The following is a 72089-nucleotide window of genomic DNA, read 5'->3' as shown; positions in this document are numbered from 1 at the left end:
TCTGTAACAGGTGTGGAGTATCTCTAAGATATGACCTTAGCTGTAATACCATGGGTTTGAGGAATATATCTACATATTCAGAGAGTCTAGAAGTAAGGGAATCAATACCCGAGATAATAGGTCTGCCCGGAGGTTTGTCTAAGTTTTTGTGAATCTTAGGTAGATAATAATATATAGCTGTTTTAGGTTCTTGATTAGCTAGATAACTCCATTCTCTTATGTCTAGAATTTTTTCTCTAAGACCACAATTTATATGTTCCATATAATTTGCCAATAGAAAATTTGTAGGGTAATTTTTCTCTAGACACCTGTAGGTTACAGAATCTGAGAGCTGTCTATAGGCTTTTTCTAGATAGTCCTTTCTGTTTAGAAGGATTATTCCACTGCCTTTGTCTGCCTCTCTTATTATAATTTCTTCATTGTCGACTAGTGTTTTTAAAACCTCTTTTTCTGTTAGACTTAGATTGTATTTTTTAACTTTGTAATCTTTACATAAGGCGGAACATTCCTTAATTATCAAGTCTTTGAATTGTGTTATATGTTTTCCTTGGGATTGGACAGGGAAAAAGATCGATTTAGGCCTTAGACCACTATTCATTATTTTTGCCTCTTCCAAATCAATGTTAATTTCATTATCAAAGCTAATATTAGAGGTAGTTCCCATTCTGTTTGGCTGGGTATAATTTTCATTTTCGAGGTCTATTAGGGCTTCTATAGTTTCTTTATCCGATTGCGTAAGAACATTAGATTCCCTATTTTTCTTATCTTTTTCAAAATGTCTTATTAGCGTTACCTTTCTTATGAATTTATTAACATCTACAAAAAGTACAAAAGGATTTGGTTTTTTAGTAGGTGCAAAGGAAAGTCCTCTTTTTAAGAGTTCCATTTCTTTTAGATTTAAATTGTGTGTAGATAGATTAAATATTTTAATCATATCATTACTATCATCTTTTATAATGCTCTCATTTCTCTTCTTCTTTATAGATTGTATAATTCTTCCTGCTCTGCATCCTCTTCGTTTTCCAGATGTCTTTTTCCCTTTCTTAAATCGCTGTTTGTCTCCACTCTAGATTTGTGTGTGAGGGTACTGCTCTTTCTATTCTTTCCCCGTATTGTATTCTGGGTCCGTCCCTGAGGTGTCTGTCGTGAAAATCCCTCATATGTTGTGTATTTCTATCATATGAGTTTTCTCCTAGATTCCATGTATCGTTAGTTGTATTTCTATTATCTCTGAACTCCTTGTACACATAGCTTCTCTCTGGTTGTGTTGTATAATTACCCCTATTACCATGATTTTTCCCCCTACTGCCCCTCATAAATCTACCTCTTGGGGCTTGGTGATTATTGGGTTTGATCTGCTCGTAGGGGTTAAGTTCGTAGGGATTAAGTTCATCCGTTTGAGGATGCCCCACAGATGCTTAATAGGGTTTAGGTCTGGAGACATGCTTGGCCAGTCCTTCACCTTTACCCTTGGCTTCTTTAGCAAGGCAGAGGTTGTCTTGGAGGTGTGTTTGGGGTCGTTATCATGTTGGAATACTGCCCTGCAGCCCAGTCTCCAAAGGGAGGGGATCATGCTCTGCTTCAGTATGTCACAGTACGTGTTGGCATTCATGGTTCCCTCAATGAACTGTAACTCCCCAGTGCTGGCAGCACTCATGCAGGCCCAGACCATGACACTTCCACCACCATGCTTGACTGTAGGCAAGACACACTTGTCTTTGTACTCCTCACCTGGTTGCCGCCACACACGCTTGACACCATCTGAACCAAATAAGTTTATCTTGGTCTCATCGGACCACAGAACATGGCTCCAGTAATCCATATCCTTAGTCTGCTTGTGTTCAGCAAACTGTTTGCGGGCTTTCTTGTGCATCATCTTTAGAAGAGGCTTCCTTATGGGATGACAGCCATGCAGACCAATTTGATGCAGTGTGCTGTATATGGTCTGAGATACTGACAGGCTGACCCCCCACCCCTTCAACCTCTGCAGCAATGCTGGTAGCACTCATATGTCTATTTCCCAAAGACAAGCTCTGGATAAGATGCTGAGCATGTGCACTTAACTTCTTTGGCCGACCATGGTGAGGCCTGTTCTGAGTGGAACCTGTCCTGTGAAATCACTGCATGGTCTTGCCCACTGTGCTGCAGCTCAGTTTCAGGGTCTGGGCAATATTTTTATAGCCTAGACCATCTTTATGTAGTGCAACAATTCTTTTTTTCAGATCCTCAAAGAGTTCTTTGCCATGAGGTGCTGCCATGGTCTGTCACTGGAGTGATTTGATCACAACTGCAAACCTGATATATCTTTGTGTGAATGTATTACTTTGAATTCTGAACTAATATGGGGAAGTAGTCCAGCTACTCTCAGTGAAATCTGCTTAAATATATACACAGTTTCTTTGACTGCTACAATTGTGCTACAATTGTGGCAAACTTTGTTCAAATGAAGTTGAATTACTACTAAGTAATATACTGCTTGAGAATAATTGTAAGAGATTCAGATACAGGATTCATACAGCTCTGTTGTGTGAGAGTTCATTGTAGGGCTCCTTTAAGTATGGTCTCCTTTAATGCACTCCATTGTAGTAAAAATGAAAAGCTTAAGCAGCTTAAGTTGGTGATAGCAGAGAGTTTGTCTTGTGAGGATGAGCACGGTATACACTCCTTTCCCTATTGCGGTCTAATCCGATGCCACTCACAGCTCCTGTGTGAGAGCGGCATCCAAGCAGGGGGTGTGGCTTACTTCCGTGATTGGTAGATCCAGGACACAGGCAGAACGTTGCACTTGAGATGCAATAGCTGTGGGGCAATCTGATGCAAGCAAGTTGTTGCCTGGTAGGTAACACTTTGAGTGAATGGGGTGTTTTGGACCGGAGGTTATTTGTATTCCATTTGAGAGTTACTAGTCCAGGCAGCAGCAGTAGTAGCTGTTGGATTTATTACAGCTCACTTAAATACAGGATAGATGGAGACTCAGGAACAATGAATCCTTAGAAATTGGCAAGCAGGAATCTTTAGTACTAAGATCAGTACAAACACTGGCGTAGTTTATGGTAGCAAATCAGGATAACTAAGCACCTGTTTAAGGTGCAGAGAAATCTTAAATAGGGGTGTGACAACAGAGTAGGATTTCCCAGGTAACAGGTAAAAGGTGGAGTGGAATCCAAACTGGGATAAATAGAGTAAAAGAAGCCAGGTAACAAGGAAAAGGTGGAGTGGATTTCTTACAGATCCCCCCCCCCCCTCAAGCAAGCCATCCCTCGGCTTCAGGTTTAGGGTGAAGAGGGTATCTCTTGTGAAAACGGGAAACCAGTCTTGGAGCATCAAGCTTAGTATAGGGTTCCCATGTATCATCCTCAGGTGGGTAACCCTTCCATCGAACCAAGTATTGAAGCTCCCTTTTAAGAATCCTGGAAGCAAGAATATCCAGAACTTCAAACATGTCCACATCCAAAACAGTGGGTTTAGGAGGCAGTATAACTTCCGAGGAATCTGAGGCAGCAGCAGGTTTCAGGAGCGAAACATGAAAGGTGGGGTGGATCTTTAGGGAAGGCGGAAGATCCAACATAACAGCATTGTTGTTTATAATGCGGATGATGGGAAACGGACTGATGAAAAGACCGGCTAACTTCTTGCTGGGAATTTGCAACCGTAAGTTTTTAGTGGAGAGCCAGACTCTATCACCAACTACGTAATTAGGTGAAGGTCTTCTTCTGAGGTCATAGAATCGATTCTGAGTTGCTTTGGCTTGTAGTATATTTTTACGTAGTATTTGGAAGTTTTCTGCTAATTTTCGGGACAGCTCGTCAACTTTTGGAATGTTAGCGGCGTCAACATGATTTAGTGTCATTCTGGGATGATAAGCAAAGTTAGCATAGAACGGAGTCATGTTGGAGGATGAATTGAGAGAATTATTGTAACAGAATTCAGCCATTGAGAGAAAGTTCATCCAATCTTGCTGATGGTAAGTGCAATAACACCTCAAATACTGCTCCAGCCATTGATTCAATCTTTCAGATTGGCCATTGGTCTGAGGATGGTATGAGCTGGAAAGTCGATGATCTATCTGGAGAACTACCCCTATCGGTTGTGAAGATTGATGGAAGGCCATGAATTCTTACAATAGAGTCTAAGAAAAGTTGAGCAGTCTCAGCAGAGGTAGGTAATTTGTGGAATGGGATGAAGTGTGCCATCTTAGTTAGTAGGTCAGTTAAAACCAAGATGGTATTCTTCCCAGAGCTGACTGGTAAATCCACAAGGAAGTCCATTCCTAGATGGGTTCAGGGTTTCTCAGGAATGGGCATAGGCATTAAGAATCCGTATGGAGGTTTCTTTTCTGGTTTTGAAGTGGTGCATATAATAAAAGCGTTGATATACTCCTTTATGCTGGATTCCATGTTTGGCCACCAGTAGTATCTTTTGAGCAAATCCAATGTTCTCTGAATACCCGGATGACCACATAAAGGTGAGTCATGATGGTCTTTAATTAACTGATATCTGGAATATATAACATAGAACCATGGTAGTATAGATTATCTTTGTAGATAAGATGAGTTAGTGGTATGTTTTTGTCAGTGGTTAAAGCAGTTTGTAAACTTGCATGGGAAATTGGTAGGAATCCGATGAACTGCCCTTGTGATGTTTTTGGGGTTGTAGGATCAATCGGGCATGAAGGCGCTTCTAGACGAGAAAGCACATCAGCTTTACCATTTCGTGAACCTGGAGGGTAAATTATTTCGTTATTAAATTAACTAAAATAGAGATTCCATCTAACTTGCCTTCCGGATAAGGTTTTATTTTTCTGTAGGAACTCTAGGTTACGGTGATCAGTAAAAATAATAACTGGTGTTCAGTGCCTTCTAATAGGTGTCTCCAATGCTCAAAGGCTTTTTTGATCACCAGGAGTTCTTTCTCTCCCACGGGATAATTTAATTCGGAAGGAGATAAGGTTTTAGAATAGAAAGCAACCGGGTGGAGAGGTTCAGTTAGACTTTTTCTTTGGGAGAGTACTGCTCCTAAGGCGTATTCAGAGGAGTCTACTTCTAGGATAAATTGCAATCAGGGAAATTGAGAATTGGTGCTGTAGTGAAGGATCTCTTTAAGAATTGGAAGGCATCATTAGCTTGTGAGTTCCATTTATAAGGGAAGTTGGAACTGGTGAGTTTGGTGAGAGGTTTAGCAATTGTGGAATAGTTTTTAATGAATTTCCTATAATAATTGCTAAAACCTGGGAAGCGTTGTAATTGTTTCCTGGTTCTAGATTTGATCCACTGCGTGACTGCTTCTACTTTATCTTGTTGCATTTGAATCCCTTGAGGACTGATAGAGTATCCAAGGAAGGATATTTCCTGTGTATGGAACAGACACTTTTCAGCCTTTGCGTAAAGACTATGGACTTGTAACCTGGAGAGAACCCAACTGACATGCTTTATATGATCTTCTAAAGTAGATAAGTAGATCAAGATGTCGTCCAGATAAACGACTACACAAGTATCAAGTAAATCTCGGAATATGTCATTGATGAAAAATTGGAAGTTTGGTGGTGCATTAGTTAATCCAAAAGGCATAACAAGATACTCATACAGCCCATATCTTGTTCTGAAAGCAGTAAGCCACTCATCTCCTTCTCTGACACGGATTAAATTGTACGCGCCTCTTAAATCCAATTTCGTAAATATTTTTGCATGCTGAAGACGTTCTATCAGTTCAGGGATTAGTAGTAGCGGGTATCTATTCTTCTTGGTTATTTTGTTAAGATCCCTGTAATCAATTATGGGACGTAGGGAGAGGTCTTTGTTCCTGACAAAGAATATTCCAGCTGCAGCAGAGGAGACAGAAGGTCTAATAAAGCCTTTTATTAAATTTTCTTCCAGGTAAGCTTTTAAATGATCAAGCTCTGGGTGACAGAGAGGGTAGAGGCGCCCGCAGGGTGGTGAAGTTCCTGGTTTTAGGTCTATTGGGCAATCATATGAATGATGAGGTGGTAGGCTCTCTACTTCCTTTTTACTGAAGACTTCTTGAACTTCTGGGATACTTCTGGGATACTTCTGGGATAGCTGGAGTTTCCTGTGGTGATTCTGTGATTTGTAACAGAGAGGTGTGAGTATAGCAGGTCTGACAACAGACTACATTGCAGGGTTTTCCAATCAATAGTGGGTTCATGTAGCTGAAGCCACTGTATCCCTAGTACTATTTCGAAAAGAGGAGATTGGATTACATCAAAGGATATGTATTCATGGTGTGCTGTTGGTGTAGTCACTAATAGGGGTATAGTGTGATCTGTGATCGGTCCTGATGTTATTTCCGAACCATCTACAACATGAATACAGACGGGAGAGAGTTTTTTTATCAGTGGAATTTTATTAATAACTACAAGTGATTTATTAATATAATATCCTTGTGATAGCTTCTTTCTTCAAGCGATTTTGCTCCCACTGTAATGAGAGAGAGATGGTGCAATGAATAGGTTTGTTATGAACAATGAGAGAAGTCAATAATGGTGAGGACTTACTGGATTTGTTTTTCTCAAGGATTGGGCAATCCCTAACTCTGTGAGTAGCGTTGCCACAGTACATGCATAAACCTTTATTTCTACGTCTATTACATTCTTCTGGTGTCAAGGGACCACGGATGAATCCGATATCCATGGCTTCTGTAGTGGCTGAAGTGGAACTGAAATGTGCAGTATGAGAAGAAGATAATCCCGTTTTTTTGTAGGGGACCTCTATACCATGGCGTTCAGTTTTCCTTTCTCTTAGCCTTCTATCTATCTGCATGCTTAACTTCATGAGCATTTCCAAGGAGTCAGGTAGAGCTGTTTGGGCTAATTCATGCTTCATGGCCTTGAAGAGGCCAAGTCTAAACTGATTCCTAAAAGCTACTCCATTCCAAAGTGAATCGGTAGTGTACTGTTTGAATTCAGTGATATAGGACTCTACTGGTCTACTTCCCTGTTTAAGTTTTCTCATTTTTACTTCAGCAGTGAGTTGTAGATTAGTGTCAGAGTAGAGTTCATCCATTGCAGTTAAGAATAAATTGAGAGAGGCTAGGACAGGATTGTGTGTTTCATAAAGGGAGTCTGCCCATACTCTGGTTTCGCCTCTTAGGTATGAAATTAGGGTTAGGACTTTAATGTTGTCAGTAGGGTAAGTCCTGGGTTTCAGGTGGAACATCAAAAGACAGGCATTTTTGAAGTGTCTGTACAGGGTCCTGTCGCCGTTGAACAGGTCTGGGTGTGACACTAACGGTTCATGTGTACTTTCATGCGAAGGGGACATTGAAGTCGCTGTATCTTTAATCACCTTTCTTAGCATTTCATTTTCCACCTGGAGCTCACGTAGACCTTGAGACAATTGATCCACACGTTGAGCGAGATTGTACACTATTTTTTTTTTTTTTTTAATTGGCTTAGTTATTCTGTCATGGTCTGTCACTGGAGTGATTGGATCACAACTGCAAACCTGATATATCTTTGTGTGAATGTATCACTTTGAATTAGTCCAGTTACTCTCAGTGAAATTTGCTTAAATATATACACAGTTTCTTTGACTGCTACAATTGTGGCAAACTTTGTTCAAATGAAGTTGAATTACTACTAAGTAATATACTGCTTGAGAATAATTGTAAGAGATTCAGATACAGGATTCATACAGCTCTGTTGTGTGAGAGTTCATTGTATGGCTCCTTTAAGTATGGTCTCCTTTAAGGCTCTCCGTTGTAGCAAAAATGAAAAGTTGCTTATTGCTTAAGTTGGTGATAGCAGAGAGTTTGTCTTGTGAGGATGAGCACAGTATACACTGCAAACCTGCTCCTTTCCCTATTGCGGTCTTATCCGATGCCACTCACAGCTCCTGTGTGAGAGCGGCGTCCAAGCAGGGGGCGTGGCTTACTTCCGTGATCGGTAGATCCAGGACACAGGCAGAACGTTGCACTTGAGACGCAATAGCTGCGGTGCAATCCGATGCAAGCAAGTTGATGCTTGGTAGGTAACACTTTGAGTGAATGGGATGTTTTGGTCCGGAGGTTATTCCGTTTGAGAGTTACTAGTCCAGGCAGCAGCAGTAGTAACTGTTAGATTGATTATGGCTCACTCAAATACAGCATAGACGGAGACTCAGGAACAATGAATCCTTATAAATTGGCAAGCAGGAATCTGTAGTACTAAGATCAGTACAAACACTGGTGTAGTTTCTGGTAGCAAATCAGGATAACTAAGCACCTGTTTAAGGTGCAGAAAAATCTTAAATAGGGGTGTGACAACAGAGTAGGATTTCCCAGGTAACAGGTAAAAGGTGGAGTGGAATCCAAAATAGGATAAATAGAGCAAAAGAAGCCAGGTAACAAGGAAAAGGTGGAGTGGATATCTTACAGGTTGCCATGTTGAACGTCCAGTGACCAGTATGAGAGAGTGTGAGAGCGATAACTCCAAATTTAACACACCTGCTCCTTTTTCACACCTGAGACCTTTGTAACACTAATGGGTCACATGACACTGGGGAAGGAAAATGGCATTTAGGGCCCAATTTGAACATTTCCACTTAGGAGTGTACTCACTTTGTTGCCAATGATTTAGACATTAAAGGCTGTGTGTTGAGTTATTTTGAGGGGACAGCAAATTTACACTGTTATACAGGCTGTACACTCACTACTTTACATTGTGGCAAAGTGTCATTTTTTCAGTATAGTCACATGAAAATATTTAATTAAATATTTAAAAAAATGTGACGAGTGTACTCACTTTTGTGAGATACTGTATATATAGTATCTCACAAAAGTGAGTACAATCCTCACATTTTTGTAAATATTTTATTATATCTTTTCATGTGACAACACTGAAAATGACACTTTGCTACAATGTAAAGTAGTGAGTGTACAGTCTGTATAACAGTGTAAATTTGCTGTCCCCTCAAAATAACTCAACACACAGCCATTAATGTCTAAACCGTTGGCAACAAAAGTGAGTACACCCCTAAGTGGAAATGTCCAAATTGGGCCAAATTAGTAATTTTCCCTCCCCGGTTTCATGTGACTCATTAGTGTTACAAGTTCTCAGGTGTGAATGGGGAGCAGGTGTGTTAAATTTGGTGTTATCACTATCACACTCTCTCATACTGGTCACTGGAAGTTTAACATGGCCCCTCATGGCAAATAACTCTCTGAGGATCTGAAAAAAAGAATTGTTGCTCTACATACAGATGGCCTAGGCTATAAGAAGATTGCCAATACCCTGAAACTGAGCTGAAGCATGGTGGGCAAGACCATACAGCGGTTTCACAGGACAGGTTCCACTCTGTACAAGCCATGCCATGGTCGACCAAAATAGTTGAGTGAACATGCTCAGAGTCGTATCCAGAGGTTGTCTTTGGGAAATAGACTATGAGTGCTGCCAGAATTGCTGTAGAGGTTGAAGGGGTGGGGGGTCAGCCTGTCAGTGCTAAGACTATACGCTGCACATTGCATCAAATTGGTCTGCATGGCTGTCGTCCCAGAAGGAAGCCTTTTCTAAAGATGATGCACAAGAAAGCAGACTTGGGCCTAGATTTGGAGTTTGGCGGTAGATGGGCTGTTAGCGCTACGCGGGCTTTTTTCTGGCCGCACCATAAAATTAACTCTGGTATCGAGAGTCCCAAAAAATGCTGCGTTAGGCTCCAAAAAAGGGGTGTAGAGCATTTTTACCGCAAATGCAACTCTCGATACCAGAGTTGCTTACGGACGCGGCCAGCCTCAAAAATGTGCTCGTGCACGATTCTCCCATATGAAACAATGGGGCTGTTTGAGCTGAAAAAAAACCTAACACCTGCAAAAAAGCAGCGTTCAGCTCCTAACGCAGCCCCATTGTTTCCTATGGGGAAACACTTCCTACGTCTGCACCTAACACCCTAACATGTACCCCGAGTCTAAACACCCCTAACCTTACACTTATTAACCCCTAATCTGCCGCCCCCGCTATCGCTGACCCCTGCATTATATTATTAACCCCTAATCTTCCGCTCCGTAAACCGCCGCAACTTACATTATCCCTATGTACCCCTAATCTGCTGCCCCTAACACCGCCGACCCCTATATTATATTTATTAACCCCTAATCTGCCCCCCTCAACGTTGCCGACACCTGCCTACACTTATTAACCCCTAATCTGCCGAGCGGACCTGAGCGCTACTATAATAAAGTTATTAACCCCTAATCTGCCCTCCCTAACATCGCCGACACCTAACTTCAATTATTAACCCCTAATCTGACGACCGGAGCTCACCGCTATTCTAATAAATGTATTAACCCCTAAAGCTAAGTCTAACCCTAACACTAACACCCCCCTAAATTAAATATAATTTTAATCTAACGAAATTAATTAACTCTTATTAAATAAATTATTCCTATTTAAAGCTAAATACTTACCTGTAAAAAAAATCCTAATATAGCTACAATATAAATTATAATTATAATCAGCCAATCAGAATCAAGTTCAATCCGATTGGCTGATCCAATCAGCCAATCAGATTGAGCTCGCATTCTATTGGCTGTTCCAATTAGCCAATAGAATGCGAGCTCAATCTGATTGGCTGATTGGATCAGCCAATCGGATTGAACTTGATTCTGATTGGCTGATTCCATCAGCCAATCAGAATATTCCTACCTTAATTCCGATTGGCTGATAGAATCCTATCAGCCAATCGGAATTCGAGGGACGCCATCTTGGATGACGTCCCTTAAAGGAACCGTCATTCGTCGGGAGACGCCGGAAGAAGAGAATGGATCCGCGTCGGCTGCTTCAACATGGACCCGCTCCGCACCAGATGGAAGAAGATCGAAGATGCCGCTTGGATGAAGATGTTTGCCGGTCTGGATGTCCTCTTCTTGCCGGATAGGAGGAAGACTTTGGACCCTCTTCTGGACTTCTTCAGTGGATGTCTAGCCCCCGCTTGGGTTGGATGAATATATCGGAGCCAGGACCGATCGGTGATACCCGGTGAGGTGAAGACAAGGTAGGAAGATCTTCAGGGGCTTAGTGTTAGGTTTATTTAAGGGGGGTTTGGGTTAGATTAGGGGTATGTGGGTGGTGGGTTGTAATGTTGGGGGGGGGGTATTGTATGTTTTTTTTTTACAGGCAAAAGAGCTGATTTTCTTGGGGCATGCCCCGCAAAGGGCCCTGTTCAGGGCTGGTAAGGTAAAAGAGCATTTAAATTTATTAATTTAGAATAGGGTAGGGCATTTTTTTTATTTTGGGGGTCTTTGTTATTTTATTAGGGGGCTTAGAGTAGGTGTAATTAGTTTAAAATTGTTGTAATATTTTTCTTATGTTTGTAAATATTTTTTTATTTTTTGTAACTTAGTTCTTTTTTATTTTTTGTACTTTAGTTAGTTTATGTAATTGTAGTTATTTGTAGAAATTGTATTTAATTTATTTATTGATAGTGTAGTGTTAGGTTTTATTGTAGGTAATTGTAGGTATTTTATTTAATTAATTTATTGATAGGGTAGTGTTAGGTTTAATTATAACTTAGGTTAGGACTTATTTTACAGGTAATTTTGTTATTATTTTAACTAGGTAACTATTAAATAGTTCTTAACTATTTAATAGCTATTGTACCTAGTTAAAATAATTACCAAGTTGCCTGTAAAATAAATATTAATCCTAAAATAGCTACAATGTAATTCTAATTTATATTGTAGCTATATTAGGATTTTTTTTTACAGGTAAGTATTTAGCTTTAAATAGGAATAATTTATTTAATAAGAGTTAATTAATTTCGTTAGATTAAAATTATATTTAATTTAGGGGGGTGTTAGTGTTAGGGTTAGACTTAGCTTTAGGGGTTAATACATTTATTAGAATAGCGGTGAGCTCCGGTCGTCAGATTAGGGGTTAATAATTGAAGTTAGGTGTCGGCGATGTTAGGGAGGGCAGATTAGGGGTTAATACTATTTATGATAGGGTTAGTGAGGCGGATTAGGGGTTAATAACTTTATTATAGTAGCGCTCAGGTCCGCTCGGCAGATTAGCGGTTAATAAGTGTAGGCAGGTGTCGGCGACGTTGTGGGGGGCAGGTTAGGGGTTAATAAATATAATATAGGGGTCGGCGGTGTTAGGGGCAGCAGATTAGGGGTACATAAGGATAACGTAGGTGGCGGCACTTTGCGGTCGGCAGATTAGGGGTTAATTATTGTAAGTAGCTGGCGGCGACGTTGAGGGGGGCAGGTTAGGGGTTAATAAATATAATACAGGGGTCGGCGGTGTTAGGGGCAGCAGATTAGGGGTACATAAGTATAACGTAGGTGGCGGTCGGCAGATTAGGGGTTAAAAAAATTTAACCGAGTTGCGGCGATGTGGGGGGACCTCGGTTTAGGGGTACATAGGTAGTTTATGGGTGTTAGTGTACTTTAGGGTACAGTAGTTAAGAGCTTTATGAACCGGCGTTAGCCCAGAAAGCTCTTAACTCCTGCTTTTTTCCTGCGGCTGGAGTTTTGTCGTTAGAGCTCTAACGCTCACTTCAGAAACGACTCTAAATACTGCACAGGCACAGACTGAGCATAGGGCATACCGGCAAATGCCCAGTGGGCCGCCAGTTATCTTTGCCCCGCCCACTATTACCGCACAAACAGTTCAGTCTGTTGGTCTAAGTCTGGTGAAAATTATTAAGTATTACAGTGCAGCTGCTGGGCTGCCGGTTCCCTTAGCCCCGCCTACCATTACCATACACTGATCAATACTAGACCAGCTGCCAGTAGTTCTCTGTCTACTTCTTAAACACAAATGTTACTTTGACACTGGCTGACAGTCTCAGTAACATGTGTTGTGTACTGTGGGTCTCTGGGTCAAGCTGAAAGCACGGTGCAGTGCGGCTGTATAATAATTACATACACTCGTGCACTGAGAGTGGGACTTGCCCTCAAGTTTAGTGAGTGACTGAGTGTGAGCCAGACTAGCCAGGCACGGGCAGGGCTGTTTTTACAGGAGAAAATAAGGGGCACAGTAAAAACTCCCAACCAGTCCTATAATAAAAAAAAACATTTTTAATAAGCCCAGGTTGTGTGCCTAATATATAATGCCCTCAGTCACATTAAACCTCTGAAAGTCAGTATGTGCGGTAAAATTAGCGCACCTAACTAAGCACTGATACTGGATGATTATGTAGGGATCACAGCATCAGCTACACTTCTCCCGGTAAGTGACAGCTGGAGACAGCATGAGAGCCGACAAACTCCCCTGCCGAATGTAGCACAGAAGTCACGTCAGCAACGGGGTAGGGTTTTCAGCATGGTAGGAGGAGACAGGCAGCCAGCCGAAAAGAGAAGTACATTTATTTATTACTTTAAAAAATCCTCTTTTTTTTTGCTGCTTCTGCTGCTGGTGGTTTTATTGCCTTCCTTCTCCATTGCATGGGGGTCAGATAACACACAACAGGTTATGTTGTGTCTCCAGAAAGCTTCTCCTGCTATTATTTTCTTTTATCAAACAGTGAGAAAGGGGAGAAGTGGAACTTCAGTAGAGGGACTTAGCAGTGGGAAGTTTAATTGGAACTTACTGCACTAAATTTATAAAAAGCTAAAGGGTCCTTCTGGGAATTTGTATATATGATTTATGTAATGTTTCTGCCTTTGGATAGAGCAATTTTCTACAAAGTGAAATTCAACAGCAACACACACACATTTATACATGTGTGTGTCAGTGTCTGAGTAGCTGCATGTGCTATGTATATAGTCTTTTTTTTGTTGTTGCTGTTGTTGTTTTTGGTTTTGCTGTTTTTGTTGTTGCTGATTTTGTTTTTCTACTTTGTAGAAAAATGCTCTGTCAAAGGCAATAATAGGCCATAAATCTGTCCATCTTCAAGGAACTGATTAATGTATTTCTATAATCCCCTTTTTTTTCTTGTGTATCATTCATCTTTACCCCTAAATGCTAGTTAGTGCACATAACTTGTAAATTCATACAATGGTGCATGAATTTACATGAATACATGTTTTGTTTATGTTTATTTTTTCTTATGGTAATGTTAATACACATATACATGATATGGGTTTATCATGGGGGTAAAAACATATGATGTGACAAAAAATGTATGCGTATATGTTTTATATGTTTGTTTTTAAATCATCTCCATATTATAAATGTGTGTGTGTGTGTCTCTCTCTATATTTATATGACGCATCTGTCCTACAAATGTGTATTAAATGTATCTGTACTTTTTTGTAAGTGGGTGTAGCGCTATCAGTGTGTGTGTAAATCTTAAATTATACCTAAAGGGACACTGAACCCAATTTTTTTCTTCCGTGATTCAGATAGAGCATGCAATTTTAAGCAACTTTCTAATTTACTCCTATTATCAATTTTTCTTTGTTCTTTTGCTATCTTTATTTGAAAAGAAGGCATCTAAGCTTTTTTCTTGGTTCAGTCTCTGGAAAGCACTTTTTTATTGGTGGATGAATTTATCCACCAATCAGCAAGGACAACCCAGGTTGTTCACTAAAAATGGGCCGGCATCTAAACTTACATTCTTGCATTTCAAATAAAGATACCAAGAGAATAAAGAAAATTTGATAATAGGAGTAAAATAGAAAGTTGCTTAAAATGTCATGCTCTATCTGAATCACGAAAGAAAAAATTTGGGTTCAGTGTCCCTTTAAAGGCACAGTCTACAATAGAATTCTTGTTGTTTTAAAAGATGCATAATTCCTTTATTACCCATTCCTCAGTGTTGCATAACCAACACTGTTATATTATACCAACAGATATTAAATAAATAATCTTTTGATTTAATGATACTTAACATCGAGTTTGCAAAGATGGAGTTGCTTACCTTGGATGAAAAGGTGAAAGCACAGAAGGATATGCTCCTTGAAGCGTCATCAGAGGAGGACTTCAAGCTTCTGACACAGATGGCTAAAGATGGTGCGGCGGTGTTCTGGAAGGAAGTGGAGGAACGCAAGAGCCGGAAGTTCAGACGCGACAAATCAGATTACGGATCAGGCAATGTTTATCGTTGCCAATCTGGAGGCTATCAGGGCTGTACAAGGACCAAAACATGGAAACCGCATAGCGGCAAGAAGTCATCCATGGATATAGCCTCTGTACAAGAAGCTCTTCATCTGCATCATCGGGGGACAACAGCCCTGCATCAAATGAAAGAGGCGGCAGCATCACAAGCCTAGAAGGGAACCAGGATCTGGCCCCACAATGGCGAACCCGCTGCACCAAGAAAAAGGTACAGCTGTTAAAATCTCTTTGCTGTCTAGGGGTCTATCGTTCTGCCCTGTTGAGGAAATTGATACATTTCAACTTGAATTAGATCTATATTGTTTATATAGGTATATTAAATTAAAAGCCTATTTCAGTGGCTTTGAGAGAAAAGATTCAAGGACTACTGATGGGAATGATTGTTTGTATCCTATGGACTGTGGGTTATTTAGTAAAAGTCCATTTGTGCCTACTACATATAATCATGTTGTTAACACCTTCATTAATGTTACTAATAAGGAGTTTGAAATTTTGTTCCAATCCTTCTACCTGTCAAATGCAGGTAGAAGGATTGGAAACTATCCTCTTAACCCTCAAGAGTTGAGACTTGGGCACACTCTTAAATACTCTGGGGGGATGATGGCTCTGACGGGACAAAAGGGTATTTTTTATCAGTTAACTTTCTGTATATGTCTGTGTCAAAAAGATCATCCTCTGTGTCAAAATGATCATCCACGCGCGTAACCACTGTATCTAAAAATGAAATCTTATTTGGATGATATTTAGGGAACAGCATTTACCTTAGCCTGTCTCTAATTATAATGTTATGAGTGTAAAATTGCATAAAATCATTTGCAAAAATTGGTTAATGCTTGGTCATTCTATGCCAGAGATTGATGAATTTCAACAACCTCTATTTTCAGCATTTAGAAAAGGCAATTCACTTGGGAGACAATTGGTTAGGGCTAAAATGAAATCTTTAAAGTCTACACAGAGAGTATGTAAGCTGGTGGATAATGGGACATTCCCATGTTTGAATTGTTCCCATTGTAACAGTTTTATTAGGGGTAATTTTATAAGCCATACATTTTCAGGGAAAAAATTCTATATTAAGGGGCATTACACTTGTCAGTCGACTTATGTGGTTTATGCGCTCAAGTGCCCATGTGAGCTATTGTATATAGGGGAAACTTCACAGACTATAAAAGACTGCATAACCCAACATAGGTTTACTATTAGAAATCCTAAGATGAGACATTTACTGGTCCCAACTCATTTTTTTGAAAAGGGACATCAAGTTAATCAGTTACGTTTTATGGTTCTTGATCAGGTTCCTAGGGGTAACATTGGTTTTGACAGGGGGAAATTACTTCTCAGGAAAGAGGCCATGTGGATACATAGGTTGAGTACAATGTATCCTAGAGTTCTTAATAGGGATTACAATCTAACTATTTTGCTTTGAAATAGGTCCTAATATTTAAGGAAAATGTCTGTATAAAATTATCATTTTGGTTTTACATGTGTTTTCAATGTGTAATACACAGGGTATTTTGAAAAGTTTTTTTGAAAAAATGTGTCTTTAAAATGTGAATTTAGAATTTAGATATGTCTAAAGTGTCAATTTAGGATTTTTATTTATTTTTCTTCATAGACATGTTTTGATTATTTTTTTTCTTTAAATATATAATTGTTTATTTGCTACACATGCTATGTGTGATGTTTAGTCTATGATGTCAGAAAGAGGGAGGGGGCGTGGTTTATGACTATTTAAGGATGGAGGATTTGTTCATTTGTATTGAGCCTGAGGAGGGGGTATAAGCCCCGAAACATTGCTCTGCCTGTATTTCTGCCTATGAAGCAAAGTGCTTATTGGACTTGATTATATTGAGTGTCTGCCTGTTTTTAATTCTCAACACTGTTATTTTAATATACTTTTTACCTCTGTGATTACCTTTTATCTAAGCCTCTTCTGACAGCCCCTTGATCACATGTCTTTTTATTTATTATCTATTGACTTTTTTTTAGCCAATAAGTGCCGTGTTGTGCTGACACTTAAATAACTTCAGTATGAGCACAATGTTATCTATATAGCTCGCATGAACTAGCACTCCCCTGTTGATAAAAGCTAATAAACAAGCATGTGATAAGAGGCTGTATGGTTGCCCATACCGAACACGTATAAGTTACACATGCTGCAGGGTGTGCAGGGAGGAATATGAATAGTGCTGTCCAGAAACACAATACATGTTCCCCCCTGCACACCCTGCAGCATGTGTAACTCATAAGTGTCCAGGAAAACATGGCTAAGGTGGCAACCCTTCTTTAGTGGCTTAGAAACAGGCAGACATTTAGAGGTTTAAAGGTTATAAAGTATATTAATATAACTATGTTGGTTGTATAAAGCTGAGGAATGGGTAGTAATTTTAGTGTTGACTGTCCCTTTAAGCAAAATAGACTGCAAATTGTGCTGTATTATCTCTGACATAAAAATAAAAATTGCTATGTATTAGAACAGTGAGTATTTAGAATTTATTTTAAACATTTATAAATGGCAGGGGGGTGGGGTGCCAGGGCCTATTTTTGGTCCCAGTCCAGCCTTGATGCTGCACATGAATTTACCAAGATTTGCAAGAATGTAATCTATTTGCAAGAACTCTAGGTGGAAAAACTATTTCCTGAAATCTATTGCTCCAGAGACCTACCTAGGTATCTCTTTAACAAAGAATACCACAAAAACAAAACAGATTTGATAATCAAAGTGAATTGGAAACTTTTTTTAATTGTATGCTCTTTCTAAACACAAGTTAAATATATTGCCAAAAGTTCCAAACTTCACTGTACAGAACAAGATTCTGTATGTAAATGTTCGTCCCACCCAACAGCAATGGACTATATAACACAGAGAAAATATAGGTATAATGAATCATGACCATATATACATCTAAAATGGCATCTGTGGCTATTTCCGAGTTTATTGCACAGGAGTAAAATTATAGAATCATGCCAAATGTCTTGGAAAAATTGCAAATATATCATAAAGTAGATATGTGCGTTTCGGACGACTTTGTTAAATTCGGAGATTCGGATCAATTTGAATTTCCAAATTACGGAAGTACTGAATATACCGAATAAATCCGAATTAGTTCAGATTTATTCGGTAGATTCGGATGGCCATGGATTACACTAGTATTGTACAGTATATTAGGTTATATTACTCTGCTATGGGTTACACCTAATATACAGTACATAATACTAGTCTAATACACAGCACATCCACCTAACACATAACGAAATTCCGAATTTCCGAACCGAACCGAATCCAGCCGAATTTATTTGAATCCGAAATGAATCCGAAACGAATGCATTCGCTTTTTTCAGAATTTGAATCGATCCGAACCGAAATTCGAAAACATCCATATCGATCCGAACCAAATTTTTTCGCCATCCACAAGTCTATCATAAAGACCATTTTTATGTTTATCATCTGCAGAGTTTTTTGCAAGCAGGTAAAATGTAATACAGATACATGTAAACTGTGTATCGCTTTAATTTTAACATGGCCATCACTAGAGACTTCTTTGCAATTTGCTTCTTTGTGTAATATATATATATACAGTAAATATATATATATATATATATATATATATATTGATGGCTTTTTGAGCAGAGGACTGCAAAACACAATGTGCCTCGATGGATATCAAGGTATAGGTGGCTGCTCTCCTCTTCACAGATGAATCCGAACCAAACTATGAAGTTAAACACAAAACAGACGGGTGCCTCATGTGCAGTTCAACCAAAAGTGAGCATGAAATGATGCAACCAAAATCCAAAAATGGGTACTCACATTTGGCAAAGCACACCAATGTGCTGGTAGTGACGTGCTGATATCTTTTATAAGACACCCTAGCACCACAAAATAAACATTAAAATAATAAGACAAGTGATACTTCTCTTGAAACAGGAAAGGCCCATCTCTCAAATAAGGGGTCACAAGCTCATTTGGATATTATGGTTATGGAACAACATCAATGGGATACCATGCAGCCCCCAAAATACTTGAGACCCCTTATTTCAAAACAGCTTTCCTAATCTTTCATATGTATGGCCTTGAGTCTGTCGAGCTGCGTCTTACATATTGGTTCTATTTTGGGGGTCTGGACATTTTTACAATGACTTATTACCCCTTCACCATAGAAATATATAATGAGACTCATCAATTGAATGAGTAAGATCCAACCACTCAGATAAGGGGTTGTATGTGATTATAGCTAATTAGCTGATCATTATAGTAATAATGATCACCTGGTAGTAGCCACAAGCCTAATTTTATTTTTCTGTTGGTCAGTGTTTCTTACAAATAATACAAAATTAATGATATGAATCTAAATCAGTAGGAACACTTTGTGAGTGTTTTTTGTCCCATTTTTAAAATATATTTTTACAATGCAGATTTTAGACAGAGCTACAAAATATGTATACAATTCCACAATGGTTTCTGGGAAATTAGATTTTTGTGTAATTTTAAAATGCATCTAATATTTGTAAGGCTAGATATAAAATCCAACCAGGAGATTTTCAGGATATCAAAATGGCACTAACTATGTATTTTTAACTTTAGCAAAGAGAACAGATTTCTGGTTTACATTCATATATTTTTGCTCTGTAAAAGAGCCTTTTCTTCTAAGCATAAAAATAAATTTGGCAGTAATCCACAGATTGTCATAAAGTATGTAACTCTGCATGCTCATAAACTACATGAATACTTTATATGTGTAAGTTATTTTTCTTCCAGGGAATGCTACATAATCATTTGTTATGTGCATGGAATGATAAAAAAAAAGCATCTGTCCATTGAGAGAATGTTATCCTTTTTAGTTCTTGATCTACAACTAACAGATTTTTGGCTATTTATTTATATATTATAGCCCTTCTTCATATTACAATTTGAGGGCTTAAAGGAAATGAGGTGAAATATTCACTGTGTGCTTTTAAAGACACACAGATGTTGCCTAGAATATTTAAACAATGTGATTTAAATTATTCTATTGACAAGTACCTTGAGGACTGCTAGAATTTGAAAAAATGCCATCAGGCCAAAGTCAGTAACAACCCAGTTACAACCCATCTTTAGCCAAAGATATTCCATAAAAATTATGGTGAAGCCTCTTATAGACAGTAAGGGAATGCTTTTCCACTAGGTTTACTGGTCCTTACAAACCTACTGCCATGTGCCTTTTTTCATGGTCAACCACCCAACTGTGACCATTCACTTCTTTCTTATCACCATGAAATAGCATAAGTCTTTAACTATTTTACACTTCTTAAAGTTTCCCCATTCCTTGACTCAGCCTCTTTAACAAGTCGTTATTCTGGCAAAGCCCACATTTTATGGTAAAACATTCTCACTCCTCTGTAGTAATGCCCCCCCCCCCCCACTGGCTATACCCATCTGAATCAGCCTCTTGCAGGCTTAGCTCTTCTCACTGGCTGGATTATTCTCATAAATCTCTATCTCATTGACAAAGTCTGTCACTTAGGCTATTCCCTGCTTGTTCTCATTCACAGCAGTGTCAAGTTGTCAAATGTAGCTGGGTCCATCTTTAACTAGGGATTTTAAAGTAATAATATAATAGTATATTAAAATATATATATATGTATATAATATATATTATATACTGCAAAGTACTTGCAAACAATGTGATAACTGAGAATTCATTGGTTTATAATTGATCAGGATTGACTCATTGGACTTGAAATCAAGTCATTTGAAGAACAGGAGTGATCAACAAAGTTTTAATATATTCTAACATTCCTCAGGAAAGACAAATGCCCCTCTGAGGCAGGTATAGTATAAGGTTCTATAGGGAATAAAGATGGATAACGTTGTATGGTATGAACAACAAACAAATGATAAACTGTAGCAGTTCTTGGAAAACTGGAAAATCCCCTTCTGTTTTTATATATCAGAAGGCTCCTTGAGGAATACAAATGTGTAGAATCTGAAGGTCAGAAAATTTCATTAAGATATAATTGAAATATTAAAACACCCCTTGAGAAAATAAAAGATATACTCATCTGATATTTGATACTTTAGAAAAAAAAAGGACATAATATGTCATTCAGAACATATCACCAAGTAAAAAACAACAACTATATACTGTATCATTTCCCAGGTACAAACAAATGACAGATCTGATATCACAAACATTTCTTCAGCAATAAAATTAATATTATCCTAAGGACATGCTGTACCAATAAAACTATCCACAGGCAAAATAGAACAAATGGATAAAGAAAAAACAGTAAGTTGGACAATTTAATATCATTGAAAAAAAATAATAGTATCCCTTCTGGATATGATAACAAGTAAGGGTCTCTTCAGGGATTGAGAATGCAATTTAAAGATCATGGAGCATCCGTAGTAAACAACTATTAAATAGCGGCATTAGAATTTTTTTTGGGTAAATAGGTTTGCAATAGCTGATAAATTACAGTACCCCAGAAATAAAATAAAACAAGTAAAACTATCAATTAATAGTTTTTTGTTTTTAACTTTTCTTTAATATAATCTAGGATGGTAAAACACTTAAAAACAATTACCTTTAAATTTAATTTACAAAGGTCTAGATTCCAATAGATTTAAAATTACCCCAAAAATATGCTTACATTATGGGAAGCAGACTTGAATGTGTGAGCCTGCCCTGCAAGGGCTCAAAACAGCTTATGCTGCTTAGTACATTGAGCCCAGAGTATTTGCTTGTGATAGTATTTACACTGGACCAGATTAGAAGTGGAATGCTATAGTTAGTGCGAGGAGCGTAAACTATCAAATCTACATTACACTACAGTTGTGGTGTTAAAATTACCTAATAATTTATGCTCCCCATATTTTCTATGGGTAGCGTAGAGTGGTAATATGTGCTCATATTGCAAGCTGAAAGTAAATTGAGTGAAAGGTCGCATAAAGAGTTTGTTAGAAGGAAACAGTTGCACTAAACTACACTATGAACCCCTTAACCACCACCCCCAATTGCAAACAACCTCTTTACACTATTAAACCATAAACTGCCACACCCCACATTGCAAACTACCTCATTAAACTAATAACCCCTAAACCACCCCACCCCACATCGCAAACTACCTCTTTACACTATTAACCCGTAAACTGCCAGCCCCCACATTCAGAGGCGTAACTAGAATTCACAGGGCCCAGGTGCAAGAATCTAAGAAGGGCCCCCCATCCCTCCACACCCCTCCCCCCCCCCAAAAAGTGAATTTGATACATATCTATTTTTTTTTAACATTTAACACAGAAAAAAATGTGAATCAGATTATGTCCTCAAAAGGAGGTACCCTGTGCCCACAGTCTGTGAGATGGTCTGACCCCCTATTACTGTATATAGTGACACTGTTTAACCCACCAATACTGTATGTAGTGTGTCAGTGACACAGTCTGTAATCTGCCAGTGAGATGGCTGGCCTGACCCTACCCGCCCCAGTACTTTAAAAGTGACCACAGTAGTCTGTGACATGGACCAGCCCCCCCGTACTGTATATAGTGATACTGTATAGACGGACACTGTTTACCCCCTCCCCCCATGCTGTAGTAACAAGGTCTGTAATTTGCTGGTTCCACAAACATACACATACACACATACATGCATAAATACTCACACAGTCACATACATACATACACACACACATAAACACCAAGGGGTAAAACAGAAAGACTAACCCCTGTAGTCAGAGACATTAGTGAAGCATCATGTCACACTCACATGATATCAGTGCAGGCAGTGGCAGGTCAACGTTTTTTATGCAATATCGACCTCTGCACCCCCAGTAGTTTCGCCCCTGCCCACATTGCAAAGTCTTCACTACACTATTAACCCCTAAACCACCCCCAATGCAAGTAAACCACTACAATATTAACCCTTAAATCCCCAGCTATTAGCTAAACCTCCACATCCCACATCGCAAACTACCTCTTTACACCATTAACCCATAAACTGCCAGTCCCCAGCGCAAAGTAACCCACTACACTATTAACACTAAGCCCCCTAACCTAATACCCTACCTTTACAAAAAAACTAACTACCTTTAAAAAAATAACAACTTATCTGAGAAATTTTTAAAAATCTAATCTTATTGTTTATAATAAAAAACTACCACTACTATTGAAATAAAAAAATAACATTACGATAAAAACCATAAAAAAACACCTAACATCGCTTAAAAAAAAAATAACAAAAAAACTACCATTACTTAAAATAAAATCTTCTATGGGGGAATAAACATTTCTATGAGGGAATAGGTTATTGCACACACGATAGTGTAAGTTCAGCATTTTGCGATTGTTGGGTTAGTGCTGGAGTGATAACTTTTTACTTTCAACTCGTAGTACCAGCCAACCCAACAAGTTAAAAAGGCTTACTGCTAGCGCAGTTAGCGCAATTAGCTCAGTTAGAGCAGTTAGCGCGCTAGCGAAAGCGCTAATTAGCAATCCACTTGTAATCTAGCCCATTATGTTTATGTTAGACTGCCTATGTCTTTAGAAAAATACTATTGTAATACAGATCGACAGTATTATAGAAGGAAATTACCAAAAATACAGAACATTCTGATTTTGATCTTGATTGGCTGTAGTGGCATTTATTTTTTTTTTAAATGTCCTTCCCACTTTGTTTCAAAGTAACCTTAATTTTTTTTTTCAACATTAAAGTAAAATTTACATTCTTATAATTAGAAACAGTTAGCTCACTATCACTGAATGTGATGAGGTTGCCCGTGACAATTCCCTGCTAGTAAAGCAATGATGGTTGCGCAATATATAGTAGACTCAAAACAGACTATAGATAGGATGACACAGAGGTTGATACAGAAGAATGAATCTAACTAATTGCAAGGGAGGGTTAGACTTAAAACCAAAAGTGAACCCAGTTGAATAATCAAAGTTGCTGAAACAAAATGCTAAAGTTAGGTGAATCAAAAGGTTAGGGCAGACAGTGTAAAAACTGATGTTCTGTGAAACACAGTAAAAGGTCAAACTCAAGCATAGAATAGACAGGAACACTATATAAAGCATACACTAATATTTTGTTTTTAGCTTATTATTTGTAAATCTAAAAGATCATAGCATCTACTCTATAGGTAATTATTCACAGCATTTCTTAAAATATGTTTCTTAGATGCGTTTCTGTAAGTTGTGAAACTAATAATCATACTGTGAAACATTTTCACTTTTCCTTAACTTGAACATGAATTTTATTAAAGTTGAAAGGCTTATTTTATATAAAATCCCACTTTAAACTAAGGAGAATGTTTGCAGTTTTCAAATGGCTTAGAATTTAGATTGTAGAACATACAATTTTAAACAACTTTCCAATTTAATTATATTATCAACTTTTCTTCATTCTCTTGTTATCCATTGCTGAAGGGATAGCTTTGCACTACTGACAGGAAGCTGAAAATATCTATTTAGCCAATCACAAGAAACAAATGTGTGCAGGCACCAATTAGCAGCATCTTCCACTAGTGTATGATATGTGCGTATTCATTTTTTAACAAGGGATACTAAGAGAACGAAGCACATTTGTAAATAGAAGTGAATTGAAAAGTGTCTTAAAATGAAATGCTCTATCTGAATCATGCAAGTTTAATTTTGACTTTGCTATCCCTTTAACCTAACTAAAAGAAAATTAGCTACTTATGTCTATAAACTATGCAGTGAATCAATTTACAATGTATAGTACTTAATCTTTGTTACAAAAATATCTTAAAAACAGTCCTGTGTTCTATTAAAATTTACATATAATGACAATTATCTACTGTAGCATTTATCCTGAGTATGGTATGATTAATTATTTGTTGATGAATTCAATAGCAGTGAAAGGCATTTCTGCCTTGGATAGACAAGTATTTTTTAGACGTTGTAGGGTTGTCATTTTAGAGATGTATAATGTACATTTGAAATATTTTTTGTATCATTAGACAATTTCAGTTTATTTTTTATTTTTTTTAATTTCTTTGCATCCATTTGGATCATATACCTTAAACTAAATTGTAAACTAAATTTCAGTTTTAAAGCACATATATTTACTAAGGGTAAAAAAAACAAAAAAACAAACAAATTTAACAATTTTACAAGCTGTTAAAATAAATAACAAATTCTAGTTAGCAAGCTGCTAAACTCAAAGTTAAAATATTCCTTAACTGAATCTCCAGGGCTGCAATGAAGATGTCAACCTTGGAACTAGACAGATTAACACCATCTGTCTGTTATAGCTAATTGATAATGAAGCTTATGAGACCATAACTCAACAGTAGGATATGTACACAAGATTGATTAACCTTTTTTTGATAACCCATAAACTATATACATTGTGGCAAAATATCACTGCATTTTTATGTACTTGGCTTTTGAATAGTCTACATATATAATTTTAAGAAACAAGATTTCAATTTTAAAAAGTATGAATATTTTCACATACCATCTAAAAATAATATTTGTCCATTAAAACTGACATAAAGCAACTAGACCATTGTCTTTAAGTCATTGGTACCAAGGTTATTCACCACTTATGTTTTCTCAATAAATGTGTTGTGTCCTTTACAGGTTAGAATTGTAAACACTTTACAACGCCCCATAATTAATTTGTGCAATGAATCTAAAAAATCTTAAAGGACAAGACAGGGAGGTCTATTGCAATCAATTTAAAAAGCTTTTCATTTGTTATTTATATTCAATATCATTCCAATAAATGAATAAACTAAGAAAATATATTAATTAAAATACTTTACATAGGGACATTTAATGGAGGTATTCCACTCTTTCAAACAACATACTTTTTTTGAGCAATTTAACCTATTAAAAAGATATCTTGGCTATTTACAAGCCAGTTTATAACCATTAAACTTACATTTGCATGTTCAGTTTACAGGCTAAGTTAGACTATCACTTGATGATTTCAAAATAGTTAAAAAAAAGAACTAAAGTCACATTATTAAACTATTAAACTTGTACACAATTAAAATAAGATCATTATAATGTGTATTTGATCACGTTTGATGTTTTAAAAACTTTTTTTTATAAAATGACCCAAAGTTAAATTATTAATTTTTTTAAAAAAAGAGAAAAGCCTGTTTCTTAAAGTTTCTTTTTTTCACAATAACGGGCTGATCACAATATTTTTTTTCTTTTTTGTCAAGGTTAAGCTTATTAGCTGACAATAAAGGGCCAGATTATGAGTAGATCGATATTTAGCGCTTTCACTCGTACAACGACTGCACCAGAAGTCTACATATATAATTTAATACATTGAAATTAAAACGTTATCGCTCTCACGCTAACCAGGTGCGCTAACCCAAATGCATTCTCTCTCTCTCTCTCCCTCTCCCTCTCTCTCTATCCCTCTCCCTCTATCCCTCTCTCTCTATCCCTCTCTCTCTATCCCTCTCTCTCTATCCCTCTCTCTCTATCCCTCTCTCTCTATCCTTCTCTCTCTATCCCTCTCTCTCTATCCCTCTCTCTCTATCCTTCTCTCTCTATCCTTCTCTCTCTATCCTTCTCTCTCTATCCCTCTCTCTCTATCCCTTTCTCTCTCCTGTTTATAGGTATATATATATATATATAGGTATAGATACAGATGCAGAACATAGTTAAAACATTTATTGAATATAAATATTGAATTAATCTGATTTTACATGTTTTCATTTACTTGACAGAAAAGGACTCCAAGGCACACACACACACTATATATATATATATATATATATATATACATGTGTGTGTGTGTGTATTAACATGTTTTATATCTTTATATGTCTGTAAATAAATTAAACACAAATACATATGTATTTACATATTTAGACATGTATATGAATGTAGAGTGTACATTACTTTGAAATGTATTTTTGATATATATATATATGATAGATATATGTGAGACTTTTTAGTTTCGCAAAACAATTAACCAGCGCTCTGAGGTTGCGTTTATTATTCTAGCATAAATCGCAATTGCACTCACACATTCAGATTTACTCTGAACTTTTACTACAAGTGCAATTTAACTTGCGCATAAACAAATGTGAAAACCCGGTATAGCACTCCACTCTTAATCTGGCCCAAAATATTTTTTAGGTTTAGGGTTAATGCAAAATAATTTTTAGACCCTTACGGGTGATTAGCCATGCTTTACAAGTACCCAGTACATACATACATACAGGTTTAGGGTTAATGCGATAACAATCAAACATTTGTTTGTTGTAGATCGGTCACTTTTTTTTTTTCATTACTGATTTGGTGTAAAATTTCCTTATACTTAACATGTATATTTTGTTTTCATCCCAGTAAACCTACAATTATTGATATATATTTTGTTTTCATCCCAGTAAACCTACAATTATTGATAATTTAAAGTACACTTTTCAATACAAAAATAGGATTTAATTCATGGTTATAATAAGAAATTATTATTAGATCCAAGATTTAGCGCTGGTGACCCTTTTTTCAAATACTTAACATGTGCTTGTTTTTCTAATCACAATCAAAATTCTCTGTACTTATTGACACATTTAAGTCTAACTTATTTATTTAATTCTGCAGCTAAAAGGACTTGATAAACCACAGAAAAATATTTAAACTTATTACAAGTGCCCCAATTTTTTTTTTCAACTATAAGACCCACACACTGTTGGATGCAACATCCACAAACAGGTAAAAATGGAAAAAATGCTACATGCTCAATCAATTAAAGTTATCAAACTATTAATAAGCACTTTTACTCTGATAAAAAATAGCAAAATCATAGCATAACCCAGCAAACACACATGTACACTATATATATATATATATATATATATATATACTGCTCCTGTTCAAATTCCTTATAGAGAAATACACACATATTTCTACGGTTTTGGAACACAAAAGGCTTATTGAACGCATGTCACTTATTAGTAACAATACAATATTAAAAGAGATTTATTTTTTTGGATTATGAACTTGCAAGATTAATGAGGCAGATAACTATATAAGGCTTGATTTCAAGTGGTGTGCTAGCTGTTCCGAGGAAGCGAAAAGGGTTTATCACAGGGCTTTGCGTGTGCCGGAAGATCACGCATTTTAAATTTAAAGGAAATACTTTTGCTTGAGTGCAATTAAATTTGACGTGTGCGAAGTTACGAGCAGTGGTTACGTGACATCACTTCCGGCTCTCGTGGTCCACGCTACACGCTACATGGACAAGGCAGACGCCGGAGCTGCCTCTTGCACCTCAACAGGATTGATACAGAGCAGTAACCACTGATCGTAATGGTATTTTTTTTTTGTTTTGTTATTTTTGTGTTTATTATTTTTTGCAATTGTACTAAGTTTTATCATTTTTAGTAATGTTAGGTTTTTTATTTTTTTATTATTTTTTTCTTAAACAAGTAATGTTAAGTTTTTTTTTGTTTAACTTAAGTTTTATTTTTATTTCACAGGTAAGTTTGTATTTATTTTAACTAAGTAGTTAGTAAATACTGTAATAATACTGTAACTAGCTAAGGTTTTATTTTTATTTCAAAGGTAAGTTTGTATTTATTACAACTAGGTAGGTAGTTAGTAATTGTAATTTTAATTTAGATGTATTTTAATTATGTTAAAGTTAGGGGGTGTTAGGTTTAGGGGGTTTGATGTGGGGGTGGCAGTTTAGAGGTTAATAATTTTATTAAGTGTTTGCAATGTGGGGGGACAGCGGTTTAGGGGTTAATAGGTTTATTTAGTGTCAGCAATGTGGGGGGATGTCGGTTTAGGGGTTAACAGGTTTATTTAGTGTTGGCAATGTCGGAGGAAGGTGGTTTAGGGGTTAATAGGTTTTGTAAGTGTTGGTGATGTGGGGGGATGGCAGTTTAGGGGTTAATAGTTTTTTGTGTGTTTGCGATGTGGGGAGACGGCAGTTTAGAGTTTAATAGGTTTAGTTATTGTTGGCGATGTGGGAGGACAGCTGTTTAGGGGTTAATAGGTTTATTTAGTGTTGGCAATGTCGGGGGAAGGCGGTTTAGGGGTTAATATATTTAGTAAGTGTTGGTGATGTGGGGGGATGCGGTTTAGGGGTTAATAGGTTTAGTTAGTGTTGGCAACGTGGGGGATGATGGTTTAGGGGTTAATAGGTTTATTTAGTGTTGGTGATGTGGGGGGGACAGCGGTTTAGATGTTAATAGGTTTAGTTAGTGTTGGCGATGTGGGGGGACAGATATTTAGAGATTAATAGGTTTAGTTAGTGTTGGTGATGTGGGGGATGGCGATATAGAGGTTAATAGGTTTATTAAGTGTTGGCAATGTGGGGGGGTGGCGGTTTAGAGGTTAATAGATTTAGTTAGTGTTGGCAATGTGGGGTGACGGCAATTTAGGGGTTGATAGGTTTAGTTAGTGTTGGCGATGTGGGGGGGGGGGGGCGGTAGTTTAGATTAGAATGATGAATATTTAGAATGCATCCAAAAATTCTGATTTTTTTTTTTTTCGTTTTAGGGATTTTTGGGGATTTTAGTTATAAGTGTTGATTCTGATTCATAGGAATATCCGAATCAGCCAAAATTCGGCCGAAACAAATTGCACATGTCTATACTTTAGCAAGAGGAAAGATTTTTGTAAAATTGTATATGGCACAAGCATATCAGCAGTTACTTGTGGAGGATGAGGATGCTGGTGCACAAGCAATAATAACACAGAAAAGAGCTTTTCAAGCAAAATGTTTGCAGTTTGGAGTTTCCATTGCTCCAGACATATTTCAGAAATTACTTGAGGACCTCTTATCAGGACTTTAAGGGGTGGTATCCTATTTTGATGATTTCCTTATTGGAGAAGATTGCATACAGTCATTAGCTGTTCTACTGCTACTTGTTTTAAAGTTTTTTTTAAATGCTGATCTAAAATTAAAAAGGAAAAGTGTGTTTTTGGTGTCACCATGTAGATTCTCTAGGTTACAGAATTGATGTGCAAGGCATTCATCCAACTAATTTGAAGGTAGAATCCATCCATAGAGCTTAATTTATAACAAATAAACAGGATCTGCAAACCTACCTAGACTTACTTAATTCACCATTAATTTTTACCTAATAAAGCCACTGTTACTGAACCTCGTCATCCTCTACTGGATAAAGATGCCACATGGAAATGGACTGACATTCATAATAAAACTTTCAATAATACAAAAAAAATGTTGTCTTCAGAGAGTGTACTTGTACACTTTGACTTGGATAACCACTCACCCTCAAGTGTGGTGCTTCTCCCTACAGCATTTTAACTCTCATACGTCACACCTTAGGTAATGGTAGTGAGGCTCCTATTGCATTTTACTCAAGGACTCTATCTTCTACAGAGAAAAAAATATGCCCAAATTGACAATAAGACTTTAGCTATCATGTTAGGGGTAAAAAAGTTTCATGACTATTTGTACAGGTGAAAGTTCACTGTTATAATAGACCATAAGCCTTTACTGAGTCTGTTCACCAGCAATACTCCTGCTCCTCAAATGATTTCACTACACATGGTTCTTTGGTCCTTGATGTTAAATGCCTATGATTTTGTGTGCCAGTATCATCCTGGGAAAAGGACTGATGCTTTGTTGGTTGTCTGTACATTTTCCAGAATTCCTTGTTTCTCCTATATCTGAGGTCCTCATGTTGGAATCTATTCCAAATCCTCGTTTACAAGCCAGTGACATTGTTCAAATGACTGCCAAGGATCCCTTGCTGGCCCGTGTGCTCAACTGGGTTGAGAGTAGATTGCCAAAATTAAAAGTTGAAGAAAAGTTCAAACCACTTGTAGTGTCCCAATATGAGCTATCTGCTTATAAATGTTGTCTATCATGGAGAAACAGATTGGTTATTCCTAATGCAGCACAAGCTCAAGTATTGAATGCTCTACATGAGGACCACCCTGGAATAGTGCATATGAAAACTCTAGATAGAAGTTATGTTTGGTGGTCTAAAATGAATGATGTGATTGAAAAATTGTTAAAATAATTGTGTACCATGTAAATTTACACGTCATTCTCCACCTAATGCTGCAATGCATCCATGGGAAATTACCAGAAAACCTTTGTCCCATTTACATATAGATTTTGTTGGCCCTTTTCAAGGACAGATGCATTTTTTTTAGCTGTTGACTACTTTTCAAAATGGTTAAAAGTAATTGCAGTTACATCTGCTACATCAGGTGCTGTCATAAAAAACTTAAGGAGTCTGTTTGTTACACATGGCCTGTCTGATACAATTGTGTCAGATAATGGTACACAATTTACCTCATCAAAATTCAAAATCTTTATGTCAAGTAATCTTATTTTTCATATCAAGATTGCACCTTTCCATTAATTATCAAATGGACAAGTTGAGCATATGGCTCAGGTTACCAAAGACTCATTAAAAAAGGATTATTGGAGGAGATAGGACTCATAGAGGCATATTTATCAAGCTCTGTAAAGACCGCTGCTCCATAACCTGTCCGCCTGCTCTGGGGCGGTGGACAGAAATCGCCAGAAATCAACCCTATCGAAATATGATCGGGTTGATTGACACCCCCTGCTAGCGGCAGGGGGCGGCATTGCATCAGCAGTTCACAAGAACTGCTGGTGCAATGATAAATGCCGGGTGTTTGTATTTTTTATTACAGGTAAAAGAGCAGACTTATGTGGGGAAATGACCCGCAAAATGCCCTTTTAAGGGCCGTTGGCAGTTTAGTGTAGGCTAGGGTTTTTTTTATTTTGGGGGGGCTTTTTTATTTTGATAGAACTATTAGATTAGGAGTAATTCGTTTTTATTTTTGATAATTTTTCTTTTTCTTTTTTGTAATTTAGTGTTTATTTTTTCTGTAAGTTAGTAAATTATATTTTATTAATTTAAAAGTTTTATTTTACAGGTAACTTTGTATTTATTTTAACTAGGTAACTATTTAATAACTATTTACTAACTAGTCTACCTAGTTAAAATAAATATAAACTTACCTGTGAAATAAAAATAAAACCTAAGATAGAAAATAACGCCGAAAATGTTGCGGTCGTTAATTTCCCTGTAGCGCTCAAAACTCGTAATCTAGCTGAGTGTCAGCATTTAAAATGATGCAGCTGCTCAGAGTGCCAGTGTGGCTGGTATCATGTTAGCAATTAATAAACTCAGTCATTACCAGATGGTACAAACATCTTAAGATCTCTGAGCAAGTGCTGTATTTAGAATACTGAAACATGGTGCATACTTAAATACACTTTTGAAACAGCTATACCTTTATTAGATGCTTCTTTGCTAAAATACTGTATGTATGTTACAAAAATGCTTTTATTCAAAACTTAAACATCCATGTGGATTTAAATTTTGGCTGAAATGTCCCATCCATTTTGACTTTACTGTCCCTTAATAATAATAATAATAATAATAATACTTAATAATACTTAATATTACTTAATAATACCATGTGCACTGCATGTAAAATTAAAGGTGAAGGTGCACACCAGTTTATTAAAAGGTGACTGTGTAAAAAAGGAAGTAGACATGTGCAGCAGTGAAAAAAAAATATTTTGCCAAATATTTTTGAATTAATATTCAGCTAAACCAATTTCCACAAATTTTCATTGGCTGCACTATTCAATTATTAAATGAAGAGACATTAAACTCATCTTCATTATGTGTAAAAATTGAGCTTAGTTCTGTAACCTAGGTTTTCTTCAAAATGCTACAAAACAACTACCTGTAGCTGTTTTAGGACATTTGCAGCATCTTGAAGAGAGCCTTGGTTGCATAACTACTATTTTTATTTTAAAGAATTGTATTGAAATTACTATTATTGTTATTTTTAATTTCTTTATTTATAATGCACCAGAAGAGTCCATATAGTATATATAGTATATATAACAAAGATTTGCTCAAATGCATAGAATTACACATAAAAATATATTTTGGAACATAGTTATAGCGTCCTACAAACATGGGCACTCAGACAATAAGCAGCGGTGTATATTTCCTTTATCAGCAGCAGCATCTGGCTTCTTGGCAAGCTTTAAATGTGTTTAGAATTCTGACTTTGCAGTTACCTCTATAAGGTCTACCACATTCGCCTGCTGACAAATATTCTACTGCATTATTTTTTTAGCTTGTCAATATTTATTTTTTCCCTTTGTAATATATTACAATATGCTACTACTTTTTCAAACAGTAGTTCATCTAGACATAGCTAAAAATTGCTTGGCATTTGGCATTACAATTTAAACCACTATGAAGTGAACATCATAGAAATAAACTGGTTTGTAAAACATATTTATAATGTGTTTATCATGAACCCAGAGCAATTAAATAAATTGCACAATATTTTATTCAGCAAACATAAGTTGATTAGAAAATAAATTTGAAAAACAACTTTCTTTTTGTTTGCCTTAGGACATATTAAAATGTATTATATTGCTCTCATTGACCCAGATTACAAGTTGTGCGGTACGGTTTTACCACTAAAAAAATGGCCTTTTGAGTGTAGAATGGTAAGCTCACCAGTATTACAAGTCTGGCGTTACCGCAACGATCCATTCCGCAATCAAAGACGAGTAGTTATGGATTTTGCAAAACAAAAATGTTTCACAAACTCAGAAAAATATGTTACAAAGTACACTAACACCCATAAACAACCTATTAACCCCTAAACCACCACTCCCCGCATTGCAAATGCTATAATAAACCTATGAACCCCTAATCCGCCACCCACCAACATTACGACTACCTAAATTAAAGTATTAACCCCTAATCCGCCCCCCACATAGCTAACACTAAATAAAGCTATTAACCTCTAAACCGCTGGCCCCCCACATCGCCAACACTAAATAGACCTGTTAACCCCTAAACAGCCAATCCCCCACATTGTGACTCCCTAAATAAACCTATTAACCCCTAAACCTGCCGGCCCCCACATTGCGACTCCTTAAATAAACCTAATAAACCCTAAACCGCTTAACCCCTAAACCTAACACCCGCTTTAAACACTTTAAATTAAAGTTACAATATAACTACCTTAAAATAAATAAAAACGTATTTGTGAAATACATAAAAAAATAAGTTTAAACTTAAAATGGACTTTTGTAGGACATTGCGGTAAGATTAACAGCTCTCTTGCTTAACAAAAATACTAAGTCTCCCCTAACAGTACAACCCTCCACCCACCCAACCCCCAAAAATAAAAAAGACCTAACTATAAAAAAAATGAATTTACCCATTGCCCATAAAAAGGCAATCAGCTCTTTTAGCCCATTTAAAAAAATAAAAAGCCCTAATATAAAAAAAAACACCTCCCCAATAAAAACTAACACTAACCCCGAAATAGGTACTTACCATTCCTGAAGTCCGGCAGTGAAGTTCTTCTTCCAGGCGGCTCCATCTGCAATCCTAAACCCGGTGTCGCGGATCCATCTTCAATCTTCATCCAGGGGTCGTAGAGCTGAGGCGGAGTAGGATCGGGACAGTGCAGACATCCGACGTGGAGGCTCCTCTTTAAGCAAGTGTCCGCCACACACTGAAGACTGAATGCAAGGTACCAGTTTTATATTGGGGTACCTTGCATTCCTATTGGCTGAACATTTCAAATCAGCCAATAGGATGAGAGCTACTTAAATCATATTGGCTGTTCAAATCATCAAATTAATATCTTCTATTTTTAAATGTGCTTTGTTCACTTTATATCCCTTGTTGAAAAATAATATGCACATATCCTACATTAGTGGGAGTTAGCTGCTGATTGGTGCCTGCACACATTTGTCTCTTGTGATTGGATAACTAGATGTGTTCAGTTAGCTGCCAGTAGTGCAATGCTGTTCCTTCAGCAAAGGATAACAAAATAATGAAGCAAATTTGATAATAGCAGTAAATAGTGATGTTGCGAACCTAAAAATTTGGGTTCGTGAACGGCGAACGCGAACTTCCACAAATGTGCGCGAACGGGCGAACCGGGCGAACCTCCATAGACTTCAATAGGCAGGCGAATTTTAAAACCCACAGGGACTCTTTCTGGCCACAATAGTGATGGAAAAGTTGTTTCAAGGGGACTAACACCTGGACTGTGGCATGCCGGAGGGGGATCCATGGCAAAACTCCCATGGAAAATTACATAGTTGATGCAGAGTCTGGTTTTAATCCATAAAGGGCATAAATCACCTAACATTATAAAATATGAGGAAAAAATGGAAAAAAACACACTTTTTCTAACTTTGACCCCCAAAATCTGTTACACATCTACAACCACCAAAAAACAACCATGCTAAATAGTTTCTAAATTTTGTCCTGAGTTTAGAAATACCCAATGTTAACATGTTCTTTGCTTTTTTTGCAAGTTATAGGGAAATAAATACAAGAAGCACTTTGCTATTTCAAAACCACTTTTTTTCAAAATGAGCTCTAGTTACATTGGAACCCTGATATCTGTCAGGAATACCTGAATATCCCTTGACATGTATATATTTTTTTAGAAGACATCCCAAAGTATTGATCTAGGCCCATTTTGGTATATTTCATGCCACCATTTCACCGCCAAATGCGATCAAATAAAAAAAAATTGTTCACTTTTTCACAAACTTTAGGTTTCTCACAGAAATTATTTAGAAACAACTTATGCAATTATGGCATAAATGGTTGTAAATGCTTCTATGGGATCCCCTTTGTTCAGAAATAGCAGACTTATATGGCTTTTGGCGTTGCTTTTTGGTAATTAGAAGGCTGCTAAATGCCACTGCGCCCCACACGTGTTTTATGCCCAGCAGTAAAGGGGTTAATTAGGGAGCATGTAGGGAGCTTGTAGAGTTAATTTTAGCTTAAGTGTAGTATAGAAGACAACCCAAAGTATTGATCTAGGTCCATTTTGGTATATTTAATGCCACCATTTCACCGCCAAATGCGATCAAATTTAAAAAAAACTTAATTTTTTTCACAATTTTAGGTTTCTCACTGAAATTATTTACAAACAGCTGGTGCAATTATGGCACAAATGGTTGTAAATGCTTCTCTGGGATCCCCTTTGTTCAGAAATAGCAGACATATATGACTTTGGCGCTGCTTTCTGGTAATTAGAAGTCCGCTAAATGCTGCTGCGCATCACACGTGTATTATGGCTAGCAGTGAAGGGGTTAATTAGGTAGTTTGTAGGGAGCTTGCAGGGTTAATTTTAGCTTTAGTGTAGAGATCAGCCTCCCACCTGACACATCAGACCCCCTGATTTCACCCAAACAGCTCCCTTCCCTCCTCCACCCCACAATCGTCCCCGCCATCTTAAGTACTGGCAGAAAGTCTGCCAGTACTAAAATAAAAGGTTTTTAAATTTTTTGTAATTTTTTTTAGCATATTTACATATGCTGAGGTGTAGCATCCCCCCTTAGCCCCCAACCTCCCTAATTCCCCTCCCAAAACAGCTCTCTAACCCTCCCCATCTGCCTTATTGGCGGCCATCTTGGGTACTGGCAGCAGTCTGCTATTATTTCACAGTCAAAAAAGTGTTGTTGTTTTTTTAAATGTACACTACTGTTACACCAGATATGAGTGGTGGCACTGGGCAAGTGGGCACAGTATACACTGTGAGCCTGACACACATGCTGGCAGGCAGGCAACTGCAATTAGATTACACAGGGAAAAAAAAGCAGACTGATGTTCTAGCCCTAAAAAGGGCTTTTTGGGGTGCTGTCCTTACAGCAGAGATCAGATGAGTCCTTCAGGACTGTAGTGGACACTGAATACACTAGCCTAGCTATTGATTTCCCTATTAAATCAGCAGCAGCTACACTGTCCCTCCTCTCACTAAGAATGCAGCTTCCGAATGAATCTAAAATGGATGTTGTCCAGGAGGTGGGAGGGTCTGGGAGGGAGTGTCTGCTGCTGATTGGCTGGAATGTGCCTGCTGACTGTGAGGTACAGAGTCACAGCTTACTCAATGATGACGAATAGGGGGCAGATCAAACATCGCATATGTTCGCCCGCAGCGGCGAACATGCTATGTTCGCCGGGAACTATTCGCCGGCGAACTATTCGCAACATCACTAGCAGTAAATTGAAAATTGTTTAAAATTGTATGTTCTATCCAAATCATGACGGAACATTTTGGAATGTCCTGTCCTTTTAATGAAATATATAAGTGAAGTTCAATTACTATACCAACTGTGACCTGATCACAAAAAGGGGGGGGGGGGGCGCTGAATGAACATGAAACACAAAAACACAACTGTGGTTTAAGATAAATATAAAAAATATGTATATAGTAGGAATTTTGGTTGCAATAAATCCTGGAAAGAATAAAAGTATGTGAAAGGAATGTCCTTAAGATGGTATAGGTTATTGTCCAATAATGGCTGCCTCCTCCTCACTGGCTGGTCATGGCAAAACTATAAAAGGTGAAGTGAAACAGAGGGGCGCCTTATGTGTAGTATTGTCATATGAAGACACAGAATAAAGACAAATTTAGCCAAATGGGTACTCACACACTCCAGGATCACACTTATGTGCTGGTAGGGGCCGGCTGCAGATTTATGGGTGTGTGGCAGCTCACCCGTACAATGGCGTTCTCAGTACTGTGGTGATATTCCCAGAGCACATCAATGTGCTTGTAGATACCGGCTGCAGAATTAGGCAGGTGTAGCAGCTCACCCAAACAAACAAGTTCTTGAAACAGATACTGTTATGAAACAGTATGCAAGTTAGTCCAAAGGTAGTTACACAAAATGTCAGGAACAATTCTTGTGTGCAGTTAAGGCAATAGGTAGGTAGAATAATCCACTCATTAGATAAAAATACAATTATTTAATAAAAACAAGTTAAAAAAAACCACAACACAAAGGTTTGTTGTAAAAAGTGGATTAAAGGGGTTAACAATATTGCCCCAATAGTTGCATATGAACAAGAGAAATCAATAAACATATACATTTTATTTTACAGCACAAGCTGATATTCCCGGGGGAGGGGAGGGGGCTAATGCATGTAAATGTTCTTAGTTTATAAAAAAATATGAGAATTTTAGGATTTTAGAAAATGAGAAATGATTCTCAAATGTTTTAGACAACTACCAAGTTTTGCATACAACATTAAAAGTACAGTAAACACCTTAAAAATACATTTCTGTTGAGTTGCTGTAAAATAACAAATCACTTACTTACCCACTTATGCTTGTTACCCCTCCTGTGATATGGTCCATCAACCAGTACTATCCACCCATGTCTGTTTTGGCCTTTTCTTTTGATCTGACTCCAAGTGTAGCCCATCTCCTTGCAGTCAGCCTTGAGATCTCGTGCCCGGTGTTTCTTGGCTTTCCTCTTTTTCATTTTCCTTGATGGTTTTAGGTCAGGGCTTACCTTGTGTTGTTTAATGTGGGCTTGGGGAGTTGTGCTTATGTAATTGCCAAATTGTTGGCTTTCTCTTGCATCTTCTGCAGTAAAACTGATTTTAATTTGTTTGTAAAACACTATCGGCTAGATTTAGAGTTTTGTCGGTAACGACCCGCGTAGCTAACGCTGTTTTTTTTCCCCCCGCACCTTTTAAATACCGCTGGTATTTAGAGTTCACAGAAGGGCTGCATTAGGCTCCAAAAAGGGAGCGTATAGCATAATTTACCGCCACTGCAACTCTAAATACCAGCGGTGCTTACGGACGCGGCCAGCTTCAAAAACGTGCTCGTGCACGATTTCCCCATAGGAAACAATGGGGCAGTTTGAGCTGAAAAAAAACCTAACACCTGCAAAAAAGCAGCTTTCAGCTCCTAACGCAGCCCCATTATTTCCTATGGGAAAACACTTCCCATGTCTGCACCTAACACCCTAACATGTACCCCGAGTCTAAACACCCCTAACCTTACACTTATTAACCCCTAATCTGCTATCGCTGACCCCTGCATAATATTATTAACCCCTAATCTGCCGCTCCGTACACCGCCGCCACCTACGTTATCCCTATGTACCCCTAATCTGCTGCCCCTAACACCGCCGACCCCTATATTATATTTATTAACCCCTAATCTGCCCCCCTCAACGTCGCCGACACCTACCTACACTTATTAACCCCTAATCTGCCGACCGGACCTCGCCGCTACTATAATAAAGTTATTAACCCCTAATCCGCATCACTCCCGCCTCAATAACCCTATAATAAATAGTATTAACTCCTAATCTGCCCTCCCTAACATCACAGACATCTAACTTCAAGTATTAACCCCTAATCTGCCGTCCGGACCTCGCCGCTACTCTAATAAATGTATTAACCCCTAAAGCTAAGTCTAAACCTAACACTAACACCCCCCTAAATTAAATATAATTTTATTCTAACGAAATAAATTAACTCTTATTAAATAACTTATTCCTATTTAAAGCTAAATACTTACCTGTAAAATAAATCCTAATATAGCTACAATATAAATTATAATTATATTGTAGCTATTTTAGGATTAATATTTATTTTACAGGCAACTTTGTATTTATTTTAACCAGGTACAATAGCTATTAAATAGTTAATAACTATTTAATAGTTACCTAGTTAAAATAATTACAAAATTACCTGTAAAATAAATCCTAACCTAAGTTACAATTAAACCTAACACTACACTATCAATAAATTAATTAAATACAATACCTACCATTACATACAATTAAATAAACTAACTAAAGTACAAAAAATAAAAAAGAACTAAGTTATAAAAAATAAAAAAATATTTACAAACATTAGAAAAATATTACAACAATTTTAAACTAATTACACCTACTCTAATCCCCCTAATAAAATAACAAAGCCCCCCAAAATAAAAAAAAATCCCTACCCTATTCTAAAATTAATATAGAAAAGCTCTTTTACCTTACCAGCCCTTAAAAGGGCCTTTTGCGGGGCATGCCCCAAAGAATTCAGCTCTTTTGCCTGGAAAAAAAACATACAATACCCCCCCCAACATTACAACCCACCACCCACATACCCCTAATCTAACCCAAACCCCCCTTAAATAAACCTAACACTAAGTCCCTGAAGATCTTCCTACCTTATCTTCACCACACAGGGTATCACTGATCGGTCCAGGCTCCGATGTCTTGATCCAAGCCCAAGCGGGGGTCTGAAGATGTCCATCCTCCGGCTGAAGTCTTGATCCAAGCGGCAGCTGAAGAAGTCCATCTTCGGGAAGAAGTCTTCATCCTATCCGGGCAGAAGAGGAGATCCGGACCGGCAAACATCTTGATCCAAGCGGCATCTTCTATGTTCTTCCATCCGATGACGAGTGGCTCCATCTTCAAGACCTCCGGCGCGGATCCATCCTCTTCTTCCGACAACTAGACGATGAATGAAGGTTCCGCACCGGAGGTCTTGAAGATGGAGCCGCTCATCATCGAATGGAAGAACATAAAAGATGCCACTTGGATAAAGATGTTTGCCGGTCCGGATCTCCTCTTCTGCCCGGATAGGATGAAGACTTCTGCCCGAAGATGGACTTCTTCAGCCTCCGCTTGGATCAAGACTTCAGCCGGAGGATGGACATCTTCAGCCCCCCGCTTGGGCTTGGATCAAGACATCGGAGCCTGGACAGATCGGTGATACCAGGTGTGGTGAAGATAAGGTAGGAAGATCTTCAGGGGCTTAGTGTTAGGTTTATTTAAGGGGGGTTTGGGTTAGATTAGGGGTATGTGGGTGGTGGGTTGTAATGTTGGGGGGGTATTGTATGTTTTTTTCCAGGCAAAAGACCTGAATTCTTTGGGGCATGCACCGCAAAAGGCCCTTTTAAGGGCTGGTAAGGTAAACAAGCTATTTTATTTTAATTTTAGAATAGGGTAGGGCATTTTTTTTATTTTGGGGGCTTTGTTATTTTATTAGGGGGCTTAGCGTAGGTGTAATTAGTTTAAAATTGTTGTAATATTTTTCTAATGTTTGTAAATATTTTTTTATTTTTTGTAACTTAGTCCTTTTTTATTTTTTGTACTTTAGTTAGTTTATTTAATTGTATTTATTTGTAGGTATTGTATTTAATTAATTTATTGATAGTATAGTGTTAGGTTTAATTGTAACTTAGGTTAGGATTTATTTTACAGGTAATTTTGTAATTATTTTAACTATGTAGCTATTAAATAGTTATTAACTATTTAATAGCTATTGTACCTGGTTAAACTAAATACAAAGTTGCCTGTAAAATAAATATTAATCCTAAAAGAGCTACAATATAATTTTAATTTATATTGTAGCTATATTAGGATTTATTTTACAGGTAAGAATTTAGCTTTAAATATGAATAATTTATTTAATAAGAGTTAATTTATTTTGTTAGAATAAAATTATATTTAACTTAGGGGGGTGTTAGTGTTAGGGTTAGACTTAGCTTTAGGGGTTAATACATTTATTATAGTAGCAGTGAGGTCCGGTCAGCAGATTAGGGGTTAATACTTGAAGTTAGGTGTCGGTGATGTTAGGGAGGGCAGATTAGGGGTTAATACTATTTATTATAGGGTTATTGAGGCGGGAGTGAGGCGGATTAGGGGTTAATACATTTATTAGAGTAGCGGTGAGGTCCGGTCGGCAGATTAGGGGTTAATAATTGTAGGTAGGTGGAGGCGACATTGGGGGTGGCAGATTAGGGGTTAATAAATATAATATAGGGGTCGGCGGTGTTAGGGGCAGCAGATTAGGGGTACATAGGGATAATGTAGGTTGCGGCGGTGTGCGGTCGGCAGATTAGGGGTTAAAAAAATTTAATAAAGTGGCGGCGATGTGGGGGGCCTCGGTTTAGGGGTGCATAGGTAGTTTATGGGTGTTAGTGTACTTTAGAGCACAGTAGTTAAGAGCTTTATGAACCGGCGTTAGCCCAAAAAGCTCTTAACTCCTGACTTTTTTCTGCGGCTGGAGTTTTGTCGTTAGATTTCTAGCGCTCATTTCAGCCACGACTCTAAATACCGGAGTTAGAAAGATCACATTGAAAAGACAGAATACGCAAATGGTGTAGGGGAATCTGCGGTATGGAAAAGTCGCTGCTGCAAAGTGAGCGTTAGACCCTTTCCTGACTGACTCTAAATACCAGCGGGCGGTAAAAACCAGCGTTAGGAGCCTCTAACGCTGGTTTTGACGGCTAACGCCAAACTCTAAATCTAGGCGTTAGATTTGGCTGATATGTTATTTTGCTCCCATACCCAAAATAACATGTCAGACAAATCATAATGTTTTTAAAACAAATTGACTTCTTTTTACTACAATTGTTTATCAATAGAACATCTACACTCACCATTTGCCTTATTTGGAGGAGCCAATCTGGGCTTTAGTGTGCAGATATCAAGACTATACATAGGTTAAATAAATATGTGTTGTAAAATCTACCTAGACAAAGTCATTCAACATCCCTTGGAATGTGAACATGTTATATTAGTACAATGGATGTCTATATCATTTCCTCTATATGTCTCTCAGTTTATTTATTATTATTATTTTTTTTAACAATATTTTTATTGGTTTACAGGTGGAAATGTTTTACATCTAGTTAAGAAAGATACAAGCTATCTTGTTAAACACTACATGCAATAAAAGATTAAGGAAAAAGAGGAGAAATAAAATAAAAAAAATAAAAGTTTAACATCATAAAAGAAATGGTTCAAAGATAAATACATTTAAGATGATTGACCGTAAGAGTTCTTGGTTTAGGAATTCCAGTAAGCCCTGGGGAGTCTCTATTGATGTTGTATGGAGAAGAGCAGAAAGATGTGCTGGAAACTTTGTCAAATGTATTGAACAGAATAATTATGGCTGAACTAAGAACGAATTACATTAGTTTGAGTTTGCAGAGGGATTTAGGATATAGATCAAGTAGGGCCATAGTGGGTTCTAATACAAAGGTTGGGTTGTTAAAAAGGATTCATAAAAAAATTCAACCTCAGATCAGAGGTTCTTCAGTGTTGGACATGACCACCATATGTGTATCATGGTGCCCTTTGAAGCCACAAACTCTCCAGAATCTATCTGAAGAATGTGGGTAGAAGTATTTTAAATTTGAGGGGGTGAGGTACCATCTTGTTAGGATTTTATAGTTCAACTCCAACAGCTTTGAGGAGGTTGAATACTTTTTTGGTGTTTATGATAATTTGGTTTCATGACTGTTAGTCTAAGGCGTCGATTTATCAATGTCTGTCCGACATGATATGCTGTAGTATATAACATGATTGTGCAATTTCGCCCCCTGCTGATTTGTGGCCAATCGTATAGGATCAGGTGGATTGATGTCTGCAGCCTCAGAGGCAGCGGACCAGTTAAGGAGCAGTGGTCTTAAGATTGCTGCTTCATAACTGCTGTTTCCGGCTAGCCTCAAAGCCCTTGATAAATCTGCCCCTATGTCTTTACCTAGGCCTTTATGCCAATTTGGTGAATACCTTGGGGGCCCTTTATTTAACTTATCTGTAAGCAATTTCAGTGCTGTGGAGAGGGATTCTCTTATAGGGTTTTCTAAGTTACAGGTATGTTCAAAAGGAGTCATAGTCAGTAGTAGGTCAGTTGTATGAAGGGAATAATGAATAAGGTGTTGTAATTTGTACTTTAGCCAATTTGCATATGTGCTACTCAAGTAGGCCTGTTAGGTCTTCACTATGTTTTAAATTAGCACCCTCTAAGAGTCTGTATTAGGACTGTATAGTCTATTGCCATGCAGTTTTTGCAGTTGATTTTGGGCCACCCATTAGTTGTGCGTTCATTGGATTTGGAGAAAGGGGATTCTCAATGAGGAAATGTCGGGGGAGCTCCTGAGAATTTTATCCCATATATTGAAAATGTTTATGCATGGCTTCAGGCCTGGACTCCCTTGATGTCCAATACATGGCGCCAACTGAAGGGGATTTTAGGATGTGTGAGTCTGAGATCCATGCCTTGGTCTGAGTGTTTCTATGACAGTCTAGAATTCTCTGCAAAGCAGTGGCAAAATAATATGATTCTATGTTGGGAAGCCAAAGACCCCCAGATCTGAGTGTTTGAAACATTGTTGCTCTGTGAATGCAAAGTTTTATAGGTCCCCAGAATGTCTCTCAGTTTTTCCTCTGTTTGATATATTAACTACATGAAAATATTTTGTGTTTCTTACTGTTAGTAAGAATGAATCATTGTGTTTTGTAGACATTAACATTATGGGTCATGAGGAGAAGATTCCCCCCTTGGAAACAAGTGTTAAGTTCATTATTTTTATACATTTACACAATATCATATGGTTCATCATTGCATATTTATGTAAACAAATCCTTTAATGTTTTTCACTTATGGCTTTCCAAGTCACTCCCTTGTTCCTTATTCCTCCCTTGTTCACCCTATCCCCCCTGCCTCTACTCTCCCAATCACTTCTGCCTCTCCTCCCTCCCCTATCCCTCCTGCCTCCTCTCCCCATTTATACTTCCCCATCCTTCTATCCCTCCAGCCTTCCAAAAAAAGACAACTTCTCCTTTCCCTCCCTCCTTGCCAATATGTTCCCTTCCAACGCCATTACTCATATGTACCTCACTTACTTGCTCTATACCCACCTTTCCCACACCCTGCATTGACCCCAGTTTTATCTCGCTTCTTATCTTACTTTTCCAGAAACACAATCAGCAGCTACAGCAAATTATTACACTGCTAGCTGTGATAATCCTGGAAATAAGGAAATGGCTAAACATCAGACTGTAGAAGTGGGAGGTACAGTTTCAAGCAAGGGATTTTGACTCCTCATTTGTGTTTGTAAAGTTGCTATTAAAAAAATGAATTAATAAAAAAAAACTATAAAAAAGCAAACAAAAAAAATCTCAACATGATTATTATCAAACCTTATAAACCACAAGTATCCAAATGTACATATATAACTCTCCACTGCTACCGTGAACCTCACTGCAACTCAACATATGTCTCCAAGGGTGCCTGTGCTAATTTGCACTTCAAAATATGGCAACCAGGATGTTTGGACTAATGTGCAGGGTGTCAGGACTAATTTGCACTTCAATAGTGCAACAGCTGTTTAGTGATAGTATGTTTCTTTTCTCAATAATATAATCATTATTAAACATGCAAAAAGTATTTTTCACTTATGTATATATTTTGCGGGGACACTTTGTTATGTGAAACAATGTATACTTTCAATGAATATTGTGTGTGTGTGTGTATTATGGGCTAGATTACAAGTGGCACACTTACTGTTGTGCACAAACAATATTTTTTTTATATAACAGTTGGAGTGCATTTTAATATACATTTTTGGGCAATATGTTTTTATTGTATTTATTAGATGGTGTTATTATGAGTGTAAATGTACTTAGAATTGTATTTTCCATGTGTTATGTGCACATTTCTTATTTCGCAAAACAGTTAACCAGAGCTCTGATGACACTCTAACAAGACAAGTAATAACTTCAATTGCGCTCAAGCAATCGCGTTTACTTTCATCTTGTAATACAAGCAAAAAACCTGATGTGCACAAACACCCGCAATATACCCCTTATCATTTGCGCATAACTATTAGAGCTTCACTCGTAATCTGGCCCTAAAGCCATTAACTGTGCATTTACTGTAAATGTTTCACATTCCAGTGTTCTTCACATAGGGGAGTATGTTCTATGTATTTGTAAATAGATCTTTTTATATATATATATATAAATATATATATATATATATATATATATATATATATTTATCTCAAAGTTCAAGAAGGGTTTAGCACGAATTGACCGCTGCTGGCCGGGGTGCATAGCAATTGTATCAATAATAATCAAAGTATGGCAAACACTCTCCGGTACTACTTGAAAAGATTTCCTTTAATCCTCAAAGTGACGTTTCAAGTGTTTGCCATACTTTGATTATTATTATTATATATATATATATATATATATATATATATATATCTGTATATGTCAATAGCTATATATAATCATATATATATATATATATATATATATATATATAGGTATAGATATATATTGTACCAAAATTCCATTTTATATATATATATATATATATATATATATATATATATATATAAAAAAAATTGTATTTAAAAATTACTAGAACATATTCTTCTATGTGAAGAACATTGGAATGTGAAATATTAATATTTCATGTCGGGTTAGCACACTTGAGAAAATGCAATAGATTTGTGCGACTTATTGGGTGTTTTTTTTATCTCTTTCCACTCCATTGAAGTCTAGGGGAAATTTGTTAACTTCGGCTTTTTACTTTCAACTTAATACGCGCGGTACCCGATGTGTGCAAAAAGCCGAAGTTTAATCTACCCCTAAATATTTCATATACAACTCCTCAAGGTTTACTGTCCCTTTAATCTTTCACAGCCTGTCTTACTGGAGATTACTCAAATTGTTATATATAGAAAAAATATGTAAGGTAAGCATATTTTCAAGAATCAATATAAATTCCAAGTGAAATTAACTTTTTAGTTAATAAAATTTTATGTTTGTCTGGTATTGATAATTGCATTTGCACATGTTTAAGATCTATACTAGTGGTAATCTTAATTAATTGGTACACATTCTCGTAAAATTTGAGCTGATCTTCACCTTTGCCACAATAATAGACAGTCACAGTCTGCTTTAATAAATAACACAGTTATATGCTTTCATGTCATTATTGAACACACTGTGCAACCTTTCACATTGCTGGCTGGAGAAAGTATGTAAATCTGTGTATTTAATAACTGGTTGACCCTCCTTTGGCAGCTATAACCTCAACCAAATGTTTTCTTTAGTTGCAGATCAAACAACAGTCAGGAGGAACTTACGACCATTTTTCTTTAAAAATCTGTTATAGTTCTGCAATATTCTTGGAATGTCTGGTTTAAAACTTTATGTGGAGGTCATGCCACAGCATCTCATTCAGACTGCGATTAGGATTGGACCACTCCAGAAGGCATAGGCCTCTAGTTATCAATGTCTGTTGGACCTGATCCGACAGTGCGATCAGGTCCGACAGACCTCGCTGAATACGGAGAGCAATACGCTCACCTTATTCAGCATTGCACAGCCGCTAGCAGGGAGGTGTCAATCAACTCAATCGTACTCGATTGGGTTGATTTCCGGCGATGTCTGTCCGCCTGCTCAGAGCAGGCGGACAGGTTATGGAGCAGCGGTCTTTGTGACTGCTGCTTCATAACTGCTGTTTCTGGCGAGTCTGCAGGCTCGCCAGAAACATGGGGCATCAAGCTCCATACGGAGCTTTATACATATGCCCCATAGTTTCTTCTGCTGAATCCACTGTGTTGTTGATTCACTTCTGTGTTTTAGTTGCCCTGTTGTATCACCTAACTTCTGTTGAGCTTCAATTAACAGACAGATGGCCTTACATTCTCCAGAAAAAATGGATTGATATTTTTTTTTATTGGAATAGCAAGCTGTTCAGGTGCTGAGGCAGCAAACCAACTCCATCCATGATGCCCCACAATACTTTCATGTTGGGATGAAGTGTTGATGTAGGTGTGCTGTACCTTTTTCTGCTCTTGAATTTTTTATAGACTGCAAAATAGTATATTATGGGCTGGATTACAAGTGGCGCGCTAATGATAGTGTGGGTGCGATAAGCAGTAATGATTCAACATGCTGTTATTAGCACGCAACTTGACATTAAAAGTCCATAGTAAAATGCCATGATGGGTACGCACACTAGCCTTTTCTTGAGAGTAACCTAATTGGTACCGCACATGCTAAATAGCACTCATATTTGAAGTTGAAAATTTAGATTGCGTGTGAGCGATAGCAAAAATAGAATTGAAGAATTAGCCCGGCCTGAGACCTGAAGTAAAATGTAAGGCTAAAAATAAAAGTTCCACAAAACACACTAAATGCATATTAAAGTACAGTATTACATTTTCATATTTGCATGTTAATAATAATATTTTTATTATAATCGCGTTTGTAACACGTCGGTCGGTGTTGCCAGTTGCGCACGTATCCTAAAAGGAATGTTTGCAGCGCGAGGCAGCCAAAAGTATACACCTGGATGCAGCGAAGGCAAACAGAGCATTACAAAAACAAAAACCTAACCGCCCGCAATAAGCATAAAAAAAATCTAACCGCCTGCAATAAGCATAAAAAAACCTAACTGCCCGCAATAAGCATAAAAAAACCCTAACCCCCCGCAATAAGTATTAAAAAAAACAAAAACACCCACAGTAAGTATTAATAAAAAACCTAAACGCCCGCAATAAGTATTAAGAAAAAAAACAACCAACTACCTAATAAAATTATTAACCCTTAAATCTGCCAACCCCAACATCGCAAATTACCTAATACATATATTAACCCCTAAACTGCCATTAACCCACATCGCTAATATACCTAATAAATCTATTAACCCCTAAACTGCCAAACCCCACAATGCAAATAACTAATCACTAAGCCCCTAACCTAACACCCCCTAAATTAACCCCATTACATAAATTAAAATAATCCTAAATTACAATTAAACTAAAAAACTAACATTACTTTAAAAATAAAGAAAACTAAATTTAAACTAATCTAACATTACACAAAATTAAAAAAGTCTAAGATTACGCACAATAAAAAAAGTCTAACATTACACAAAATAATAAACCACATTATCTAAAATTAAAAAAATAAACCTAATCCCTATGAAAATAAAAAAAGCCCCCCCAAAATAAAAACACCCCCTTATCTAAGAATAAACTACCAATAACCCTTAAAAGGGCTTTTTGTAGGGCATTGCCCTAAAGAAATCAGCTCTTTTACATTAAAAATAAACCAAGTCCTCCCTAACAGTTAAACACCCCACCCCAAACCCCCCAAAAAAAACACTAAAAAAAACTAAACTACCCATTGCCCCTAAATGGGCATTTGTATGGACATTGCCCTTAAAGCGCATTCTGCTCTTTAACTGTGTCCAAATCCCTATTCTTAAAAATAAAAAAAATGATAAAAAAAAACCCTAACACTAAGAACCAAATAGGTACTCACGGTTCCTGAAGTTCTGCAGAGAAGGCCTTCTTCCAGACGGGTCCATCATCGTCTATCTTCATCCACAGTGAAGGCGGCACGGAGTGGAGGTGCGGAGCGGTCTTCCCAGATGTGGCGGTCCTCGTTGGCGCTCCTCTGTGGCGGCACTCCTCGTCGGCGTGGAGGCTCCTCTTCATGTTATCGTCCACCTCACAATGAAGATTGAATGCAAGTTACCCCATATTTATTGCGGTATCTTGCATTTCGAATGGCTGATATTTTAAAATCAGCCAATAGGATGAGAGCTAAAGAAATCTTATTGGCTGATTTGAACAGCCAATAGGATTACAATAGCTCTAATCCTATTGACTGATTTAAAAATTTTAGCCAATAGGAATGCAAGGTACCCCAAATTGATTGCAGTACCTTGCATTCAATCTTCAGTCTACGATGGACATCGGATGAAGTGAAGCCTCCATGCCACCGAGGAACGCCTCCGCCAATAACCGTCGCCGAGGACTGCCGCTGCCGAGGACCACTGCCTTTGAGGACCGCTGAGGATCCAGGCATTGGGAACACAGCTCTGCACCTCCGCTCTGCTCTGCCTTCACTCCGGATGAAGATAGAAAATGATTGATCCATCTGGAAGAAGACCTTCTCCGCTGGACTTCAGGAACAATGAGTACCTATTTGGGGCTTAGGTTTAGGCTTTTTTATTTTAATTTTTGGGTTGTGTTTTTTTGGGGGCTTCAAAAAGAGCTGATTGTCCCTAAAGGACAGTAAAATAGCTGAATGCCCTTTTAAAGGCAATGCCCATACAAATGCCGTTTTAGGGGCAATGGTTAGTTTAGTTTTTTTAGTGTTAGTTTTTTTTTTTGGGGGGGGGGGGAATTTGGTAGGTGGTTTTTTTTTTACTGTTACGGGGGATTTAGTATTTTTTAGAGGTAAAAGAGCTATTTAACTTAGGGCAATGCCCTACAAAAGGCCCTTTTAAGGGGGCGGAGCCGGACCAGGCAAGGAAATGGCTGCTGGTCACTGAAGCTCCGAGCTTTGATACCACTCCTTGGCCCGATGATAGGGCAAAACTGAGACTAATCACCTAATTACTGGCTCACTGACTCTTGCTGACACCCGGCTTCGCATGGGGTGAGTTACCGGACACAGACACAGGGTATCGCACTCAGACGGCTCCATTGCTGAGGCGGAGGCCCGCATGCTTGTAAAACCACCGCGCTGGCACATAATCAGCCCACCTTGATCGTCGGATCCTACACAGACCGACAAGAGCTAGCGGATGTAATATCGAGCCGGATCCTTCGGGGAGACACCGTTTGCAATTAGCGGTGATTACAAAACACCTTTACTCCTGGCAACCCCTGACGCCATTGCTTCCCGCATGGCCCAAGAGAAGACGGCAAATTACACCACAGAATCAAGAGGTATGGCTGTATAACGCATAGATATCCGGTTGCTGGGGCATGTTATACCTTCACGGAGGTGGACCACGGGGACACTGTCTGTAACTTCAATAATGAAATATAGGGTCACTAGGCCTGAATACAGTTAACTACGCAGTATTGATAGGCATCTGATAGGCATCTGTTGCCTTATTCTCCCTACAACAACTGATCTCTCCATGGGATTCTAAAATTTTAATGCAACGGGCAATACAGAAATAACCTTTATATATATCCTAAGCAAAGCGACAGCCTATCTAGCCTTATAATGGCTACTAAATCTAAACAGAAGGGAGAGAGGGCCGCTAAATCTCAGGCCTCATTACCTACATCGGTTAGCAGTTTCTTCCAGAGCCCTGCCATTACCCCCATAGACACTGACAGTCTGTCATCACAAACTAGCAACTCTGCCACTTTACCCACTCACACAAGTGATGTCCCTATGGATTATGCATCCCAGATAAAAGCGGACATTGCTAACCTGCCGACCAAGGCAGATTTTGATGCCCTCAAAGATATTATCACATCAGACCTAGCAAATATGAAGAGAGACATCACTGGTATTGGACAGAGGATAGAATGTGTAGAAGAATCACAAGATACAATGAGCTCATTAATAGACAACATCACTACACAAACAAATGTTCAGTATACCCAGATAGAGACTTTGCAAGATAAAGTTGAGGAATTGGACAATAGGGGGCGTCGCAATAATTTGAGAATTAGAGGGGTCCCTGAGGCAGTTCTACAACCTGATGTTGCGAATTATCTACAGGGCCTATTTAAATTTCTACTGAAAGATCAGCTATCCCCAGACATGGAATTGGATAGAGCCCACAGGGCCTTGAGACCCCTCCCTCCACCGAATGCGCCCCCTAGGGACATAATATTAAGATTCTTACGATATACTGACAAAGAAAGAATATGGCAAGCAGCACGTATGACAACTAATATCCAATATCAAGACCATACTTTACAGATTTTTTTGGACCTGAGTCCATCTACAATTCAAAAGAGGAAGGAAGTCCGGTTTATCACTAAAGTTTTACAAGACAGACACATCAGGTATAGGTGGGGATTTCCGTTCGGCCTGATTGTGACACATGAGGGTCAGACGGTAACTTATCGGAATGAACAGGACTTACCAGCACTATCTGACCTACTCAATCTATCCTTCCACGACCTCACCCCTCGGATGTCAGAGTAATAGGCCCGGAGTCCTCAAAACAACAACAGCATGCCAGGAGTTCCTCTCAGAACTGGATGAAAATGTCTCCAAAAAGAAAGAAGCATAAAGAAGCTGCCTCCCGGGACGCAAGTGGCGACAAAGATATTAATTGATCTCCCTTCATTACTCACATAGCTTATGGAGAGGCAGTCTAGTAACAGTGACGATACTTCTTGAGGCCTGGGGCCCATATAGGGGTCCAGGGGCCAAATGAAAATTGCCTCCTATGGACAATGTCTCAGTTTAATACTTGGAGATAAGTCTGCCAGGTTACATTCTCCATAATGATGCTTAGATAAGGTGGTCTCTCCCTGGGAGAGCCGAGAAGGTGGTGAAGGTAGCAGTTATATTGGTTTGCCCAGTTTAGGATAAGTGATGGTTAAATTGTTTTAGCTTAAATAATAATAATTGTTTATTGATATGTTGAAACTGCTTTTTCTTTTTCTTCTTCTCTCTCTGTTTTGCCGAAATCAGTTTTATCTATAGCAAAGGATTAGGTATCGAGCAAACTCCTCAATACAATGTATACCTTATTTGGCGGAGTCAGCCAAGGGGTTCTATGTTATGTACTGTTTTTTTGTTTTTATTTTCTTGGTGCTCACCGTTTTATGTTTTCTTTATTTAACAGTTATAGGTTAATATCAGTATGTGAATGCATCCGAACTACTTTATGGGACCTGTTGATGTTTATTTCCCAAGCTTATCAACTCCACACACAGACGACTCTTCATCTAAGACAGGACGATGGGGGGTTTTGTCAGTACCGACTTACAGGTAATAGGTTTTTTCACACCAGGCTTTCACTAGCTACATCCCAAGATCACTATGGCACACAAGACAAGTAACTTGAATCTCATCACTGCCAACACGAAGGGACTTAATAATCAATATAAACTAAATATAGCTGTCAGAGACTTTAAACAGAAAAAGGGAGATGTGGTTTTTGTACAAGAAACTCACTTCATTAGGGGTAGGGAGCCTAAGACGTTCTCTTGTAAATTCGGCCCATCTTATTACGCCTCCAACACCTCCAAGACTAATGGGGTTGGCATACTTATCAGTAAAAGGATCCCATTTACTTTAATGAAGAAACACACAGATAAAAACGGGAGATTTTTGATACTGATAGGGAAATTATATAACTCGATAGTTACACTTATAAATATATATTCCCCAAACACAAAGCAAGATATCTTCTTCAAACATCTCACTAATCTGGTACTGGAGGTCTCAAAGGGAGCAGTAATAATGGGAGGGGATTTTAATCTAACAATGAACCCGGTATTAGACAACTCTAATCAAACCTCCTCGGTACCACACAAAGTAATCAACTCTGTCAAGACACATTTAAAAGATCTAACTTTGCATGATTCATGGAGGATACTGTACCCCGATAGCAAGGAGTACACATTCTATTCTAACCCCCACAACAGACACTCCCGTATAGACTATTTTATGGTAGATGTTACTAGTTTAGCTAGAGTCACACGTCTAAGGATCCTCCCTAATTCCTGGTCTGACCATTCTATGGTCCGATGCGAATTTAGCTGGCCTCACGTCCCCAGACATCAACATGTCTGGAGATTAGAGGATAGTATCCTGGATGATCCTATAAACCTCCTACGCATAGAAAAGGTCATTACAGAATATTTCTCCATTAATAAAGCAACACGCCCAGCAGTGGATAGTAGAACACTTTGGGATGCCCACAAGGCGGTCATCAGGGGGGAGATAATTAGTATCTATACCCACCACACCAAGCAAGCCAATAGATTGTTAAACGATGCACTTCATACATTAGCTCACCTTGAGGGCCTGCTGGTTACCCACCCCAATCAGGCCGATATCAATTTGAAAATTGCTGAGTGTAGAACACAAGTAAACACCTTGATGGGCAAGGAATGTAAGCTCCGGGCATTCAAACTCAGTCAAAAATATTATGAGGGGGACAACAAGAGTGGCCCGATCCTAGCTAGAAAACTAAAGAGGAGGATAAATAGAAATTATATTTTATCAATTCACGACAAACAGAATAGAAAGTTACATACCTCAAACCAGATAGCAGAAACCTTCCGTCTATATTACGAACAACTTTACAACCTACATAATACAGAGGCTCCACATCTGGACAGAGATAAAGACATACATGAATACTTGAAAGATATCCCTCTCCCGCAGTTAACCCAAGAACAAAATCAATCCCTCACGGCACAGATCACTCATGAGGAAGTTAAAAATATAATAACACAGCTGCCAGCACACAAAGCTCCAGGCCCGGATGGGTTCACTACACAATACTTTAAAAGATTTAAGGATATTCTAATACCTCATCTGCTTTCACTCTTTAACGGCATTTCAGAGGAATCTCCCTTTGCCCCGATGGGGCTAGAGGCCCATATTACTGTTCTACCAAAACAGGGCAAAAACCCAGATAGGGCTGAAAACTTTAGACCTATATCCTTGCTTAATGTGGATGTAAAAATTTACGCAAAGGTCCTCACAAACAGACTTAAGCTAATTCTTCCACACATAATTTCTAACGATCAAGTGGGTTTCATTCATTCACGTGAAGCAAAGGATAACACTGTGAGGGCTTTCCATCTAATTAATTACCTACAATCCCATAAGACGCCAGCAGTGGTGGTCTCAACCGACGCGGAAAAGGCTTTTGACCGCGTCGGTTGGACCTTTTTACGTCTCACACTACAAAAATTTGGCATAGATAAATCCTTTATATCTAAGATCTTCGCTCTTTATGCAGCCCCGTTGGCGAGGGTGAGAGTGAATGGGATCCTATCGGAGCCCTTTCATATCTCTAATGGGACCAGGCAGGGGTGCCCTCTGTCGCCCCTGCTATTCGCCTGTGTGGTGGAAACTCTGGCATCAAAGGTACGACACAACCCAGGCATTTCAGGCATTCAAATAGGAGATACGGAGCATAAGACCCTGCTCTATGCTGACGATATCCTCTTTTTTCTGACTAACCCTCTTGATTCGATCCAACAGTTACTTAGGGAACTAGACCACTTCCATTTAGTATCCAATTTCGTAGTCAATAAGAACAAATCCGAAATGTTAATCTTACAGAGTAATGCCCACCTTACAACACGTATACAGGAGATTTGCCCTTTCAAATTACAAAAGTCAGGTTTGAAATACCTAGGAATCATGCTAGCCCCATCCATACCGGAAATGTTCTCTCTCAATTATAAAACAATACAGAGGTCTATCATCAATGACATGTCCTCGTGGAGGTCTCATAACATCTCATGGCTAGGAAGAATAAACACGATAAAAATGAACATCTTACCACGATTATTGTACTTATTTCAGACCCTACCCATTCCACTCCCTCCCAACTACCTAGTGAACCTACAAAACACTATTTATGACTACATTTGGGATAAACGTAAGGCCAGAATTAACAAAAGGCTTATGCACTTACATATTAAAAATGGGGGATTGGGGGTACCCAATCTTAAAAAATACAGACAGGCAATATTTATGCAAAGAATCATAGACTGGTTTACGAATTTTGACGCCAAAGCTTGGGTTAACCTAGAACATGATATTTCAGGACAGCAACACTTAGGGACTCTCTGTTGGCAGAGGCGAGCATTGCTCTCGCCCGGCATAACCCAAAACGCCATAATATCGGAAACATTTAAGACTTGGGATAGAATTATCATAGAGTACCCGCATGTCTCCTCGAGGTTTTCGCCTCTGACCCCCCTCACTGACAATGTAGATTTTACTCCAGGAGCTAGTATGCTAAGGGATCCCCAACTCATAAATAATCGAAGAGCTGTAATGATGTTCCACCTAGGGTGCAAGCAGAATCTAAAGTCCTCCAGAGAACTGACAGACGACGGACTTATTATCTTCAAAAACTGGTTTTTATTAAGACAGTGCCATTCCTACATCTTTAAACACAAAGACAGAAGGAATCTATTACGGCCCCCAACCCCATTTGAAAATCTATGCAAATCATCCTCTCCGACTAGGAGGACTCTTTCACTTACATACTCTATATTACAACTGACATCGACCACACCACAATACCTGGACAGCTGGGAAAGGGAACTTAACATTGAATTTTCACACATAGATAGAACACGTATGTTCGCTTCAATAACGAAGACCTCTACATCCAGCAGGATAGTGGAATTAAACTTGAAGATAATACAGAGGTGGTACCTCACGCCCTCACGAATTCATAAAATATTCCCTTCCAGTAATGAGAGATGTTGGAGGTGTGGGGGTACACCAGGAAACATGGCTCACATATGGTGGACATGTCCACCACTGCAACATATGTGGGAAAACATAGCAAGAGAAACCTCACTCATGTTAGAGGTAGAGGTACCAGCGGACCCAACAATTTGGCTATTTAATATCACCCGTGGCAAAATCTGTGGTTACAAACAGAAGCTACTATACGTAGCAAGCAATAGCTTTAAAATCCTAGTGGCAAGGCGGTGGAAGAACAGGGAAGTCCCTACGTTAGTTCAATGGCAGCATCAGTTGCACCACTATCTAGATTTAGAAGAGTATGCCTTCATGAAAAATAACAGAATAGATATCTACACCCAGATGAAAATTGCTTGGGAGACTTACATACTGACACGACCAAACAGTACATCCCAGACCTAGTGATATCTTATGGCGCCCTATTAGCAGTGTTTTCACCTACAACTAAGTGACTTAAATCTCCTCGTTATTTCCCTTCTCACGGATGCTTATATAAGAGAGTGCTGAGGAATTTTTCAAGACTGATTAACCTATATAGACTTTTTTATGTTTTTTTTTTTTTTTTTTTCTTTTTTCTTTGTTCCTTTTCTTTTTGTCTTTTATGTGATGCATATATTTGTAAAATACAACAGCATCTTGTCATAGCATACATTTGGAATCTGTGATGTAACAGTTCTTTTTCCTTTTTTTGTTATTGCTACTTCCAATTTGTAATTGGATCCTTATTCTGCTTAATAAAGCTGTTTTGAAAATAAAATTATGAAAAAAAAAGGGCTATTGGTAGTTTAGTATTTAGTATTAGATTAGGGGTGTTTTTATTTTGGGGGGATTTTTTTATTTTTATAGGGGTATTAGTTTAGGTTTAAGTTTTTTTATTTTTGATACCTTTGTTTTATTTATTTGTGTAATTTTTATTTTTTTATAATTTGGAACTTTAGCTTGGGGAGGTTGTAGTTTTTAAACATAGACTGCCCTCTGAGCAGGCTTATTGCCTAGTACATATATAAATATAATTTCACAATTGTTAACAGTGATTTAAAGGAATATGGTATATGACAAGGTGTTGCATTCGGAAGAGCTCAAAACTGTATACTCAGCTCTGGAAAAAATTAGAGGACCACTGCAAAATGATCAGTTTCTTTGGTTTTACTATTTAAAGGTATGTGTTTGGGTAAAATGAACATTTTTGTTTTATTACTAATGCCAACTAATGCCAACATTTCTCCAAACTTACAAATACAAATATTTTCATTTAAAGCATTTATTTGCAGAAAATGACAATTGGTCAAAATAAAAAAGATGCAATGTTTTCAGACCTCGAATAATACAAAGAAAACAAATTCAATATATATATTATGACACTCTATGTTTATAATTATAATAAAATATTTGTAAACATATTCTAATCTTTTAAAAACAAATTGCGAACCTTAATATAACTTCAGTCGGGCATATTGCACATAAAAAACAGACGGCCCGATTACGAGTTTTGCGTTATGAGTGGCTCGGTAATAATTTGCAAGCTATTTCCACCGCTCACCTCCCTATAGCGCTGCTATTACAGGTTTGCAAAAACCCAGCGTTAGCAGGCAATATGGCAGCATTGAGCTCCATACCGCACACAAATACCAGCGCTGCTTTGAGCTGGTTTTACGTGCTCATGCACAATTTCCCCATAGACATTAATGGGGAGAGCTGGCTAAAAAAAAGCCTAACACCAGCAATGACGGAGCATAAAGCTCCGTAATGCTGCGCCATTGATTCCTATGGGGAAAGAAAAGTTATATTTAAACCTAACACCCTAACATAAACCCCGAGTCTAAACACCCCTAATCTGCCAGCCCCGACATCGCAGCCACCTACTTACACTTATTAACCCCTAATCTGCTGCCCCAATGTCGTTGCTACCTACATTACACTTATTAACCCCTAATCTGCCACCCCCAATGTTGCCGCCACTATACTAAAGTTATTAACCCCTAAACCTAACCCTAAATCTAACCCTAACCTTAACATAACCCTAACCCTAACACCAGCTAACTTTAACATAATTAAAATAAATCTAAATAAAAATTACAATTAATACCTAAATAATTCCTATCTAAAACTAAATACTTACCTATAAAATAAACCCTAAGCTAGCTACAATATAACTAATAGTTACTTTGTAGCTATCTTAGGTTTTATTTTTATTTCACAGCTAAGTGTGTATTTATTTTAACTAGGTAGACTAGTTAGTAAATAGTTATTAACTATTTACTAACTACCTAGTTAAAATAAATACAAAGTTACCTGTAAAATAAAACCTAACCTGTTTTACACTAACACCTAACATTACGCTACAATTAAACCAATTACATTAATTAAATACAATTAACTAAATTACAAAAAAAAATAAACACTAAATTACACAAAATAAAAAAGAAATGATAAAATATTTAAACTAATTACACCTAATCTAATTACCCTATCAAAATAAAAAGCCCCCCAAAATAAAAAAAACCCTAGGCTAAACTAAACTGCCAATAGCCCATAAAAGGGCCTTTTGCGGGGCATTGCCTCAAAGAAATCAGCTCTTTTACCTGTAAAAAAAAAATACAAACAACCCCCCAACAGTAAAACCCACCACCCACACAACCAAACCCCTCAAATAAAATCCTATCTAAAAAACCTAAGCTCCCCATTGCCCTGAAAAGGGCATTTGGATGGGCATTGCCCTTAAAAGGGCAAAAGGGGCATTTAGCTCTTTTCCATTGCCCAAACCTTAAGCTAAAACTTAAACCCACCAAATAAACCCTTAAAAAAAACCTAACACTAAACCCTGAAGATCCACTTACAGTTTTTGATGACCGGACATCAATCCTCATCAAGCCGGGAGAAGTCTTCATCCAAGCGGGCAGAAGTCCTCAACGAATTCCAGAGAAGTCCTCACTCCTCATCCAAGTAACAAGAAGTGGTCCTCCAGGCGGGCAAAAGTCTTCATCCAGACGGCATCTTCTATCTTCATCCTTCCCATGCAGAGCGGCTCCATCTTCAAGACATCCAGCATGGAGCATCCTCTTCCGTTGACGGCTACTGAAGAACGAAGGATCCTTTAAGGGACGTCATCCAAGATGGCATCCCTTGAATTCCGATCAGCCAATAGGATTGAGCTCCAATTCTATTGGCTGATTGAAACAGCCAATAAAATGTGAGCTCAATCCTATTGGCTGATTGCATCAGCCAATACGATTTTTTCAACTTTAATTCCGATTGGCTGATAGAATTCTATCAGCCAATCAGAATTCAAGGGACGCCATCTTGGATGAAGTCACTTAAAGGAACCTTCATTCTTCAGTAGCCGTCAACAGAAGAGGATGCTCCACGCCGGATGTCTTGAAGATGGAGCCGCTCCGCGTCAGAAGGATGAAGATAAAAGATGCCGTCTGGATGAAGACTTCTGCCCGCCTGGAGGACCACTTCTTGTCGCTTGGATGAAGACTTCTCCCGGCTTCGTTGAGGACTTCTGCCTGCTTGGATGAAGACTTCTCCCGGCTTGATGAGGATGGATGTCTGGTCTTCAAAAACTGTAAGTGGATCTTCGGGGGTTAGTGTTAGTTTTTTTTAAGGGTTTATTGGGTGGGTTTAATTTTTAGCTTAGGGTTTGGGCAATGGAAAAGAGCTAAATGCCCTTTTAAGGGCAATGCCCATCCAAATGCCATTTTCAGGGCAATGGGGAGCTTAGGTTTTTTAGATAGGATTTTATTTGGGGGGTTTGGCTGTGTGGGTGGTGGGTTTTACTGTTTGGGGTTGTTTGTATTTTTTTTACAGGTAAAAGAGCTGATTTCTTTGGGGCAATGCCCCACAAAAGGCCCTTTTAAGGGCTATTGGCAGTTTAGTTTAGGCTAGGTTTTTTATTTTTTATTTTGATAGGGCTATTAGATTAGGTGTAATTAGTTTAAATATTTGATCATTTCTTTTTTATTTTGTGTAGTTTAGTGTTTATTTTTTTTGTAATTTAGTTAATTGTATTTAATTAATGTAATTGATTTAATTGTAGTGTAATGTTAGGTGTTAGTGTAACTTAGGTTAGGTTTTATTTTACAGGTCAAGTTGTATTTATTGTAGCTAGGTAGTTATTAAATAGTTAATAACTATTTACTAACTATTCTACCTAGTTAAAATAAATACAAACTTGCCCGTGAAATAAAAATAAACCCTAAGCTAGATACAATGTAACTATTAATTATATTGTTGCTAGCTTAGGGTTAATTTTACAGCTAAGTATTTAGTTTTAAACAGGAATTATTTAGTTAATGATAGTAATTTTTATTTAGATTTGTTTTAATTATATTAAAGTTAAGGGTGTTAGGGTTCGATTTAGGATTAGGTTTAGGGCTTAATAACTTTAGTATAGTGGCGGCGGTGATGTTAGGGGCGGCAGATTAGGGGTTAATAATATTTAACTAGTGTTTGCGATGCAGGAGTGCAGTGGTTTAGGGGCTAATATGTTTAATATAGTAGCGGCAATGTCCGAAGCGGCAGATTAGGGGTTAAAAATGTTATTTTAGTGTTTGCGATGCTGAAGGGCCTTGGTTTAGGGGTTAATAGGTAGTTTATGGGTGTTAGTGTACTTTGTAACACTTTAGTTATGAGTTTTATGCTACAGATTTGTAACGTAAAACTCATAACTACTGACTTTAGATGGCGGTACGAATCTTGACGGTATAGGGTGTACTGCTCACTTTTTGGCCTCCCAGGCAAAACTCGTAATACCGGTGCTATGGAAGTCCCATTGAAAAAGGACTTTTTGAAATGTGCGGTAGTTACGTTGCGTTACGGTTAAAAAAGTGTGCGGTACTGCTATACCTGCAAGACTCGTAATACCAGCGGTAGTGAAAAAGCAGCGTTATGAGACTTTTTCACTCATAACGCAAAACTCGTAATCTAGCCGAGAGGTATTTCTATTGAGGCGTATAAGCTCACCCTGTCATCCAATCAGGAGTGAGCTAGGGCTCAATTTGTTCCAATTGCAGAGCGGCTGCAAGATTCAAGTGCCGAGGTTCAAGCTATATAAATAGTTGCACAGCAGAAAGACCAAGGAAACAGCGATCCTCTAAAAACACTTATTTATTAAGATAATCAGGAAAACATCAGATGCTAAAAACACCAGTGAATAGGAATATCAGAAAAGGCACCAATCCGTCTAGCTTAAATTCAGTAATTAAGCTATTATAACAGAGTGTTTTATGTTTATGTATGGCTAATGGTAGTGATAACCTTAGAGGGTTGGGTGGAGAGAATGGTAGAGGTGGGAGAAGCAGAGAGGGGGCAAGGGACCAAAAGTGTAGATTTAGATGATATCAGAGATATTAGGGGTGTCCTCAGAGGCCCAGGATGAGGGCCTCTGAGGAAATCTAGAAATCGGCTATGATAGAGGCCTATGTGCAATGAGCTCCACAATTGGAGAGGCGTGATTTGGCCATTAACATTAGAAGTAGGCTATGGGACGAAATCAGGGAGGTGTGCTTAAAAGTGGCCATTTGCCAATGCACCATTGCCAACATCAAGGACAAGTGCAGTTCCTGCCGGTGGCTAGTGAAATAAAAGCTGAGAATAAAAGAAGAACGGGCAAGTCAAATGGCTCACGCATTGTCTACAGGGAGTGCAGAATTATTAGGCAAGTTGTATTTTTGAGGATTAATTTTATTATTGAACAACAACCATGTTCTCAATGAACCCAAAAAACTCATTAATATCAAAGCTGAATAGTTTTGGAAGTAGTTTTTAGTTCGTTTTTAGTTATAGCTATTTTAGGGGGATATCTGTGTGTGCAGGTGACTATTACTGTGCATAATTATTAGGCAACTTAACAAAAAACAAATATATACCCATTTCAATTATTTATTTTTACCAGTGAAACCAATATAACATCTCAACATTCACAAATATACATTTCTGACATTCAAAAACAAAACAAAAACAAATCAGTGACCAATATAGCCACCTTTCTTTGCAAGGACACTCAAAAGCCTGCCATCCATGGATTCTGTCAGTGTTTTGATCTGTTCACCATCAACATTGCGTGCAGCAGCAACCACAGCCTCCCAGACACTGTTCAGAGAGGTGTACTGTTTTCCCTCCTTGTAAATCTCACATTTGATGATGGACCACAGGTTCTCAATGGGGTTCAGATCAGGTGAACAAGGAGGCCATGTCATTAGATTTTCTTCTTTTATACCCTTTCTTGCCAGCCACGCTGTGGAGTACTTGGACGTGTGTGATGGAGCATTGTCCTGCATGAAAATCATGTTTTTCTTGAAGGATGCAGACTTCTTCCTGTACCACTGCTTGAAGAAGGTGTCTTCCAGAAACTGGCAGTAGGACTGGGAGTTGAGCTTGACTCCATCCTCAACCCGAAAAGGCCCCACAAGCTCATCTCTGATGATACCAGCCCAAACCAGTACTCCACCTCCACCTTGCTGGCGTCTGAGTCGGACCGAAGCTCTCTGCCCTTTACCAATCCAGCCACGGGCCCATCCATCTGGCCCATCAAGACTCACTCTCATTTCATCAGTCCATAAAACCTTAGAAAAATCAGTCTTGAGATATTTCTTGGCCCAGTCTTGACGTTTCAGCTTGTGTGTCTTGTTCAGTGGTGGTCGTCTTTCAGCCTTTCTTACCTTGGCCATGTCTCTGAGTATTGCACACCTTGTGCTTTTGGGCACTCCAGTGATGTTGCAGCTCTGAAATATGGCCAAACTGGTGGCAAGTGGCATCTTGGCAGCTGCACGCTTGACTTTTCTCAGTTCATGGGCAGTTATTTTGCGCCTTGGTTTTTCCACACGCTTCTTGCGACCCTGTTGACTATTTTGAATGAAACGCTTGATTGTTCGATGATCACGCTTCAGAAGCTTTGCAATTTTAAGAGTGCTGCATCCCTCTGCAAGATATCTCACTATTTTTGACTTTTCTGAGCCTGTCAAGTCCTTCTTTTGACCCATTTTGCCAAAGGAAAGGAAGTTGCCTAATAATTATGCACACCTGATATAGGGTGTTGATGTCATTAGACCACACCCCTTCTCATTACAGTGATGCACATCACCTAATATGCTTAATTGGTAGTAGGCTTTCGAGCCTATACAGCTTGGAGTAAGACAACATGCATAAAGAGGATGATGTGGTCAAAATACTCATTTGCCTAATAATTCTGCACTACCTGTATATTGCTTGCGAGCAGCTGTTGAGGGTTAGATTGACTGCAGCTAAAGTGCCTGAGGTCCCACGAGGAGGAGAAAATACTACTTCCATTTTCTGAATGGCAGTCATGTAAGTATAAAATATTTTTATTTTTATTTCTTTTTTTAATTCTGATCTAGCTTTAAAAGGATTTTGGGCAATATTACAAGTGAGGCACAATGGATTTTAAACTAGCGCAATCGTGATTTTGCAATCCATTTTTCTCCCGCTGATATTACAAGTTGGGAGAAATTGTGATTGCGCTAGTAGCAGCTAAAATGCCTGAGGTCCCACGAGGAGGAGAAAATACTACTTCCATTTTCTGAATGGCAGTCGTATAAGTATAAAATATTTTTATTTCTTTTTTTAATTCTGATCTAGCTTTAAAAGATTTTAGTCAAGATCACAAGTGAGGCACAATGGATTTTGCGCTAGCGCAATCGTGATTTTGCAATCCATTTCTCTCCCTCTGATATTACAAGTTGGGAGAAATTGTGATTGCGCTAGCGCAATTGACTTTTCCGCTACAATCCTTACCGCGATCTAAGAGCTCTGGTAAACTGTTTTCCTAAACTAAAAAGTTGCACAAAACACAACAAAAATACCTTACAAAGTACACTTACACCCATAAACTACACTATGAACCCCTAAACTGCCACCCTCACATATTGCCAACACTAAATAAAACTTTTAACCCCTAATCCACCATCCCCCTCATTGCAAACCTTAATTAAAACTCTTAACCCCTAACCCGCCATCCCCTCACATTGCAAATTATGGGTAGATTACGAGTCTTGCGTTATGAGGGGTGCGATGCTAATGTGCACTTTATTCTCACTGCTCACTTACCTGCAGCGCTGGTATTACGGGTTTTTACAAACCTGGCGTTAACAGGCAAGAAGTGATCGTAGTGCAAAATTGTGCTCCATACCGAACTCCAATACCAGTGCTGCTTAAGTCAGCAGTGAGCTTGTTGTACGTGTTCATGCACAATTTCCCCATAGACATCAATGGGGAGAGATGGCTGAGAAAAAGTCTAACACCTGCCAAAAAGCAGCGTGAAACTCAGTAACGCAGCCCCATTGATTCCTATGGGGAAATAAGTTATGTTTACATCTAATACCCTAACATGAACCCCGAGTCTAAACACCCCTAATCTAACACTTATTAACCCCTAATCTGCCACCCCAACATCGCTGACACCTACATTATATTTATTAACCCCTAATCTGCTGCCCCCAACATCGTTGACACCTATATTATATTTATTAACCCCTAATCTCCCTCCCCAATGTCGCCGCAACCTGCCTACATTTATTAACCCCTAATCTGCTGCCCTCAACGTCGCCACCACTATATTAAATTTATTAACCCCTAAACCTAAGTCTAAACCTAACCCTAACACCCCCTAACTTAAATATAATTTAAATAAATCTAAATACAAATTACTATCATTACCTAAATTATTCCTATTTAAAACTAAATACTTACCTATAAAATAAACCCTAAGATAGCTAAAATATAACTAATAGTTGCATTGTATCTAGCTTAGGGTTTATTTTTATTTTACAGACACGCTTTTATTTATTTTAACTAGGTAGAATAGTTACTAAATAGTTATTAACTATTTAATAACTACCTAGCTAAAATAAATACAAATTTACCTGTAAAATAAAACCTAACCTAAGTTACAATAACACCTAACCTTACACTATAATTAAATAAATTCCCTACATTAAATACAATTAAATAAATTATATAAAATTAGCTAAATTACAAAAAACAAACAATAAATTACAGAAAATAAAAAACAAATTACAGATCTTTAAACTAATTACACCTAATCTAATAGCTCTATCAAAATAAAAAAGCCCCCCCAAAATAAAAAAACCCTAGACTAAACTAAACTACCAATAGCCCTTGAAAGGGCCTTTTGCGGGGTATTGCCCAAAAGAAATCAGCTTATTTACCTGTAAAAAAAAAATACAAACACCCCCCCCCCCAAAAGTAAAGCCCACCACCCACACAACCAACCCCCCAAATAAAAGCCACTTACGGCTAGATTTAGAGTTTGGCATTAGCCGTCAAAACCAGCTCCTAACGCTGGTTTTGGGCTACCGCTGGTATTTAGAGTAAGTCAGGTAAGGGTCTAACGCTCACTTTCCAGCCGCGACTTTTTCATACCGCAGATCCCCCTACGTCATTTGCGTATCCTATCTTTTCAATGGAATCTTTCTAACGCCAGTATTTAGAGTCTTGGCTGAAGTGAGCGTTAGAAATGTAACGACAAAACTCCAGCCGCAGAAAAAAGTCAGGAGTTAAGAGCTTTCTGGGCTAACGCCGGTTCATAAAGCTCTTAACTACTGTGCTCTAAAGTACACTAACACCCATAAACTACCTATGTACCCCTAAACCGAGGTCCCCCCAAATCCCCGCCACTCTATTAAAATTTTTTAACCCCTAATCTGCTGACCGCACACCGCCGCCACCTACGTTATCCCTATGTACCCCTAATCTGCTGCCCCTAACACTGCCAACCCCTATATTATATTTATTAACCCCTAATCTGCTGCCCCCAACGTCGCCTCCACCTACCTACAATTATTAACCCCTAATCTGCCGACCGGACCTCACCCCTACTATAATAAAGTTATTAACCCCTAATATGCCTCACTCCCGCCTCAATAACCCTATAATAAATTGTATTAACCCCTAATATGCCCTCCCTAACATCGCCGACACCTAACTTCAAGTATTAACCCCTAATATGCTGACCGGACCTCACTGCTACTCTAATAAATTTATTAACCCCTAAAGCTAAGTCTAACCTTAACCCCCTAAATTAAATATAATTTAAATCTAACTAAATAAATTAACTCTTATTAAATAAATTATTCCTATTTAAAGCTAAATACTTACCTGTAAAATAAACCCTAATATAGATACAATATAAATAATAATTATATTGTAGCTATTTTAGGATTTATTTTTATTTTACAGGCAACTTTCAATTTATTTTAACTAGGTACAATAGCTATTAAATAGTTATTAACTATTTAATAGCTACCTAGCTAAAATAAAGAGAAATTTACCTGTAAAATAAAAATTAACCTAAGTTACAATTACACCTAACACTACACTATACTTAAATAAAGTATTCCTATTTAAAACTAAATACTTACCTGTAAAATAAACCCTAATATAGCTACAATGTAATTAATAATTACATTGTAGCTAATTTAGGATTTATATTAATTTTACAGGTAACTTTGGATTTATTTTAGCTAGTTAGAATAGTTATCAAATAGTTATTAACTATTTAATAACTACCTAGCTAAAAGAAATACAAAATTACCTGTAAAATAAATCCTAACCTAAGTTACAATTAAACCTAACACTACACTATCATTAAATAAATTAACTACAAATAACTACAATTAAATACAATTACATAAACTAACTAAAGTACAAAAAATAAAAAAAGCTAAGTTACAAAAAATAAAAAAAATAAGTTACAAACATTTTAAAAATATTACAACAATTTTAAGCTAATTACACCTAATCTAAGCCCCCTAATAAAATAACAAAGCCCCCCAAAATACAAAAATGCCCTACCCTATTTTAAATTAAAAAAGTTCAAAGCTCTTTTACCTTACCAGCCCTTAAAAGGGCCTTTTGCGGGGCATGCCCCAAAGATAACTGCTCTTTAGCCTGTAAAAGAAAAATACAACCCCCCCAACATTAAAACCCACCACCCACATACCCCTAATCTAACCCAAACCCCCCTTAAAATAAACCTAACACTACCCCCCTGAAGATCATCCTACCTTGAGTTGTCTTCAGCCAGCCGACCCACCGATGGAACCGAAGAGGAGATCCGGAGTGGCAGAAGTGATCCTTCAAGGGGCGCTGAAGAAGTCTTCCATCCGATGAAGTCATCATCCAGGCGGCGCTGAAGAAGTCTTCCATCCGGGCGATGTCATCTTCCAAGCGGCGCTGAAGAAGTCTTCCATCCGGGCGATGTCATCTTCCAAGCGGGGTCTTCAATCTTCTTCTTCAGGATCCATCTTCATTCCGCCGATGCGGAACATCCTTCTTCCCCGACGGACTACCGACGAATGAAGGCTCCTTTAAGGAACATCATCCAAGATGGCGTCCCTCGAATTCTGATTGGCTGATAGGATTCTATCAGCCAATCGGAATTAAGGTAGGAAAAATCTGATTGGCTGATTGAATCAGCCAATCAGATTCAAGTTCAATCCGATTGGCTGATCCAATCAGCCAATCAGATTGAGCTTGCATTCTATTGGCTGATCGGAACAGCCAATAGAATGCAAGCTCAATCTGATTGGCTGATTGGATCAGCCAATCGGATTGAACTTGAATCTGTTTGGCTGACTCCATCAGCCAATCAGAATTTTCCTACCTTAATTCCGATTGGCTGATAGAATCCTATCAGCCAATCGGAATTCGAGGGACGCCATCTTGGATGATGTCCCTATAAAGGAGCCTTCATTCGTCGGTAGTCCGTCGGGGAAGAAGGATGTTCCGTGTCGACGGAATGAAGATGGATCCTGAAGGAGAAGATTGAAGACCCCGCATGGAAGATGACATCGCCCGGATGGAAGACTTCTTCAGCGCCGCTTGGAAGATGACATCCCCCGGATGGAAGACTTCTTCAGTGCCGCCTGAATGATGACTTCATCGGATGGAAAACTTCTTCAGCGCCCCTTGGAGGATCACTTCTGCCGCTCCGGATCTCCTCTTCGGTTCCATCGGTGGGTCGGCTGGCTGAAGACAACTCAAGGTAGGATGATCTTCAGGGGGGTAGTGTTAGGTTTATTTAAGGGGGGTTTGGGTTAGATTAGGGGTATGTGGGTGGTGGGTTTTAATTTTGGGGGGGTTGTATTTTTCTTTTACAGGCAAAAGAGCAGTTTTCTTTGGGGCATGCCCCGCAAAAGGCCCTTTTAAGGGCTTGTAAGGTAAAAGAGCTTTGAACTTTTTAAATTTAGAATAGGGTAGGGCATTTTTTTTATTTTGGGGGGCTTTGTTATTTTATTAGGGGGCTTAGATTAGGTGTAATTAGCTTAAAATTGTTGTAATATTTTTAAAATGTTTGTAACTTTTTTTTATTTTTTGTAACTTAGCTTTTTTTATTTTTTGCACTTTAGTTAGTTTATGTAATTGTATTTAATTGTAGTTATTTGTATTTAATTAATTTAATTAATTTAATGATAGTGTAGTGTTAGGTTTAATTGTAACTTAGGTTAGGATTTATTTTACAGGTAATTTTGTATTTCTTTTAGCTAGGTAGTTATTAAATAGTTAATAACTATTTAATAACTATTCTAACTAGCTAAAATAAATACAAAGTTACCTGTAAAATAAATATAAATCCTAAAATAGCTACAATATAATTATTATTTATATTGTAGCTATATTAGGGTTTATTTTACATGTAAGTATTTAGCTTTAAATAGGAATAATTTATTTAATAAGAGTTAATTTATTTCGTTAGATTTAAATTAAATTTAATTTAGGGGGGTGTTAGTGTTAAGGTTAGACTTAGCTTTAGGGGTTAATAACTTTGTTATAGTAGCGGCGAGGTCCGGTCGGCAGATTAGGGGTTAATACTTGAAGTTAGGTGTCGGTGATGTTAGGGAGGGCAGATTAGGGGTTAATACTATTTATTATAGGGTTATTGAGGCGGGAGTGAGGCGGATTAGGGGTTAATAACTTTATTATAGTAGCGGTGAGGTCCGGTCGGCAGATTAGGGGTTAATAAGTGTAGGTAGGTGGAGGCAATGTTGGGGGCGGCAGATTAGGGGTTAATAAATATAATATAGGGGTCGGCGGTGTTAGGGGCAGCAGATTAGGGGTTCATAGGGATAACGTAGGTTGCGGCGGTGTACAGAGCGGCAGATTAGGGGTTAAAAAAATATGCAGGGGTCAGCGATAGCTGGGGCAGCAGATTAGGGGTTAATAAGTGTAAGGTTAGGGTTGTTTAGACTCGGGGTTCGTTAGGGTGTTAGGTGCAGACTTAGGAAGTGTTTCCCCATAGGAGACAATGGGGCTGCGTTAGAGAGCTGAACGCTGCTTTTTTTCAGGTGTTAGGTTTTTTTTCAGCTCAAAATGCCCCATTGTTTTTATATGGGGGAATCGTGCATGAGCACGTTTTTGAAGCTGGCCGCGTCCGTAAGCACTGCTGGTATTGAGAGTTGCAGTGGCAGTAAATATGCTCTACGCTCCCTTTTTGGAGCCTAACACAGCCCTTCTGTGAACTCTAAATACCAGCGGTATTTAAAAGGTGTGGGGAAAAAAATCCAGCGTTAGATACGCGGGTCGTTACCGACAAAACTCTAAATCTAGCCGTTAAGCTCCCCACTGCCCTGAAATGGGCATTTGGATGGTCATTGCCCTTAAAAGGCCATTTAGCTCTATTGCAGCCCAAAGCGCTAACCTAAAAAGTAAACCCACCCAAAACACCCTTTAAAAATCCTAACACTAACCCCGAAGATTCATTTACCGGGAGAAGTCTTCATCCAAGCGGCAAGATGTCCTCAACGAAGCCGGCAGAAGTGGTCCTCCAGATGGGCAGAAGTGGTCCTCCAGACGGGCAGAAGTCTTCATCCAGACAGCATCTTCTATCTTTATCCATCCGGCGCGGAGCGGCTCCATCTTCAAGACATCCAGCGCGGAGCATCCTCTTCCAACAACGGGTTCTTCGGAATGAATGTACCTTTAGGTGATGTCATCCAAGATGACGTCCCTTAGATTCTGATTGGCTGATAGAATTCTATCAGCCAATCGAAATTAAGGTAGAAACAATCCTATTGGCTGATGCAATCAGCCAATAGGATTGAGCTGGCATTCTATTGGCTGTTCCAATCAGCCAATAGAATGCTAGCTCAATCCTATTGGCTGATTGGATCAGCCAATAGGATTGAAGTTCAATCCTATTTGCTGATTGCATCAGCCAATAGGATTGTTTCTACCTTAATTCCGATTGGCTGATAGAATTCTATCAGCCAATCGGAATGTAAGGGACACCATCTTGGATGATGTCACTTAAAGAGATATTCATTCTGCAAGAAGACGTCGTTGGAAGAGGATGCTCCACGCTGGATGTCTTGAAGATGGAGCTGCTCCGCGCCGGATGGATGAAGATAGAAGATGCCATCTGGATGAAGACTTCTGCCCATCTTGAACATCACTTCTGCCCATCTGGAGGACCACTTCTGCCGGCTTCATTGAGGACATCTTGCCGCTTGGATGAAGACTTCTCCCGGTAAGTGAATCTTCGGGGGTTAGTGTTATGACTTTTTAAGGGTGTATTGGGAGGGTTTATTTTTTAGGTTAGGGCTTTGGGCAGCAATAGAGCTAAATGCCCTTTTAAGGGCAATGCCTATCCAAATGCCTTTTTCAGGGCAATGGGGAGCTTAGGTTTTTTTAGTTAGGCTTTTATTTGGAGGGTTTAGTTGTGTGGGTGGTGGGTTTTACTGTTGGGGGTGGTGTTTGTATTTTTATTTACAGGTAAAAGAGCTGATTTCTTTGGGGCAATGCCCCACAAAGGCCATTTTAAGGGCTATTGGTAGTTTAGTTTAGGCTAGGTTTTTTTTTTATTTTGGGTGGGCTTTTTTATTTTGATAGGGCTCTTAGATTAGGTGTAATTAGTTTAAATATCTTTTAATTTGTTTTTTATTTTGTGCAATTTAGTGTATGTTTTTTTTGGTAATTTAGCTAATTGTATTTAATTTATTTAATTGTATTTAATGTAGGGAATTTATTTAATTGTAGTGTAGTGTTAGGTGTTATTGTAACTTAGGTTAGGTTTTATTTTACAGGTAAATTCGTATTTATTTTAGCTAAATAGTTATTAAATAGTTAATAACTAATTAGTAACTATTCTACCTAGTTAAAATAAATACAAACTTGCCTGTAAAATAAAAATAAACCCTAAACTAGATACAATGTAACAATTAGTTATATTAGTTATATTGTACCTATCTTAGGGTTTATTTTATAGGTAAGTATTTAGTTTTAAATAGGAATAATTTAGGTAATGATAGTAATTTGTATTTAGATTTATTTAAATTATATTTAAGTTAGGGGGTGTTAGGGTTATACTTAGGTTTAGGGGTTAATACATTTAATATAGTGGCGGCGACGTTGGGGGTGGCAGATTAGGGGTTAATATATGTAGGTAGGTTGCGGCGACATTGGGGGAGGGAGATTAAGGGTTAATAAATATAATGTAGGTGGCGGTGATGTTCGGAGCGGAAGATTAGGGGTTAATAAATATAATGTAGGTGGCGGCGATGTTAGGGACAGCAGATTAGGGGTTAATAATATTTAACTAGTGTTTTCGAGGTGATAGTGCGGCAGTTTAGAGGTTAATATGTTTATTTTAGTGGCGGCAAAATCCGGAGCAGCAGATTAGGGGTTAAAAAATTTATTATAGTGTTTGCGATGCGGGAGGGCCTCGGTTTAGGGGTTAATAGGTAGTTTATGGGTGTTTAGTGTACTTTTTAGCACTTTAGTTATGAGTTTTGTGCTACAGCTTTGTAGTGTAAAATTCATAACTACTGACTTTAAAATGCGTTAGGAATCTTGTTGGTAGAGGCTGTACCGCTCACTTTTTGGCCTCCCAGGACAAACTCGTAATACCAGCGCTATGGAAGTCCCATAGAAAAAAGGCTTTACGAACTTTACGTAAGTAGGTTTGTGGTAAGGCCAAAAAAGAGTGTGGTACACCTATACCTGCAAGACTCGTAATAGCAGCGGGCGTAAAAAAGCAGCGCTAGGACCTGTTAACGCTGCTTTTTCACCTTACCGCAAAACTCGTAATCTAGGCGTATCTAAATAAACTATTAACCCCATAGCCGCCATCCCCCCACAATGCAAAAACTAAATGAACAATTAACCCCTAAGCTGCCATCCCATCACAACACAAACTATCAAAATAAACTATTAACCCCTAAGCTACCATCCCCCCACAATGCAAACTATCAAAATAATCTATTAACCTCTAAACCACCATCCCCCACCAAGAAAACTAACTAAATAAACTATTAAGACCTAAA

Source organism: Bombina bombina, chromosome 5 (assembly GCF_027579735.1).
Source record: "Bombina bombina isolate aBomBom1 chromosome 5, aBomBom1.pri, whole genome shotgun sequence".
NCBI lineage: Eukaryota > Metazoa > Chordata > Amphibia > Anura > Bombinatoridae > Bombina > Bombina bombina.
This window is presented reverse-complemented; position numbering follows the sequence as displayed.